The following is a 72,089-nucleotide window of genomic DNA, read 5'->3' as shown; positions in this document are numbered from 1 at the left end:
TTTACAGGGTATACGTGGAATCATCTAGAACATATTCTTCTGGGGGAGGAGGAGTCTGGATGCTTCCATGCAGCATAATTACATTGAGATTCGACCATGACCTTGCAATCATAGCTCATTCCTTTTCATGACTATGTAGTGTTTCGCATTATGAAGGTGCTGCAACATATGCATCCATTCACCTCTGATGGACATTTGGGCTATTACAGATAGAGCTACTATGAATATTAGTAGGCAAGTCTCTGTATAGACATATGCCTTCACTTCCCTTGAGTGAGTACAGAAGAGTAGAATGGCCAGGTCATACAGTAGGTTTACGCTTGTATTTTTAAGAAACCAATGAGTCAATTATAAAGTTACACTCCCATATTACACTCCCACCAGCAATGGGTAAGAGTCCAGGTGCTCCCCATCCTCACCAACCTGGGGACACTCCACTGTTTCACCTTGAGACGTTCTAACAGGTGTGCAGTGGCATCACCTTGTGATTTACATTTGCATTTCTTTAAAAACTAATAATGGTGATAGTTTTCATGTGCTTTTTGCCATCTATATATCATCTTTGTGACATGTCTATTTCTTTTCTTTTTTTTTTTTTTTTTTTTGCAGAGCCTCGCTCTGTCACTCAGGCTGCAGTATAGTGGCACAATATCAGCTCACTGCAAGCAACCTCTGCCTACCAGGTTCAAGCAATTATCGTGCCTCTCAGCCTCCCAAGTGGCTGGGATTACAGGTGTGTGTTACCATGCCTGCCTAATTTTTTTTTTTTTTGAGAGGCAGGCTTTCCTCATGTTGGCCAGGCTGATCTCAAACTCCTGGCCTCAAGTTATCTGCCCACCTTCGCCTCCCTAAGTGCTGGGATTACAGACATGAACCACCATGCCTGACCTTGTTTCATTCCTTTGCCCATTTTTAATTGAGTTTATTATTTCATTTTGAGAGGTCGTTATATATTCTATATGCAACTCCCTCTTTCAAATATGTGATTTTGAAAATATTCTCTCTAAGTGTGTAGAGTGTCTTATTTTTTCAACCGTGTGTCTCAAAGGGCAGAGTTATTAAGTCTGATATGGTTCAATTCACCTTTTTTTCTTTTCTCGAGTATCTTTTTGGTGTCAAATATTTATAATGTTTGGCATAATCCAAGGTTACCAAGGTTTTCTCCTACATTTTCTTCCAGATTTATAGTTTTCAGTTTTACATGTAGGTCTATGATCTATTTTGAGTTAATGTTTTGTATATGATGTGAGATATTAATGGAGGTTCTTTTTTTTTTTTTTTTGGCTTATGGACATCCCATGGTTCCAGTACATTGCATGTATTCAAATTCAGTAGTCACAGCTGGGTGCAGTGGCTCATGCCTGTAATCCCAGCACTTTGGGAGGTAGAGAGGAGTGGATCACCTGAGGTCAGGAGTTCGAGACCAGCCTGGCCAACTTGATGAAACCCCATCTCTATTAAATACAAAAATTAGCTGGGCGTGGTGGCACACACCTGTAATCCCAGTTACTTTGGAGGCTGAAACAGGAGACTTGCTTGAACCCGGGAGGTAGAAGTTGCAGTGAGCTGAGATCGTGCCACTGCACTCCAGCCTGGGCAACAAGAGTGAAACTCCATCCCAAAAAAGAAAACAAAGACAATACTCACTTAAATCACAGTGCCTAATCTGCTGTTCATCCATGTTCATGCTTTCATCTCAGACACAGTAGCTTTTATCTTTGGAAGTTCATTTGTAGTCTCCTTTAAGTCTTCTATGTCTTTACTCTGTGCTGAGTCTGTCCTCCAGTTTTTTGCACAATGCAATGCAATTGTAACAACTGTTTTAAAATCCTGATCTCTTTACCTTGTCATCTCTGTCATTTCTGGGTTGGTTTTGGTTGACTGATACATCTGCTTTCCTGCATGCCTGATCACTCCCTCATTAGACAGCAGACATTGTGACTTATACCTCATTGGGTGCTGGATATTTCTGTATTCCTCTACATAGTCTTGAGCTTTGTTCTTGGACCCAAAAGTTGTTTAGAAACCATTTAGTCCTTTAGGGTTTTGCTTTTAAGCATTTTTATGTTAAATCAGAGCAAGATTAATTCTGAGGCCAATCTTTCCCTACTGCTGAGGCAAAACCTTTCTGAGTCCCCTGCCCTCGCAGTTCTACTCCGTGGGAGTAGGAACTATTCCCAGCCCTGTGTGAGCATCGAGGATTGTTACCTCTAATCCTTTTGTGCGGTTCTTTCCTTGACCTTTTGTCATTTTCTCACAAGCATGTTGATCAATATTCAGCGTGAGACTTGAGAAGAATTTCCACAGAGTCTCAACGACTCTTTCTGTTCTCTCCCAATGCCACTCTGCCCTGCAAATTCCAGGCACTTCAACCCCCACAACTGCCCACTCTGTCTCATCACATCAGGGAGGCCCTGAGCTTCGCATGGAAAACCCTGAGCAGGGGCTGGGGCGATTTCAGGGCTCGCCTCGTTCATTCCCTCTCTCTCAGGGATCATTGTCCACCACTGACATATCCAGTCCTCACAACCATTGTTTCCTACATTTTGTCCACTGTTTAATTGTTTTAGCTAGGAGAGTAAACCTGATTCCATTACTCCAAATTAGACAGAGGCAGAGACCATGGAATTTTTAAATTAATTTCCAGTTATGTGAAACTCTGACATTAAAACACTTTTAAAAATTAAAAATTATAATTACTTATGCATTTTTTCTTTATCTTAGGTTTATTTTGCTATTGTAAAAGTTTTTCAAAACAATCCATGGTTCTTATAAAATTATGATACTTTGATCCTAAAAACTGAGATGAAAGATGATTAAAGTAATACCTAGGACATTAGAACGTATTTTTAAAATACTGAATGAGTAAACCAACAAACAGAGCAGATACAAGTATGTGACATACTTGAGGCTATTCCTTTCTGTTTGTTAATTTTCCTTTCAACAGGTCCCTCAGCTGCAGGTCTGTTGGAGATTTCTGGAGGTCGACTCCAGACCCTGTTTGCCTGGGTATCAGCAGTGGAGGCTGCAGAACAGCAAATATTGCAGAACAGCAAATATTGCAGAACAGCAAATATTGCTGCCTGATCCTTCCTCTGGAAGCTTTGTCTCAGAGGGGCACCCAGCTGTGTGAGGTGTCACTCAGCCCCTGCTGGGCGGTGTCTCCCAGTTAGGCTGTATGGGGTGTCAGGGACCCACTTGAGGAGGCAGTCTCTCTGTTCTCAGAGCTCAAACACCATTCTGGGAGAACCACTGCTCTCTTCAGAGCTGTCAGACAGGGACGTTTAAGTCTGCAGAAGTTTCTGCTGCTTTTTGTTCAGCTATGCCCTGCCCCTAGAGGTGGAGTCTACAGAGGCAGGCACGCCTTGTTGAGCTGTGGTGGGCTCCACCCAGTTCAAGCTTCCTGGCTGCTTTGTTTACCTACTCAAGCCTCAGCAATGGTGGACACCCCTTACCCAGCTAGGCTGCCACCTGGCAGTTCAATCTCAGACTGCTGTGCTAGCAGTGAGCAAGGCTCCATGGGCATGGGACCCGCCGAGCCAGGCACAGAAGAGAATCTCCTCATCTGCCTGTTGCTAAGACCATGGCAAAAGCACAGCATTTGGGCAGATGCGTCCCGTTTTTCCAGGTACAGTCTGTCATGATTTCCCATGTCAAGGAAAGGGAAATCCCCTGACTCCCTGCACTTCCCGAGTGAGGCGACACCCCGCCCAGCTTTAGCTTGCCCATGGGCTGCACCCACTGTCCAACCAGTCCCAATGAAATGAACCTGGTACCTCAGTTGGTAATGCAGAAATCACCCGTCTTCTGCATGGATTATCCTGGGAGCTGCAGACTGGAGTGGTTCCTGTTTGGCCATCTTGGAATGGACCCCCTGTATTTTTTATTTTTAACATAAAAATGTCATACATTTTTATGTCATACATTTAAATCCTACATCAGTACTATTTCATTACATTTAGAGTGTTTACCTAATACTCAAATTAACACATACATGCTCATTGTCAGTAACATAGGAAATGTAAAAAAGTCCAAAGAAAGTCAAAGAACTTGATAATCTTGCTCCCAAGAAATAAATCCTTCCAGTTTTATGTTTCTGTTTGTAAATGTACTTGCGGATTTAGAATAATGCTGTGTAGAATTTTTTTCATGCAACATATTACTTGTTTTTTCTTATGTCATTTAACATACATCAAAAATATAGTTTAATGCTTGTTTTAAATTCAACATCTTATTTAATCCCTCTTCTACTTTAGACGGGTTATTTTTAGTTATTTTGCTATTCTAAATCTAAAAGTTAATGATATGTTTGTCTTATCTATAAGTTGTGTTCATTATACAGATCCTGTCCCTTGGAAGTAACTGACTCTTACTGATAGTCTTCTACCAGGCATTAGGCCAACAACCTTGCAGCCGGGGCGCCATTACAATTCCACTTTGCAGATGAAAAAACTTAGGTTTTGAGGTTCGATAGAGAGTTGCAAAGCCTGGAGATTTTTTGTTGTTTGTTGCTATTCTTCTATCACTTTTTACTTTGTAAGAACTTTTTTTTTTCTCCTCCCAAATGCTATGTTGCTCTGAGACAAGTCAACTAGTTATCCATATTTCTGTTTTTCTTGTCTTTTCTTCACATGTAACTCTAGAGAATTCCCAGAATTTATTTTAGTGTATACCATGATGCAAAGGCTTAACTTCTTTTGACATAAAATTAGTGATGCTTCAAAACCGTATGTGTGTATGAATGGATGTGTAGTCACATTATTTACATTGTGTTAATGATTGACAGTGAGAATATTGTGACCTCTGCTTGGTCACGGCTTCTGCTGTTACTCTCGTTTGAAAACAAAGTCTTAGCTGTTGTTATTGTGTTGCTCTTACTCTGCTCCTGCTGCTATGAGAAAAGGCTCTAGACTGAGTAATTTACAAACCCCATCCTGGGTACTCTGTCCTAAACACACTTTTTCATTCTTCACAGGGCCAGACTGAGAACGTCATCTTTACATAGTTTCTCTCTTCTTACATTTTACCATAGGCAGTCAAGAGAAGCTATGCCACACACTCAACTCTCTGCTTAGGATTGTCTTCAGCCAGATACCCCACTTTACCACCCTTGAGTCCTAGCTTACTGCCACGAAGCACTAGGATTCAAGCATAATTCATCCCAGCTCTTTGCCTGTAACAGGATGGCTTTTCCCCAGTTTCCAATACCTCGTTTCTCAGTTCCATCTAAGCCCTCATCAGAGTCGCCCTGTATGCTCCATTCACAGAGATTTAGGCTTGTCCTAGCCTACTCCTCTGGGCTCGTCTCCAGCCTGCCTGCTGCCCAGTTCCCAGGCTGCTTCCTCATTGGTAAGTTTGTGTTATAGCAGCAACCGTCTTCTTGGTACCAATTTATGTCTCCATTTGTTCAGACGTAAGCTGAGACTCGGTAATTTATAAACAACAGAAATTCGTTTCTTACAGCTCTGGTGTCTGGGAGGTCCACGATGGAGGCGCCAGCAGAGTTGATATCTGGTGAAGGCTGCTGTCTGCTTTGTATTAGGCTGGTGCAAAAGTTATTATGGTTTTTGTCATTACTTTGAATGGCAAAATCCACAATTACTTTTGTGGCAACCTAATAAATGGTGCCTCTTGCTGCGTCCTCAAGAGGGGAGGACCTCTTTCTCTCAAGCCCTATTGTAAGGGCACTAATCCCATGCATGGGGCAGTGCCCTCACGGCCTAACCCCCTCTCAACAGCCCCACTTCTTCATACCATCACCTCGGGATTTAAGTGCCAACCTGTGAATTTTAGAAGGACACATATATTAAAACCATAGCAGCTTGACAAAATGATCTTGCAGCCTACTGTTGGCGGGGGAGGGAGTTCTCAATATTGTTAGTTTTTATTTAGGATTTGACCCACCCCAACTCTTTAGTTATTTTTTAAATCTTGATTTCATAAATGCATTGATCTTTAATGAATTGGTCAGCTTCCCATCTTTTTCTGTTCTTGGGGACAGATTGTATAACATGAATTCTCGGATTCCTGAAATTTTGAAAGAACTTTTTCATTATCATCTGGAACTGGGGCATTTTTAGAGGTGACTGTGTAAAAAAAATTATAAAATCAATTTTATCATTAGTTAATTTTTCAAGTTCTTGAATTTTTAGTATAACTTTGAAAAAAAAATCCTCTTTTTCGAAAAGCCTTCACACTTCTCAAATGTAATACAATAGCATTTCTGTCTGCATAACATTTTCTTTTTAAAAAAAGAATAAAAGTCTGCTCACATGCTGTCATTACACCTGCTCCCTCATTTCTAATTTTGCCTGCTCTCTCTTCCCTGTATTGCAATGTATCTTTAAGGCAGTAAAAATGATAGTGGATTTATTTAACTGTTGTAAGCTTTCAGTGCCTCTAAATTATTAATTTCTCTATTTCTCTTTACTAATTAATTCTTCTTCTTTCTAACATTTATATTTCCGGTTATTTTTTCATCAGCTTCTTGAGTTCAGTACATAGATCAAAGTGTAAATCAAACACATAATTGTGAAGCAGTTCTAAAATTTAAAATATAATAACACAAAAATTAAAAACAAATATGTGACAATCAAAGCAGTTCTCAAAATAAAATTTACTTTGAAAATCATCATTTTTTCACCTTTTGTGGTATTTGCATTTGTTGCTTCATCTTCTGGGAATGTGACAGAGTCCTTTTAATTTAGCTGTGCTTTTTTTTAAGTTCTAATAAGATCACATTTTTAAAGCAAAGTTCAGTTAAACTTTAAAGAAAGGTATAGTTCTGATTGTAAGATTAAAAGTTTTGAATACTGAATAATAATAGCTATCGCCATTATTATATTCCTCGGAGACATGTCTCAAATTCCAAGTGTTATTACAGTGCTTTATGTGAACTTTCTTATTTAATTTAATTTCATGTCAGCCTTTTAGACTAGGCATCTTTATGTTCATTTTAATAAGGAAGCTGAGATTCAGATGTTAAGCAACTTGGCTAAGATCCCACCATCAGAAAGTAGAGAGTTCAAATCTTAGTCTAATTAGGAAGCTCTTTCTATTACATCACGTTACATACCACTTGAGTTATAGTAATGTTCCTGAGATGTTTATTTTTGTCTACTTTATTTCTATTCAACTCAATGCTTTGTTTTTTTAAGAAAAGTTTCCCATTAGGTTATTTGAAGCATTTTCCTTTGTGTTTTCAACACATTCTGTGATGGGGTTTGGATGATGTCGTGGCTGTGACAGCAGAGGCAGGCAGCACCCACACGGCGTCCACGCACACCCGGGTCCACGCAGACGCAGGCAGCACCCACACGGCATCCACACACACCTGGGTCCACGCCGACTCAGGCAGCGCCTACACAACATCCACACACACCTGGGTCAGTGGAGAGGCAGGCAGCGCCCACACGGCATCCACGCACACCTGGGTCCGCGCAGACACAGGCAGCGCCCACACGGCATCCACTCACACCTGGGTCCGCGCAGCCGTGCAGGACAGCTTTCTGCACATCCCCAGCTCATCAAGTACACTGACACCATGGGAGCAGCTTCTCACACTCATCAGTGTGAGGCAGCCAGCATCCCCGGGGACAGCCCGCAGCCAGGGGATCAGGTCAATAAACAGTCCAGTGTCCACCCTCCAACTGGACCATGCAGAGCTACTGAGCTACCCCAGGGCTACCGTGCCCCAGCTGCCCCCAGCTCACCCATGCACCCTGTCGTGGTGAATGTTGTGGGTAAACTTGGCTGGATGGACCTCTGACTAAACATAATTTCTGGGCGTGTCTGAGAGTGTGTGTCCAGAAGAGATTAGCCTTTGAATCGGTAGACTGAGGGAAAGAGATCATCTTCCCCAGTATGGGTGGCCTCATCCAATCTGTTGAGGGCTTGAATAAAAGAGAAAGGTGGGGGAAGAGCTCTGTCTGCCTGCATGAGCTGGGACCTTCATCTTCTCCGGGCTTCAGACTGGAGCTTGCACTGTTGGCTCTCCCGGGTCCCCAGCCTGCCAAGTGCAGATCCTGGGATGTGTCAGCCTCTGTAATCATAAGCCAAGTGCTTATGATATGTATTTTCATAAGAACCCTAATAAAGCTTGTGTGTTGCCCTCCCCCATCCCTGTCCACATGTCCCACGTCCTCACCCTGCTTTCAGGATGGTCTCTCAGATAAACCACGCCCTGCTAAGCCCTCATCTCAGGGTTTGGTTTAAGAGGAATAGTCAAACCGAGAAAGTCCAGCAAGAATTAAATCTTCATCTAGCAAAATAAAATGTGGCTCTTTATTCGGCTTAATGTTGTTGACCTTGAAGTCTTCTTAATCTAATACTAATAACATCCCCACACTGTCCTCTAGAGAATATGGACTTAGGAAGAAAACAATTCTCTTCTAAAGTGCTTATCTCTCATGCTGTTTGTTTTCTCTTACAAACTCAACGAGTTGCACTTAGTTTTGTAACACAGAGAGCCACTGCCTCATGAGTATGGAGGGACCCTTCCCATTTATCAGGATTGCTGATAGGTTCATTCCAGCTTCATCAATAAAACATCTTATTTATGCATTCTTCTTTAATACCTTTTGTACCATTTTATTGGTTTTCAATTCTTACTTTGGCTTTGCTATAATCTCTTTTAATGATTTTGTACGAGCAAAGGAACAAGAAAACTCAAAGTGTTGTCTTGCCTTATTCTGTAACAAGAATGACCATAAAGTTCTAACAATTAAGGCAGTGAGTCATTGGTGGATGACAAATAGCCCAGAGGACCAGAATATGCACAGTGAGGAAGAGTGGCATATTGGGAGGTGACAAGCGGAGCGGTGTTCTGCTGACATTCCTGTTTTCCTGGTGAAATAGAAGAGACACTGAGCAGAGGGTGAAGAGGGGCCTGTGTTGAAAGCTTAAGGAGGGCAGGTGTGGAGCAATGGTGAGTGGTGTGAAGCACCCGTCTCTTGGGCCTGGAGGGCGTCATGGAGACCTGAGAGGAGTGTTCTCAGGACAGCTAGGCACTCATTTCTAGCCACACTGGGGCTTCAGGCACAGGTGGAGAAGAGGCTGGGTACAAACTGTCCTCTGGGCTGGGGTCTTTCCAGTTGGGGTTGATGGCTAGGTGCAAAGATAGAAGTAGAATTTCTGGGGAAGAGACCAAGGTGCTGGGAGACCTCAGACACTAAGTGGAGGGTGAGGTCAAAGACAGTGCAAAGGCCATTGTTATACAGTGGGGTTAGTGAGCTCCAGAGATCAAAGGTGGGGAGGCCACAGGTAGCAGTGAGAGGTAAAGTGTGGTATAAGGTCTAGGGCAGCATCAGCTTGACTGGGCCACGGGTGCCCAGATATTTGCTCAATGTTATTCTGCACGTGCCCATGGAGGGGTTTTCATAAGGGAATAGCATTTGAATCAGAACCGAAGGAAGCTGGCTTCCCTTCCCAGTGTGAATGGACCTCATCCAATCAGCAGAGGGCCAGAAGAGCACAAAAGAGAGGCCCTCTCCCAGAAAGAAGAGCTCCTCCTTCTGACTGCCTGGAGCTTGGACCTTCTTCTGTTTCCTGCCTTTGGACTCAAACTGAAACATGACTCCTCCTGGGTCTCAAGGACCTGCCGACCTTCAAGCTGAAATTCTCCCCTTCAGCCCTCCAGGACCTTCAGCTCAATGGCCACAGGTCTTGGGACTGTTCAGCCTCCATAATTGTACAAGCTGCTGCTCACGACATGTCTCTCCTTTTCTCTGCATGTGTGTTTACTCATTTGTTGATTTATGTAAGCACCTTGATGGTTCTGTTTCTTTGAAGAGCCTTAACTAAATGGCAGGAGGAGGTATCACTGGACATGGAAGGTCCTGGAAATGCGAGGCAAGGGTGGAAGAGGGTTGCCGAGAATGGTGGACACTCAATGGAAGCAACCCAGGCAGTGGGCCAGGTGCTCACCTTTAGAAAGAATGAGGCAGTGTGACAGGTGCCTTAGCAGGGGGCCGAGGCTTCAAAGGCACTCAGGACTACTGGGAAGAGAATGTTCTGGAAGGTCCACAGAGAAGCAAGGCCATCGGCCTCTCCAGGCCTATCCAATGAGAGTCCCAGGCGATGTAATGACCATCAAAGCCAGCCAAGGGTCAGCAAAGGCAAGCAGGTGAAAGGGGCATTCAGGGAAGAGGAGGAGTTGGGTAATTTGGGTAATTTCTGTATATGGTATAAGTTAAAGGTACAACTTCATTCTTTTGCATGTGGCTATCCAGTTTTCCCAATACCATTTGTTGAAAAGACTGTCCTTTTCCCTATTGGATAGTCCTGGCAACTTTTTAAAAAATCACAAGACCATTTATGCAAGCGTTTATTTCTGGGCTCTCTGTTCCATCTCACTGATCTACATGTCTGTCTATATGTCAATATCACTCTGTTTTTAATACTGTAGATTTTTAGAAATTTTGAAACTAAGAAGTGTGAGACCTCCAACTGTGTTCTTTTTCAAGATTGTTTTTGCTATTTAGAGTCCCTTGAGATTCTATATGAATGTTAGGATGGATTTTTCTAGTTTTGTAAAAAAAAATGATGTTGGAATTTTAAGATAAATTGCATTCAATCTAGACACCACATCTTTCAATTTTAGGTCTTCTCATCTGTGAACAAAGGATGTCTATTTTTGTAGTATCTCTAATTTCCTTGAGCAATATTTCATCGTTTTCAGTTTACACATCTTTCACCTCCTTAGTTCGGTTAGTTTCTATTTTTTATTTTGTTTGGTCTCACTTTAAATGAAATCACTTTCTTAATTTCTTTTTCAGGTTGTTCATTATTAGTGTGTAGAAACACAGCTAATTTCTGTGTGCTGAGTATTCTGTAACTTTGCTAATTTTGTTTTCAGTTCTATCATATTTCTTATGGAATCTTTGGGGTTTTCTACATATGAAATTATATCATCCATTAAAGGGATCATTTTACTTTTTATCTCCCAATTTTAATGCTTTTTATTTCCTAATTTCTCTGGTTAAGATTTCCATTACTATGTTGAATGTAAAAGTAGGCATTCTTCCCTTGTGTCTTAGCTTAGAAGAAAAGTTTTCAGTCTTTCATCATTAAGTATGATGTTAGCAATGGGCTTTCCATAAATGGCCTTAATTATGTTGAGGTAGTTTCCTTCTGTTCCTAGTTTGGTGGATGTTTCTTATCATGATAGGGTGTTGAATTTTGTCAAATATTTTTCTCCATCAATTGAGATGATCACATGGGAATTGTTTCTTCATTCTGTTAATGTAGTATATTACATTAATTGATTTTCATATGTTGAACTATCCTTGAATTTCAGAAATAAATCCCACTAGGTTATGAGTATAATTTGTTTGATGTGAAATTCAATTCTGTTCGCTAATATTTGGTTGAGGATTTTCACATCAGTATTTATCAGAGTTATTGGTATGTAGCTTACTTTATTGTAGTAGCTTTGTCTTGCTTTGGTGAAAGAGTAATCTTGGCCTCGTAGAATAAGTTTGTGGAAGAATTTGGAAAGGATTAGTGTTAACTCTTCTTTAAATGTCTGGTAGAATTCACCAGTGAAGCCATCAGGTCCTGGGCTTTTCTTTGCTGGCAGATTTCGGATTCAATCTCTTCGCTAGTTCAATGTCTGTTCGGATTTTCTATTTCTTCGTGGTTTAGTCTTGGTAGGTGATATATGTCTAGGAAATTATCCATTTTGTCTTGGTTGTCCAATTTTTTGGCATATAAATGTTCATACTATTGTCTTATTAATATAATCATCTTATTTCTGTTAAATCAGTGGTAATGCCTGCACTTACATTTCTGATTTTAGTTATTGAGTCTTCCCTCGTTTATCTTACTCAGTCTAGCTAATTGTTGATTTTGTTGATTTTTTTCAAAGAATCAAATTTGGTTTTACCCTATCATGTTTCTGTTCTTTATTTCAGTTGTCTCTACTCCAGTCTTTATTATTTATTTCCTTCTACTGGATTTGGGTTTAGTGTGTTCTCCATTTTTCTAGTTCTTTAAGGTGTAATGTTAGGTCATTAATTTAAGATCTTTCTTCTTGTTTATCATAAGCATTTACACTATAAACTACCCTCTTGGCACAGATTTTGATGCATCTGGTAAGTTTTGGTATGTTTGCTGTAGCTCTGCAATATACTTTGAAGTCAGGTAATGTGATGCCTCCAGGTTGGTTCTTTTTGCTTAGGGTTGCCTTGGCTATTCGGGCTCTTTTTTGGTTTCATATGAATTTTAAAATAGATTTTTCCAGTTCTGTGAAGAATGTCATTGGTAGCTTAATAGAAATAGCATTGAATCTGTACATTGCTTTGGGCAGTATGGCCATTTTAATAAGATTGATTCTTCCTTTTTCCATGAGCATGAGATTTTTTTACATTTGTTTTTGTCTTACCTGATTTCTTTCAGCAGTGTTTTGTAATTCTCACTGCAGAGATCTTTCACCTCCCTGGTTAGCTGTATGCCTAGGTATTTTATTATTTTTGCAGCAATTGTGAATGAGATTGCTCTCCTGATTTGGTTCTCAGCTTGGCTGTTGTTCATGTACAGGAATGCTGGTGATTTTTCTACATTGATTTTGTATCCTGAAACTTTGCTGAAGTTGTTTATCAGCTGAAGGAGCTTTTGGGTTGAGACAATGGGGGTTTCCAGATATAGAATTATGTCATCTGCAAATAGGGATGGTCTGGTATCCTCTCTTCCTACTTGGATACCCTTTATTTCTTTATCTTGCCTGATTGCTCTGGCTAAGACTTCCAATACTACGTTGAATAGGATTGGTGAAAGAAGGCGTTCTTGTCATGTGTTGGTTTTCAAAAGGAATGCTTCCAGCTTTTGCCCATTTAGTATGATGTTGCCTGTTAGTTTGCCATATGTGGCTCTTATTATTTTGAGTTGTGTTCCAAAACATCATGGTGCTGGTACAAAAACAAGCATATAGACCAGCGGAACAGATAGAGAGCCCAGAAATTAGACCACACACTTACAACCATCCGATCTTCAACAAAGCTGACAAAAACAAGCATATAGACCAGTGGAGCAGATAGAGAGCCCAGAAATTAGACCACACACTTACAACCATCTGATCTTCAACAAAGCTGACAAAAACAAGCATATAGACCAGTGGAGCAGATAGAGAGCCCAGAAATTAGACCACACACTTACAACCATCTGATCTTCAACAAAGCTGACAAAAACAAGCAAAGGGGAAAAGACTCCCTATTCAATAAGTGGTACTTGGATAAGTGGCCAGCCATATGCAGAAGATTGAAGCTAGACCCCTTCCTTGCACCATATACAAAAATCAACTCAAGATGGATTAAACACTTACATATAAAACCCAAAACTATAAAAAACCTGGAAGACAACCTAGGCAATACTATCCTGGATATAGTAATGGGCAAAGATTTCATGACAAAGGAATCACAAAAGCAATCACAACAAAAACAAAAATTGACAAATGAGATCTAATTAAACTTAAGAGCTTCTGCACAGCAAAAGAAACTATCAGCAGAGTAAACAGACAACCTACAGAATGGGAGAAAATATTTACATATTATGCATCTGACAAAGGTCTAATATCCAGCATCTATAAGAAACTTAAACAAATTTATAAGTAAAAGCAAACAACCCCATTAAAAAGTGGGCAAAGTACATGAACACTTTTCAAAAGTAGACATACATGCAACCAACAAGCATATGAAGAAAAGCTCAATATAACTGATCATTAGAGAAATGCAAATAAAAACCACAATGAGATACCGTCTCACAACATTCAGAGTAGCATTATTAAAAAGTCAAAAAATAACAGATACTGGTGAGGTTGTGGAGAAAAGGGACTACTTATACACTGTTGATGAGAGTGTAAGTTAGTTCAACTATTGTGGAAAGCAGTATGGCGATTCTTCAAAGAAAGAGCTAAAAGCAGAATTACCATTCAACTCAGGAATCCCATTACTGGGTATATGCCCAGAGGAATATAAATCATTCTACGATAAAAACACATGCACGTGAATGTTCATTGCAGCACTGTTCACAATAGCAAAGATATGGAATCAACCTAAATGCCCATCAATGACAGATTGGATAAAGAAAATGTGGTACATATACACCATAGAAGACTATGCAGCCATAAGAAAAGAAGGATACCATGTCTTTTTCAGGAACATAGATGAAACTGGAGGCTACTATCCTTGGCAAACTAACACAGCAACAGAAAACCAAATACGGCATGTTCTCATTTCTAAGTGGGACCTACATGAGAACTCATGAACACAAAGAAGGGAACAACAGATGCTGGGGTCTCCTTGAGGGTGGAAGAAGGGAAGAGGAAGAGGATCAGAAAAAATAACTTTTGGGTACTGGGCTTAATACCCGCATGTTGAAATCATTAGTACAAAAAAGCCCTGTGACATGAGTTTACCTATAAAACAAACTTGCACCTGTGTCCCTGAACCTAAAATTAAAGTTAAAAAGAAAAAAAAAAAAGGTTTAGTATGTTATGTTTTATTTTCATTTGTCCCAAGACATTTTCTAATTTCCCTTGGGGTTTCTTATTTGACTCATTGGTTTCTATGAGTATATTGCTGAATATCTACATATCTGTGGATTTTCCAGCTTTCCTCATGCTATTGATTTCTAGTTTCATTCCAGTGTGATCAGAATCAGAATTGCATACTTTTAATATTTTCTAATTTCTAAAAACATGTTTTGTATCCTAAGATATGATCTATCTTAGAGAGTGTTTCATGTATACTTGAGAAAAATGTGTATTCTGCTCTTGTTGGTTAGGGCTGTTCTATTATTTTAGTTAGTCAACAGTGTTATTCTATTTCCTTATTTTTCTAATTTTCTCTACTTCCTAGTTTTTTCTGTCTGGTTGTCCTACCCATTATTAAAAAGGAGATATATAAGTATTCTACTATTATTGTAGCACTGTTTCTCCCTTTAATTCTGTGAATGTTTGTTTCATATATTTAGGTGCTCTGGTATCTGCTGCATGTATATTTATAACGGTTACATCTTCTTCATGACTTGACCCTTTTATCATTTGTTATATAATGACTGTGTTTTTCTCTTTTGACAGGTTCTTACTTAAAGTCTATTTTGTATGAGAGTAGTATAGCTACTCCTGCACTCATGTGGTTAGTATTTGTGTGCTATACTTTTAAAAGGACAGAATATCTTTTTCTGTCCTTTTACTTACAATCTATGTGTGTCCTTGGATCCAAAGTGTTTCTCTTGTAGATAGCATAGACTTGGCTCCTGGGGTTGGTTTGTTTTTTGTTTTTTTTTTTATCTGTTCTGCCAACTTATGTCTTTTGATTGGGAAGTTTAATCTATTTAGATTTAAAGTATTTACTGTTAAAGACTTACTGTTATCGTTTTGTTATTTGTTTTCTGTATATCTTATAGCTTTTTCATCTCTCATTTCCATCCTTACTTCCTTCCTTTGTGTTTAGTTCATTTTTTATAGGGACACGCTTTGATTCCCTTCTCATTTCTTTTTGTGTATATTCCATAGTTTTCTGTGTATAGTTACCATGAGGATTATATATAGCATTGTAAAATTACAACAATTTGTTTTAAACTGATACCAACTTAACTTCAATCAAATACAAAACTCTACTCTTTTAAAGCTCTACTCCCGCCCTTGTTATTAACGTCACAAATTATATCTCTGTTACTACATCTTTGTCACAAATTACATATATTGTGGGCCAACTAACAGTGATTTGTATTTATTTTTACACTTTAGTATTTTAATTCCTGTAGAAGAATAAACAGTAAAATAAAGAACAAAAATTACAATTCTGGTACTACTAGCATATATATACTTTTACTGCCTACCTTTATATTTTGGGAGGACTTTGGGCTACCATCTGACATCCTTTCACTTCAACTTGAAAGACTCATTTTGATATTTCTTATAGGGCAGCTCTAGTGGTAAATAACTTCTTTAGCTTGTTTATCAGCATATGTCATAGTAGTTCCCTCATTTTAAAGAAGAGTTTGCTGGGCACAGAATTCTTGGTTGACAAGCTCTTTTTTTCTTTCTGAACTTGAATGTATCATCCTGCTGCCTGATGGATTTCAATATTTGTGCTGATAAATTCACTGATAATCCTACTGAGGAGCACTTCTATGCAATAAATTGCTTTTCTTTCACTGCTTTCAAGATTCCTTCAAGATACAAAATCAACATACAAAAATTAGTTGTTTTTTCATAACAATGAGCTGTCCATAATTTAAAATAAGAAAAAAATCCTATTTGCAATCAATCAAAAAGAATAAAATATTTAGGATAAATGCAACCAGAAATAAACAATCTCCACACTGAAAACTATAAAAACAATAGTGAAAGAAATTGAAGAAGACACAAATAAAAGGGCAGAGATCTTGTGTTCATGGATTAGAAGAACTAATATTGTTAAAACATCTACCTAAAGTGATCTACAGATTCATTGCAAGCCCTATCAAAATTCTAATAGCATTTTTTCACAGAAATGGAAAGAACTAATCCTCACATTGATATGGAACCGCAAAAAACCCCAACTAGCTAAAGCAAACTTGAGCAAAAAGAACAAAGCAGGAGACACTACACTTCCTGATTTCAAATTATATCCAAAGCTATTGTAATCAAAACAGTATGATACTGCTGTAAAAACAGACACATAAGCCAATGGAACAGAATAGAAAGCTCTAAAATAAACCCATATATATACAGACAACTAGTCTTTGACAAAAGCATCAAGAATACAGAATGAGAAAAGAAGTCTCTTTAATTAATATTGTTGGGAAAACTGGATATCAAATGCAAAAAAAAGAAAGAAATTGAATCTTAATCTTATATCAGACACAAACATCAACTCAAAGTGGACTAAAGACTAAGGCTAAAACATAACACTTGAAACCATTGGTCTTGGCAATAATTTTTTGGTTATGACAATAAAAGCACAGATCTACAAAAGCAAAAATAACCAAATGGGACTACATCAAACTAAAAAGCTTCTGCCCAGCAAAGGAAACAATCTAAAAAATGAAAAAGCAACCTACAGAATGGGAAATAAATTATAAACCAAATATTCAATAAGAAGTTAATATCAAAAAATATAAAGAATTCATATAACTCAATAATAATGATAATAATAATAAATATGCCAGTTTGAAATGGACAAGGACACCTGAACAGACATTTTCCCAAAGATATACAAATGGTCAGGAAGTATATGACGAGATACTCAGTATCACAAATTATTAGAGGAATGTAAATCAAAACCACAAGAAGATATCACTTCACATCTGTTAGGACATATATTATCAAAAAGACAAGAGGTAACAAGTGTTGGTGAAGATGTGGAAAAAAGAAACCCTTGTGCACTTTTGATGGGGATATAGATTGGTACATTCATTACAGAAAATGATAGAGAGACTTCTGAAAAAAATAGAAATAAAACTACCATACAATCCAGTAACTCAGCTTCTCAGCATATATCCCAAGGAATCCCAAGGAAATGAAATCAGTATGCTAAGAAGACATCTGTGGCTGCATGTTCATTGCAGCACTATTCTCGGTAACCAAGATATGGAAACAACCTTGTCCATGGGCAGATACATAGATTTTTTTACTGTGGTATGTATAGGTAAACAATGGACTATTATCTAGCCTTAAAGAAAGAGAATTCTGTCATTTGCAACAAGCATACCATAATGTTCTCACTTCACATAATGTCCAGGTTCATGATGCACATTATGCCTCAATAAAGTTGGGAAAAATAATAAATTAATAGATTGTCTTTGGTTTCAGACTTTTTTATTATGTCTCTTTGTGGGTCTTTTTGAGTTTATTGTTCTTGGAGTTCATTGAGTTTCTTGTATTTACACATCCATTTCCTCCCTTATATTTGAGGAGTTTTTAGCCATTATTTTTTCAAATAAGCTCTCTTCCCCTTTCTCTTTCTCTTACCTTCTGGGACTCCTGTAATGTGCATATCGGTCTACCTGATGTTGTCCCATAGGTCTTTCAGGCTCTGTTCACTTTTCTTCAGTCTTTTTTTTTTTTTTTATGGCCCCTCTGAGTCAATAATTTCAAATGATCTGTCTTTAGGTTAGCTGATTCTTCTGCCTGTTCAAGTTTATTGTTGTAACCTTCTAGTGAATTTTTCAATTCAGTTATTGTATTTTTTCAGCTCCATAATTTCTGTTTGTTTCTTTTTATAATTACTTTTAAATATATATATATTCTGGTCAGACATAGTGACTTATGCCTGTAACCCCTACACTTTGGGAGGCTGAGGCAGGAGGATTGCTTGAGTCTAGGAGTTCAAGACCAGCCTGGGCAACATAGTGAGGCCTTGTCTCTGTAAAAATAAAAATATAAAAATTAGCTGGGCATGGTGGCATGTGCCTGTAGTCCAAGCTACTTGGGAGGCTGAGGTGGAAGGTCACTTGAGCCTGGGACGTCAAGGCTGCAGTGAACCATGAATATCACTGCACTCAGGGCAACAGAGTGAGACCCCGTCTCAAAAAACAAAAATTCTCACTATGTTTGTTTATCATTTTCCAGATTTCCTAATGTTTTTTTCCATGTTTTCCTTAGCTCTCTGAGTATCTTTAAGACATTTGTTTAAAGTCTTTGTCTGGCAAGTTGAGTTATTGTGTTTCTTTAAGGTCAGTCTGAAGGTTTATTTTCTTTCTTTGATGAATCACATTTCCCTGATTTTCTGTTGTTGTTTTTTGTTGTTGTTTTTTTGTTTTGTTTTGTTTTGTTTTGCATGCCTCGTGATATTTTGTTGACTGTTGAGCATTTGAGAAGACATCAACCTCTCTCTCTTTGGAGTCTGACCCTGTATGTGGGAAGACCTTCACTAATCACCTGAAGTGAAGGATTAAAGTCTTTTCAGTCTTTTTCTGGGTATGTGTCTTTTGCATGTTTTTTGACCATATGTTTGTTTGGAGGTTGGGGTTTGTTTGATTTTTGCAATTCCTCTGGATACACAGCTGCCTTTAAATGTTTTAGTTTCTCTAAGAGCCTTACTTCTGTTTCTTCCAGGGCCCTGGATGCCCTGTTGCATTTTTCGCCTGTAGTCTCTTATAGTCTATGGTCATGTGAGGTCTATAGTCCTCACGCAGTTTTCACATACCACAGGGACACCATTGCCTTCTGTGGCTACCAACATGAGATATGGCCTATGCAGCCCTTCCCTTCTAAGCTCCAAGTCAGGAAATACAGAAACCAGGCCCTCAGAGAGCCCACACACAGTGTAGTCACTGCAAACAAGCTCCACTCTCCTTCTTCCAACCTGAGAGAAGAAGTAGGAATTGACTGGGTTTTTCCCCACTGCGTGGCACCACACCAAGGAGGTGGTGAGAAAAGGGCAAGAAAAAAGGTCACGAAATTCCCTACCACTTTGCATATGGCTTCTGGCTTTTTCTTGACTGGGAATTCACTTGTTTGCTGCAGATCCTTGACAGCAGCAAGAATCTAGAGCTTTCCAGAGCCCCCACAGAGCTGTCTTGGTCAGTTTGATGTTTCTGTGGAAGACAAGACCCTGGAGCTTCCAATTCCCGTCATTTTGCAAAACCCATCGATTTTTAAACTAAGAATCAGTGTTGACTTTTGAATGCACTACCATCACACTTCAGAGTATAATGAATTTTTAAAATGTATATATGTAAAAAATGATAACATAGACAAATAAATAAAAAAATTAAAAATAGAAGTGCATCCACTCAATCAGTAGATGATGCTCCTGTTGACCAGCCTGCCATGGTGGCCACTGGCCCTTCTCACAGATCACAATGCCACACAAGAAATGCTGCTTCCGTGAGTGGGTTGGGGGAGACCAGACCCAGCCAGCCCAGACACCAGCCTTACACACCAAGCAAGGGTGTGCTTTCTCCAAGAGCACATTTGTGACCCATTCTTTAAGTTTCCTATTCCATTAAGATTGAAGGTTTGCTAAATTGAGAGCCACGCACACTTTAATGGGCCATAGCAGCAAATAATTGGATGTTTATGCCTGTGTTTACATCAGGAGATCAGCAGCAGCACAGCGGTCAAAATCATGAGTTGAGAAAACAAAGTTTCTACCCTTAAAATTGGTTTTACAACTTTATCATCAAATTGCATCTTTCTTTTATTTCCTGCAGGTCTTTCTCACACAGAACTTAAGATACCACAGGTGTTCTAATAAAATGTATTTTGAACCTCCTGTATTTCATTACGTGAAAATGGCTTTCTAGCTGCCTACTCTAATTAAGAAAATAACACTATTAAATAGATGTCTTTTAAGCAAACCCGACTGTATTACCTGTGACTAACCTCACATAGAAATAGCCAAAATACATTATCTATACAAAAGTTGATGGTTCAAAATCATCCAAATGCCAATTACGCACCTGTTTGGCTCACTGCTAGTAATTTTATGTAGCATTAGATTTGCTATCCTTAGCTTACAATCTATTAAACCTGATAAAATTGAAATATGGGCTCTCTGGGTCATAAATGAATATCAAGTACTCTCAGACAAATGAAATGCTCAGAATAGAAATATTTACTGCACTTTAGTGAGAGATTTTCATAAAATTTCTCCAGCTGCAATTGCTATTCTTCGTAATGGAGCGTGTCAAAACCTACCTGACTGAGCTGCGTGTTCTGTGAAATACAATCATTCTTGACAACAAGTAATGAACAGAGTTTTCACCCCCAAATCAAAGAAGCCACAGCATCCAGAAACCCCCCAGCACCGCTGGAATGGACATGTATTTTATGAACGCAGTCTGAAGGCAGAAAGCCACATTTAACAAAGCTTGAGCGTATCGCCCACCGCGGCCCAGGGCTCTGCTGCCTGTTTGCTCCTCAGAAGCAGTGGGGGGACGTTTCTCACCGAAAAGCCTCAAGGTGTGCCCTTTGGATGAGACCTTTATCTGAGGGTGAGGGTGGGGACCAGGGCAAGGGGTGGTCCCGCACTCCAGAGTGGTGCTGCTGAAGCCCAAGTGGCGAAAACCAGATGTCCTTTTATTTCCCACACCCTGTTCGGGCCCCACCGTGCACAGAATTGGGAAATCAAGAACCCACTGAGTGTATCGGGTAGCACCTACCCCCAGAATCTTCTGGGGCAGAAGGGGTGACCCGTGGGCAGGATGGAGCGACGGTGTGAGCCAGCACCCCGGTCACTGGCACCGTGGGATACCGGAGGGGAGTTTATAATGGAGTTTACAATGTGTGCACAGAGGATGGAGGGGGTGGTGGCCTGGGCTAATCACAGTGAGACAGCTTTGCCACTCCTGGCCTGAAGGGACGAGGCAGCGGGAGAAGAAGCAGAAGGTGGCGTGTGTGGAGCTGGACTCAGGTCAAGAGTGGCAGCCAGTGTGAGGACTCTCTGGAAGTGGGGAAGAGGGACCAGGAACAAACGAGTCTCACTTTCCTCCCTCCCTCCATCCACAGTGACCAATTCATCCTGGTTTGCCCAAGACCCTCTGGCGTTAGCCCCAAAAGCCCCATGTCCAGGAAGCTCCTCGGTCCCAGGCACACCGAGATGGTTGGTCACCCCCTCTGATCTCCCACTGAGGCTTCCTCATCAGCTGACCCCAGCCGGGAGCAGAGGGCAGAGAGCCCAGGGCTGGAGTCCCCAGGGTCAGCCTTGGGGCACAGGTCACATGGGAAAGGGGGCAGAGGCAAATGCAGTCATCCTCGAGATCACTTTACCTTGTTAGGAAATACCCCAGACACACTGGAAAGGATGCAGATTAACTGAACGAACACACGAGTCCACGCTCTCCACCCAGATTAACACATTTTAACTTTCTCCCATGCTGTTTTCATATGACATCATCAAACCATTCTTTATCAAAACACTATTTATATCAAAATATTTCTACATATCTGAAAACCTCTTTAGAATCACCTCCGTTCTCAGAAATAGCAACTATGCTGAAATCAGTACCATTCCTGACCTGTTTGCTGTTTATTGTTTTATAATAGGTACTGTGTATTCATAAGTAATAGGGTAGCATGATTTTGAGTATTTTTAAATCTTATGTTTTATGTTGCGTAGACTGTGAAGACTTTTCTGCTCCATAGCATTCTGGAGAATTCTACATCTTGGTACATATAACTTAGATCCATTCACTTTGTGAATAGCAAGTCCACGTATAACAAAATGGTATTCCTGTCAAAAAATGTGTTATCTGCGTCCAATCACAAAATAATGTTAGAAAAAAAACAAATAGAGCAAGGGCCATCTTACAAAATAAATGGCTTCCTTTTTTTTTTTTTTTTTGAGACGGAACCTCGCTCTGTCGCCCAGGCTGGAGCGCAGTGGCACGATCTCAGCTCACTGCAAGCTCCGCCTCCCAGGTTCCCGCCATTCTCCTGCCTCAGCCTCCCGAGTAGCTGGGACTACAGGTGCCCGCCACCTCGCCCGGCTAATTTTTTGTATTTTTAGTAGAGACGGGGTTTCACCATGTTAGCCAGGATGGTCGATCTCCTGACCTTGTGATCCGCCCGCCTCGGCCTCCCAAAGTGCTGGGATTACAGGCGTGAGCAGCTTGTATAATTTGAAATAGATAATGTTATACGATGGACTTGTACATATGCACAAAATGTACATATGCAATCCACCTTGTTAGTGACTTAGTAACTTCCAGTTCCTTGCCATCAGCCATGCTACAGGAAGAGTCTGTCTTAGGAATCTTTGTGTGCATGTGCTGGGGACTCTCAGAGAAATGTGGAAACTGAGCAGACCAGTCCCAAGTAGGGGCACAGCACACCTGCATCTGTATCACAGGAACAAACGCCCCTGTGATAGGGCCACATGTTCCCCCAAGTTTTTCTAAATGATGAATTGGAATGAGATCTCTGTGTGTTTAATCTGCTCGTATTTATTTTATTTCATTTACCTTTTATTTTGAAATAACCTCAGACTTAATACAAAGTTGTCAAATCAATACACAGAATTTGTGTTCGCCTTCCTTCAGATTCCCCAAAATCTTATTTTTTATCATATTTGATTCATTATTTTCTCTCTCTCTTGCCATATGTACTTTTTCTGAACCCCTTGAGAATAAATTTTTAAGTAATGCTATTTTACCTGTAAATGCTTCAGTATATATTTCCTAAAATGAAAGCATATTTTCTTATGTAACCACAGCAGGGTTGTCAAAATCAGGAGATTGGCATTGAGGCAGTATTAGTGTCTAGCCTGCAAGATCTTATTCAAACTTTTCTAGTTGTCACATTCATGTTCTTTATAGCAAAAGAAAGCAATTCTGGCCCCCACACTACATCACAAGTGGGTCCTTGTTCTGCCTCTTTAGTTTCCTTAAATGAAGAACATTTCCTCAGCCTTCCTTTGCTCTTCATGACCTTGATATTTCAAAATATGCAAGCCATTTATTTTGTAAGATGGCCCTTGCTCTATTTAGGTTTGCCTAATGTCACTTCGCGATTAGACACAGATAACGCATTTTGGGCAGAAATACCAGAAAAGTGGAGCTGTGGCCTTCTCAGTGCATTGAATCGAGAGGCACAGGCTGTCGGCGTGTCCTCGTGCTGGTGATGTGATCTTTGGTCACTGTAAAGCTATTGTTTTTCCTCTATGCCTAACAAACATCTTGTGGAAAGGTCCTTTGAGACTATGTAAATACCCTGTTTTTCCGTCAGACTCTTACCCAATAGTTGTGGCATCTATTGGTGACCATTGCCTGAAGCAATTACTAATATGATGGTTGACAAGCAATGATTTCGTGTTCCATCACTCACTCCCACTTCTACCAATAGGATTCTACTAACAGGAGGGGCTTTCTCTTCTCCCTCATTTCTGTGTGCGCAAAGTTTTGAAAAATTTGCTCTTTTACAAAGTTGTTAGGCTCTCCTAAGGTCCCTTACATTTCCATACAAATGTTTGACTCAGCTTGAAAATGTCCACCATGAGAACAGCATGGAAAAGACCCACTCCCACGATTCAAGCATCTCCCACTGGGTCCCTCCCACAACACTCGGGAACTATGGGAGCTACAAGATGAGATTTGGGTGAGGACACAGAACCAAACCATATCACCAGGTATAACAAGATAGTCCCCTCATTCTGGCTGCTGGGAATACAAACTGTTCCCAGCCTGTGTCTACACCATGAACTGTTCAGCTCACTCTTTCCAGGGGTCCTTTTCCAGCCTTCTAAGCCCAGTGTATTAGTTCATTTTCACGCCGCTGATAAAGACATACCCAATACTGGGCAATTAAAAAAAAAAAACAGGGCGTGTGTGCTCTATACAATTTCATTGATTCTTTTCTATGAGTTATACTCTATTACTGTCATTACTTATTTGATACTCCATTCCATATCCAGTGGCCAGCAGGAGTCCCTTGGAACTGACTCCCATGTCTTTTTGGCATGTTCTTTTATTATTTGAGTATATTCTTGCTTTTCACCACAGAAAGCTATTCCAGGATCATCTTGCACTCATGTAGCTTAATTCTAATTGGGAAAATTCTACAGAAACTAGTTTTTCTGGTCCCTTCTAGTAAGGAATTGTATATATATATAGATATAGAGATATATACACAACTGTGCATGTAGATATAAAATATAGTGTATATATACATACATGGATATATACAGACGCTCCTTGACTTACCATGGAGTTACATACCAAGAAACCCATCACAAGTTGAAACTATCATAAGCTTAATACACATTTAGTCCACCTAACCTACAGAATATCACAGCCTGGTCTAGCCCACCTTACACATGCTCAGAACACTCGCATTAGCCCACAGTTGGGCAACATCATCTAAACCAAAATCTATTTTACAATTAGGTGTTGAATACCTCATGTAACTTATTGAATGCTGTCCTTAGAGTGGCCAGAGCATGGTTTCTACTGAATGTGTATTGCTTTCACAACATTGTAAAATTGAGAAATCATGAGTTGAACCACTGTAAGTTGGCGACTGTCTGCATATAATGTGTGTGGATACGTACACACACAATTCATCTGCATCCACCCCTATCTATGTATCTATCACCATTAATTCACACCAACACCTCCAATTCCAACCCAACACTGCATTGTTAACTACAGAGCTCCCCTTTCCTGATTCCTCTGACAATAAGAAACCTCACTACTGTACTCACAATGTATTTATCTGTTCAATTCCATAAGGAATATGCAATACCTTCAGAATTGCTAATGAATACCACTGTGTATTTGTTTACAGTCCTTTTTACTTTTAACCTGAGGTTATAAAGTCAAGACACTGTGTTCAAGAGATGCCTGGGATAGGTCCCTCTTCTTCCGTGTGATTGTATTATTTACTTGAACCACAGGTGGGTTTATTTTGTTTGTCTGTTTACCCATTGTAGCAGATGAGCAGTGGTATTACTAATTTGCACTAATTAATAATTTGTCTTAATTTGTGTTGACTTACTAATTACGGGAGCATCATTCACATACCTGATGGACATCACATGTTAGGATCTGTTCAAGTCCTGGTCTGATCATTTCAGGTTGTTTCATTATTATTTTTGAGTTGTACGTGTTCTTATAGATTCTATACACAATATCTTTATCAGGCATGTGTTTCGAAAACTTTCTCCTAGTCTGTAGCTTTTTAATTTTGATGAAGTTTATTTTACCAATCTCTGGTATATACTCTTTGTGTCCAATATAAGAAATCTCTGCCTAACCCCAAAATCACAACTTTTTTCCTATAGTTTTTTCAAAAACTTTTAATTTAGATCTATGATCCATTTCAAGTTAAATTTATACATGGTATAAGGCAAGCATTGAGAGTCAGTGTGTTTATATAGGTAACCAATCTTTCATAAGTATTTGTTGAAAAGAATATTCTTTCTCAATTGAACTGCCTTGGTACCTCTGTGTAAAATCGTTCTGCCGTACATGTGTGGTTTATTTCTGGAGTTTATCCTGTTCTACTTATCTCTGTGGCTTTTCTTATGCTAATAGCATACTGCACCGGTTCATAAAGTTTCCTAAGAAGTTTTTATTTCAGCTACTGTTACTCATCAAATTTGCTCCTTTTCAAAATTGTTAGGCTCTCCTAAGGTCCCTTACATTTCCATATAAATGTTTGACTCAGCTTGAAAATGTCCACAGAAGCTGACCCAGCATCCCAGTGTATTAGTTCATTTTCACCCTGCTGATAAAGATGTACCCGAGACTGGGCAATTAAAAAAAAAAACAGAATTTTATTGGACTTACTGTTCCACGTGGCTGGGGAGGCTTCACAATCATGGTGGAAGGTGAAAGGCAAATCTCGCATGGCGGCAGACAAAAGAAGAGAGCTTGTGCAGGGAAACTCCTCTTTTTAAAACCATCAGATCTTGTGAGACCCACTCACCACCATGAGAACAGCGTGGAAAAGACCCACTGCCATAATTCAGGCATCTCCCACTGGGTCCCTCCCACAACACTTGGGAATTATGGGAGCTACAAGATGAGATTTGGGGGAGGACACAGAGCCAAACAATGTCACCCAGATATAACAAGATGGTCCCCTCATTCTGGCTGCTGGGGATACAAACTGTTCCCAGCCTGTGTCTACACCATGAGCTGTTCAATTCACTCTTTCCAGGGTTCCTTTTCCAGCCTTCTAAGCCTTGGCCCACACGCAGGCAAGTGGGGACTCAGGCAAAGCCTCCAGACCCCTTCCCAGACCTCAAAGCCTCCTCATTCTGGTAAGTCCTGCCTCTCCAGCACTCTGCCCACAGCTACCTGCTGCCTCAGCCCCTCAACTGCCATCCCTGTTTCCTCAAGTCAGTGAGATCACTGGGTTCCCCTTAGGTCCTTTGCCTGCCACCTGGCCTACAGCTCAAGATCCTCCAGGCTGCAAGCTTCAGCAGGTGCAGGACTCTCCTCCTCTGCTCCTGCCCCTCACAGACCACCACCCTGCACTGCCCTGCATCACCCACTGCCTACTGCCCACTGCCCGGTGTCTGGAACAGTTGTTTCTTATATGTAGTTGGTTTTCTAGTTGTTTGCAGGAAGATGGTAATTCCCTAGTGCTCCATTCTCCCTGAGTAGAAGCAGAGCCCCTTTCACTATGTTTATAATTGGCATTTTTCAGCAGCCCATGAGGTCATGCATCTTTATTACTGTTCACTGTTCTTCCAGATTTCTTCTGCTCTAAATTTTAGGCTTGCATCTTTGCTCATTTGTCTACTGAATTACTTCTATTTCTTCTTACTAATTCCTAAAAGTCCCTTATCCATTTTAGTCCCAATTCTTTGTCAGTTATATGCATTGCAAATGCCCTCTCCCATTCTATAACTGTGCTATTCGCTATGCTTAGAGTGCTTTTCTTTCTTTGGAAATATTTTCCTTTCTTTCCTTTTGTTGGTTTGCATTGTTTGGGTTTCGTGGCTGGTGGAAAGGAATACAGTGACAGGCATTCATCATTTCCTGAATTGTTTGCGCTTTTGCTTTTCCCATCATGATGTCATCAAAACATTCTACCATATATTCATCTAAAACGTTTGATAGTTCACTTTTCACGTTTTGATCTAAACGAGTTTCTTTTCCTGTACAGAGTGAAATAAGCATTTACTTTTTCTATATGGTTAACCAATTTAACTAGGACCACTCCCTACTTCCTTTCATCCCTGATTTATAATACCAAGTCCTCACATAAACATAGGCCAGTTTCTAGTGAGTGACGTATACTTCATGGTCTATCTGCCAATATATTCATGCTCAATCTGTTTAATCACTGTAGCTTTATAATAAGCTTTAGCTCTCATAGGTCAAGATACTATGTGCAATTCTTCACAATCATCTTGAGCCTAAAATGTTCAGAGACTGAGAGGCAAGAATAGGCCAAAAAAGATCTAACACCAGACAAGTTTAAAGAAAACTCAAATGAAAATTCTAGACATGAAAAACAGTCATTTAACAAACAAATTCGCTGAGTAAGGTCATAAACTAGAGATGGCTGAAGAGAGAATTAATCAGTTTGGTAAGGTACAGCTGAGAAAATCAGAAGGGATAGCACATGCAGATAGAGAGATGGAAAATCTTGAAGAAGTTAATAGGCATCAGGTCAGGATAAGATGGGCCAACTTCTACTCCCATTCAGTAGAAGTTCTCAGCAATAGGAACAGAGAATGCAGACCACAAGGCTCAGGGCTGCACAGGTGTATGGAGTCACAGGTGCATGCATGCACAGGTGTATCGAGGCACAGGTGTATGGAGGCACAGGCATATGGATGTATAGGTGTATGGAGTCACAGGTGTATGGAGGCACAGGTGTATGGAGGGACAGGTATATGGAGGGACAGGTGTATGGAGTCACAGGTGTATGGAGGCACAGGTGTATCGATGCACAGGTCTATGGAGGCACAGGTGTACGGAGGCACAGGTGTACAGAGGCACAGGTGTATGGAGGCACAGGTGATGGATGTACAGGTGTGTAGATGCACAGGTCTATGGAGGCACAGGTGTATGGAGGCACAGGTGTATGGAGTCACAGGTGTATGGAGGCACAGGTGTATGGAGGGACAGGTATATGGAGGGACAGGTGTATGGAGTCACAGGTGTATGGAGGCACAGGTGTATCGAGGCACAGGTGTATGGAGGCACAGGCATATGGATGTATAGGTGTATGGAGTCACAGGTGTATGGAGGCACAGGTGTATGGAGGGACAGGTATATGGAGGGACAGGTGTATGGAGTCACAGGTGTATGGAGGCACAGGTGTATCGATGCACAGGTCTATGGAGGCACAGGTGTACGGAGGCACAGGTGTACAGAGGCACAGGTGTATGGAGGCACAGGTGATGGATGTACAGGTGTGTAGATGCACAGGTCTATGGAGGCACAGGTGTATGGAGGCACAGGTGTATGGAGTCACAGGTGTATGGAGGCACAGGTGTATGGAGGGACAGGTATATGGAGGGACAGGTGTATGGAGTCACAGGTGTATGGAGGCACAGGTGTATCGATGCACAGGTTTCATGACTAGTACTGATCAGAGTTTTCTTTGTATTTAAAGAAACAAAGTGATGTCCTTCAGGGCACAGGCAGCATGCGTTAACTGCTCTAGATCATCATTTTCCCTGAGCCCCGTCCAGCGCAGGTGCGTCTTCCCACAGTGCCCTGCGAGAGCTCTGAGGGGTGTCCTCAGTGCCCATAGCACACAAGGGGGTGGTGCTCCCCAAGCTGCTGCCACCCCTGGGTCCCTAATCTGCCTCCGTGTCCCACCACTGCCTGGAAGGTGGTCCAATTCCCCAGTAGACCCTGGGTTAGCACAACCTGGATGCAGAGGTGGAGACATTCCAAGTGGAGATATTCCCTGGAAACAAGGAGGGTGCTGCCCCGATCCCCACCTGTGGGATCGGCACAAAGGGCTTGGTCTGGGGTCAGAGCCAGCCACTGGTCTGGCACCTGATGCCACTAGGTACTCATGTTCTTCAGCTTTCCTCCTCTAAAAACAGAAAAAAGGCCAGACTGTATTGAGGAAAAGAGCACGGGAAGAGAGGAGGAGAAATGAACTCAATCATTAGCCGGCAAGGTGCCTGGCACACGGTGAGCACCTGTTATCAGTAAGAAGCAGCAAATCTGAAGGAGAGCAGAGCGACCCCCCGTGAGGGCAGAGCCCCTCTCCCTGTTGTACAGGCGATGCATGAGCTAACAAAAAGTGCCTTCCATTTCCGAGTTAGAGGACTGGAGCATGGGCCTAATCTATTTTTAAAACGAAAACATCATTTTAATGTAGCTATTTTCACAATGAAAACTTTTATTTATGGAAAAGGTGTGCATGCTTTCTCTTTTAAAGATGAAAAATCCCTCTTTCTAGTTGTAGAAGCTGTGCCCGGGACGCCACTCCACCGGATCCTGGAGCCCAACCGTCCAGGACACCTCACTGGGCTGCACTGAGCCCAGTCCACCTGCACCACGGCCGTCCGCCTTGCTCGGCCACTGTTGGTTACCATGGGAACCATGACCGCAGCCAGCCCCCGAGGCGGGGAGGCCTCTTCATCTTGCCACTGGGGTCAGCCTCCCATTTCCACTTCCAGAGAACTCTCTTGGCTGTGGGGGGCTTTCCATGGCCCTGGTCAGCCCTCCCCACCGGTGGAAATCCGTTCCCATAGCAACAAGAAGGTAGGCAGAAGGCAGAAGTGGGAGGGGTCTGCAGCCCCAGCCTGGGATTCGGCCAGGGCGGTACCTGGGCCTCAGTGCAAGCTCCAGGGCTGCTCACACGGGGACCTCACTGGCAGGAGGCCGCCTGCTCCCTGCGTGGCCTTCCTCATCTGGAGGCCAACATGTGCGCAGCATGGACCCCATCCCACGAGGTGCCCCCAGCAAGGGCCCAGAGGCCCAGCCTTTTGCAGCTCAGGTGGTGCAGACCTCCCACAAGCAGGCGACCGTGTCATGGCAGCCACCCCGGAGCAGGGCCGGCACCCGCCCACGCTGCCTGCTCTTCCGAGGCAGGGAGGCACCTCTGCACAGGCTCAGCCAGGGAGCCATGGAGCCAGGGGGCCACGGGGTCAAAGGGCTGAGGGTCGGGGGGCCAGCAGGCCAGGAGACCAGGGGCTGGGGACCAGGGAGCCAGGCCTGGCGGGTGTAGGAACACAGGGAACCTGGGGAGTAGGAGCCAGCCCTAGCACTGCTTTGGGATTTTCCACAAATCCACTAAGAAGGACTCTCTCTAAAAAGTGAAATAAAATAAATAAAATCAGTGGCCAGGCGCAGCAGCTCACACCTGTAATCTCAGCACTGTGGAAGGCTGAGGTGGGCAGATCGCTTGAGCCCAGGAGTTTGAGACCAGACCGGGCAACAGAGCAAGATCCCATCTCCAAAAAAAAAAAATACAAAAATTAGCCGGGTGTAGTGGCATGCTGGTTTGCACCTTGCACTGAGAGGCAGTCAGCACCACTGCACTGCAGCCTGAGCAACAGAGTAAGATACTATCTCCAAAACATAAATAAGTAAATAAATAAAAATAAAAACGGATAAAAGGAAATACAATCTCTTCCAGTGAGCAGTTTGCAAACCTGAGGAGATGTAGCCTTCAGAGCGAAGAAAGCAAGCAAGGGGCTGACTTTGCAAACGTGTCGGCAGGGGTCCCAGTCTGGTCCGCTATGCAAATGAGGGATGTACACTTGCATCGTTTGATTGGTCAGAGTGTATTGAGTTCCTATTGGTCCACATGGAGCACAGCCTTTTGGTCGATTCAGAGACAAGAACAGCTGGTGAAACCCCAAGACGACCCTGGCACATGGGCCTCCTGCACAGTGTAGACCCGGCCTTCAACAAGCAAGCAGCTGCCTGGCTCTGAGTTCAGGCCCGGTTAGTCCCGGGACCCATCTGGAAGGACTGTTTCAGGGTTTCAGGTCCCCACTGTGGGCACAGAGCCCAGCCCAGGTGGGCTCACAGACACGGGAGCAGGGAGTCACAAGGGGAGGTGCAGGTGCCTTCACCTCGCTCCTGAGCAACTGGCGTGAGCCCCGCGCCCCACGGCCCACCCATGTTTCAGGACAAGACAGCTGGGCAGAGGCAGCCACGCCCTGGCCAGTGGCCCTGCAGCACCTGGGAGACCAACTGTTGGTGGGAGGGCACTGGCTGTAGGGTCGGGGGTCCCAGCAGTAGGGCCCAGCCAGGAAGGCGTGGAAAACAGCCTGGGATGAACAGGAAGTCAGCCTGGGAGGGGCCAGTGGGGCCCTGAGACCCAAGGGGCCTGGCGAACACCCCAGCAGCCCCAGGCCATGGGCCAGTGTTTCCCGCTGCCGCCTCTGGCCAGACTACCAGGACCGAGGTTGGGACTCAGAGGGAGCAGCTGCAGATGCCAGGGACCACCTGGTTCACCAGCCAGCTGTGCTCTGGCACATTCGGGAACTAGAGTAAGCACGTGGCTTAATAATTATGCAGGACAGGTGCCACTGCACAGGCATCTTCCTGCACTTTTCTCCACCGTATCCTCGACGGAGTAGATAGGGGAGGAAGAGCCAAAGCACCTGGTGGGCAAAAGGGTGTCCCCGAGAGAAAGGGGTGTTTGAACAGCCCCCACACACTCTGAGTGTGGTCCTGGAAGAAGAAAGGCCAGGGACTGCAGGATATTGCCCGAGCTAACGGGCCACCCCATGTGGGGATTTGCACACACACAGCCTTCCACCAGACCCTGGCACCCTCTCCGGGCTCAGAAAGGTGGAGACTCGCCTGGGCATTGAGGTACTAGGAGGCCAGGAGAACCCACCCCTGCTCGCCCATACACCCCACCAGACCCTTTCTGGCTGATGCGCCAGCTGCAGACCGGGAGCTCCTAAAGCTGGGGGAGCGGGTGTGGCTCCCTGAGAGTCAGGCCGGTGCTCACCCCTCTGCAGCTGCAGGGTCCCTCTGCAATCCATCTTACACACGGACTCTGCCTCCCCTATGCCCTGTAACCCTGACTGCCCTACTTTTGGGGGACGCAGTGTCCCCTGCCCCAATTTCAGGGTCTGGGTATCTGGGTGCCGGCACTGATGCCCCTCAGGCTGGTCCTATGGCCTCCAAGGCCTCATGCTGGACACTGTGCTCCTGTCCCTGTGAGGGCGCCCAGAGCCGGCAGAGGCCCCTCTCCTGCCTCTTCTCCAGCAGTGCTGTGTCCCTCTTGGATTACATGGAACACAGATGATTTTCTCACGCGAAGAGTCATTTCACTTTAAATGGGTGTATGCAAGTGTTTGTTGTTTGTTTGTTTGTTTGTTTGTTTTGAGACACAGTCTCGCTCTGCCACCCAGGCTGGAGTGTAATGGTGCAATCCCCGCTCACTGCAACCTCCACCTCCCAGGTTCAATCAATTCTCCTGCCTCAGCCTCCCGAGTAACTGGGACTACATGGCACACGCCACCACACCCAGCTCATTTTTGTATTTCAGTAGAGATGGGGTTTCATCATGTTGGCCAGGCTAGTCTCGAACTCCTGATCTCAGGTGATCCACCTGCCTTGGCCTCCCAAAGTGCTGGGATTACAGGCGTGAGCCACTGCGCCTGGCCTGGATTGTCTGAATTTTTTTGCTGATTTAATGGAACTCTGCACATATTCTGGATCAGAGCCGGTTGTTGATTGCATGCATTGCAAGCCGTCCACCCCGGCTCACTGGCTTCCTCACCTGCTGGAATCCTTTGACGGTAGTTCTTAATTTGGATGCTATGATTTGAATGTTTGCCTCCCCAAAATTCATATGATGAAACTCATTGCCTAGGTGAGAGTATTCAGAGGTGGGGCCTTTGGAGGTCATGATTTCATGAGGGCAGAGCCCGCTGGTGAGTGGGATCAGTGCCCTTTTGAAACAGGCTGGAGGAAGCTTGTTTCCCCTCCACAAGGAGAGGACACAGCTCATAGTGCAGTCCATGAACAAGCTGATATCCAATTGTCCAACTCACATTTATGGAGAAGACCATTCTTTCTTGAGTGTTCAGTACTACCCAGAAACATTTTAACTCAGTTGTTCCCAAAAATAATTAGATCAGAAGACATCTTCTAAGCTTACACCCGTTAACATCCTATGGACACCTGTCCCACAGGACACGGCTTAGAACACTCTGAAATGGATGACCCAAGGGCCTACCAAGCTTTCAGTCCTGGGGCTCTCACTCAGCTGCAGGACGAGCAGCAGTGCTCACCCTCCTCCCCAGCCTGCTCAGAGGTGGCTCCCACCTCAGGCTTCAGCCTCGACCTGGGTTTTGGGTGCAGGGTGCAGTGACCCAGCCTCGGACCAACACTGGTCCTGGCAGAGCATTGCAGGACTCCCAGGACTGGGCACAACCCTCTGTGTCTCTGTCCTTCCTTTTATTTCCTCACATCCCAGAGCAACATTGGGCTCGTCAGACCCTGGGATATGTTTCTGGGAAATCAGGCCCCGGCTCATCCACAGGAGGGGTCTCGGACTCTGAGAAGTGAAATGTCTGCAACGAGAGCGTGTGTCAAGGATGGGAAGTCAGAGGCTGGGGTCTCCGGAGACACTGGGGCAGGGGGTCCTGTGGCGTGCGGGGAGAATCAGCGTGGCCTCCTCTGAGCTGGGCACACACAGTGCGAGGAGGACGGGGTGCCGTGGGTATTGTTCCTTTACAGACAGAGTGTGAAAGTTTGTGTTTGTGAGCTCACGCTCGTGTGTGTGTACATATATGTGTATATGTGTTTGCCACTTCTGCATGTGTGCCTACATGTACCTTGTGAGTGTGCATGAGTGTGCACGTGGGTGTGCGTGTGAACAAGCATTTACGTCTCTGTGTGTCTAACCACTGGTATGTACGGGTGTCAATGTAGGCTCGTTTGTGTTGTGGATATCTGTGTGTGCCTATATGTCTCTGTACATGTGTGGTTTGTACATGGATGTGTGTACCTGTGTGTATGCATATATGTGGGCAGGATCACATCAGAGTTGAGCCATTTTACTCAGCTCACAGTCTGTGCAAGTACCAGGCACTGTCCCTGTCTCCTGGGCCTCAATTGTAGAATGCCAGCCCTACAGTAGAATGTATCATACGCCATTCTTTATCCATGCTTTTATGGCTCTTTTATTTTTAATTCTTGTAGTAAAGGGCAAATTTCACAGATTTTGGCTTGATTGACAACAAACATTAGTCAACATCCTTCAGATGTTTGCAGATTTGGAAGAATTTCTTATTGCACCAATATCTTCCAGAGTCTCTGTGTGTACTTTTCCTAGGATTCCTGCAGGGAACCCCACAGGGGTCATGGATCAGGGCAGCCGGTACATGGCTCCTGTGCATTTCACAGACGTGCAGTGAGGCCAGGAGCTGTGTGGGAAGGCCTTGCCCTGGCCCCTGGTTCACTGCTGACCAGACACCTGACCCAGAGCTGATTCATTTGTCCCATCCTGATCACGGCTCAAGACACACACACAGGGCCCTACCCAACAGAAATAGAGGCCAAGGCCCAGCCACGCTGGGAGCATAGCCTACCAGCCCCTAGACGGATGCGGTTCTCTAAGTCCTCAGTGAACTTGGTAGCTGGGGAAACAGACACCAGAAGAAACTCCATGGTTGTCCTGATCCTGAAGAAGGATGAGCAAGGCCTCCTCAGGAAGTGCCACGGGGCAGGAGGTGGCTGCTTCTGGGGGCCCGTCCCATCAGGCTCTAGGAGGGGAGACAGCACAGATCATCTGAGACTCCCTGCCTGGATTTGCGAGGTCAGCAGCGTTACTGTTACCCCAGGTCACAGGGGAGGAAGCCACGCCTCGCCCAGAGTCATGCAGCCTGTGAGTGGGAGAACAGAAACCAAACTCAGCTGGGCTCCATCCAACCCAGGTACCAGGGCTTCCTCGCTGCCTCCCCAGCCTTGCCGTGAGCTCATTTTCAGTGAGGCACGAAAGCAAGGCCACACCCAGGAACCCAGGGCCCCAGGTCCAAGCAGAGACTGCCCTGGCCTGGGGCTTCATCCTGGACCTCACCCCACCTCTGACCCTCCCAGGAGCTGCTGCCGCCTCACACCCACAAAGTTTTGTTCTCCCATCTGCCTTTGAAAGGATATTTCAGGAGTGTTCTTTTCATTACGGCTCGTCCCTTACAAATAACAATTTCATGTTTTTATATAATGGTTTCATAGCTCTTAAAAACAGAAAGAGGCACCTTGATGGCAAGGTGGGCGTGTGGCTCTGTTTCCATTACACTCCCTGATTAGCAATCAGGGCCTCCAGAGTGGCTTTGATTAAAAGATGAGCGCATGGGAAAATCTTCCAACTCTCCTGCTCCTAAGGCTACCAAGCATTCCCCAGCAAAGGAAATCGGACTTCCACTTTGACCAAGCTGGTATTGACAGTGCTGGGGGAGAGGTGGGGGAGAGAAGTGGGGGAGAGAGGTGGGGGAGAGGTGGGGGAGAGGTGGGGGAGAGGTGGGGGAGACGTGGGGAAGAAGTGGGAGAAAGAGGTGGGGGAGAGGTGGGGGAGACGTGGGGGAGAAGTGGGAGAAAGAGGTGGGGGAGAGGTGGGAGAGGGGTGGGGGAGGGGTGGGAGGAGAGGCCGGTGGAGAGGTGAGTGAGAGGGGTGGGGGAGAGAGGTGGGAGAGAGAGGTGGGGGAGAGGTGGGGGGAGTGATGGGGGAGAGATGGGGGGAGATATGGGGGAGATGTGGGGGAGAGGTGGGGGAGAGGTTGTGGAGACGTGCAGGAGAGGTGCAGGAGAGAAGGTAGGGGAGAGGAGGGGAGGAGAGGTGAGGGGGAGAGGTTGCGGGGAGAGGTGGGGTCGTCCACAGAGCTGTGCATGGCTTGCTTTCTCGTGTGTCTGCTAGATCCCATGGAATCCGCTCAGAGAGTTTCAGGACTGAGCGTCAGGCAGCTCACTTATAGGGAGAGCCCAGGATGCAGGCCCCAGGTCAGCACGGGCCTAAGCCGGAGACCATGATGCAGAGACAACCTGAGGAGGAAACCCCACAGCGGCCACCCCTGGACCCCGGATGCAGGAACCAGCTCTGCTGCCTGATGCTGCGGCCAACATCAGGGCCACTTCCGGTCAGCACCCAGACCTCGCTGCCCCTCAGGAACGACCCTTGCCACTGCCACCACCAAAATCCAAGTGCCTCAGCCTCTGCAGAGTCTGTTCAGGTTGTTGTGATAAAGACCATAGACTGGCGGCTTGTACACAACAGACATCTCTTCCTCTCAGTCCTAGACGCCAAGAAGTTCAAGATTAAAGTGCTGGCAAATTAGCGGCTGGTGAGGGCCATTTCCTCAGTCTTAGACGGCGTTTCTGGCTGCGCCCTCTCACAGTGGGAGGGAAGCACGCTGTCCCCTGAGCCTCGTTCATTAAGGGCACTCATCCCCCTCAAGAGGGCTCTGCCTCTCTGACCTGATCACCCCCAAGGTCTCATCTCCAACACCATCCTATCTCGGATTAGGGTTCCAGCATGTGAGTTTGTGGGGGACACAGACTTTCAGACCATAGCAGCTACCTCGGCCACCAAATACTCTCCTACAAATTGAACTCTCCCATCCGAGCCTCTGATGGACAGAGCCTGAGTTACTTCCTGCCCCCCAAGCGGAAGGGGGAGGTGAGTTCTATGTACTGCCCAAGGGAGCTGCCCTCAACACAGAGAAGCCACCCAGAGGGCGGCCACAGGTGGTGGCCTCACAGTGGCTCTGCTTTGTCTGAAAAGGGCTGGCCAGGCAGAGGATAGCTGAACAGCTGGGCCTTCACCAGCAGCTCTTCTAGTGGGGGATGGGGCCATGGGGGGTGGCCCAGTGCTTCAACTCTTGTTCCCCTCTGCCAGCTACAGCCAATCCGACTTCTTCAAAGGAACTCTGTGCCTCTTTCGAAGGCTCTGCCTGTCCAGGGTGCCCAGCTCCTCCTGGGCCACCATCTCTTCTCCAAGGCCCCTCTCATGGCATCTTCCCCACGAAGCTCCCTAAGCCACAAGCTTCTTCCAAGCTCTGCAATGCTGGAGTTCATTGAGGTAAGGGGAAGGACATAGGTAGAATTTCTGTGGTATCTTGGCAGAATATCTCACCCGCCCCTCAGGGTGGCCTGGCTGCAGAGGGCTGTGGGTCACCTGATTCACTGCCCAGGTGCTTCACGCAGGGCCACACATAGAGGAGGCTCCAGGAAAGGCGAGCCCCGTAAAGGAGGTGCGGGAATGCTCTGAGGGCTGCTTTGAGGCTCTGGCAAAAGTCACGTGGAGAGGTCTTTCCTCCCTGTCCAGGCCGTCCATGGGTTAGGACACTCGCCCATCCTACAACCAACCGTGTCCGGAGTCCAGTGAAGGCCAGCCGGGGTCCCAGTAGGAGACAGGTCACTCGTGTGGGTGATGTAACAGAGTTTAAAGAAGAGAGATTGACATGGTTTGACTGTGTCCCCACCCAAATCTCATCTTGAATTGTACTCTCATAATTCCCACGTTACGGGAGGAACCCGGTGGGAGGTAATTAAATCATGGGGGCGGTTTCCCCCATACTGTCCTCATGGTAGTAAATAAGTCTCATGAGATCTGATGGTTTTATAAAGGGAAACCCCACTTGCATGGTTCTCGTTATCTCTTGCTGCTGCCATGTAAGACCTGCCTTTCACCTTCTGCTGTGATTGTGAGGCCTCCCTAGCCACACAGAACTGTGAGTCCATTGAACCTCTTTTTCTTTATAAATTACCCAGTCTCGGTTATGTCTTTCTCAGCAGCATGAAAGCAGACTAATACGGTGATCCACTGAGGTGCAGACGGGGGCAGTGTGGCGCCCTGGGCTGGGCCTGGCGTGGGAGGCCCTGTGGAGAGGCTCGGGGAGGGTCCAGGGGAGTCATTGCCTGTCACTCGGTCCTCCCTTGCTCCCTTCTCCCACTGGGACTCCCCACTGGCCAAACCAGAGGATGGAGGGGCCATGGATATCCTGCCCCTGGGGTGCTGAGAAGGAATGAAGGCTGGACACTGAGCGGAGACAGGAACAGAAAGATGCCCACAGGCCCCAGCACTGACTCAGTGAACTAATGACTGAATACAGGAAGGATTCAAATGTGGCGGGGGCAGGGACAAACACCCCCCCTCCCCAGGGTGAGGGTCTCCCCAGCCAGTGACAGATCTCCATTCCCTCCCAGTTAGGAAGGCTGGGGAGGAGGTGGACCCCTGCCGGTCCTGCACTCTGCACTCTGGGGCCACACTTTTTCTGCCCCCTTTCCCACCCCCAACCCCAACAAGCCTCCAAAGAGTGGAGCTGCCCTGGCCGTATGTACAGGAATACAGCTGGATCAGCTGAAGCTGGATATCCAGGAAACGCAACCTTCCTCTTCCCTTGGACTTGATCGACCTCCATCACACTGAGCTGGCCCAGGTCTAAAATTCTCCTCTCCCTCACTGGGGCTCTGAGCAGAGAAAACGGTTTAGCAGTCATCTGGACGATTACCGAAGGAGAACCAGCCATGCCACTGAATCACCTGGGGGATCCGTTTGGTAAAAATATAGAAGGAAAACAATTGCTCAAACTGAAATACACTTCAGAAAGGCTTCAATAATTAAACAAGGTCGAGGAGTGCCTATAGCCTCAGCCCTTGGGGTCAATAACAGAGTTGTTTGTCTGAGATCCGGGATCACAGGCTTGAGCCAGATGCGGAAATTAGGGAGGTGTGGATGACTGGATATCCACGGCCCTTTCTGGTCCTGATGCTCTCAAGCTGACTGTCACTTGGGCAGTTGAGGGTGATGCTGTTTTCTGATTGCTCCCAACCTACATTGCGGGAACCACATTAAGCACTCGGTCTCATGAAAATCAGTCCACTCCGCCAGCTCCTGTGACAGGTGCATGGCCTGGGGATTGTTTTAGTATGACCCACAGGGGCGTCCTATTTGCACAAAACCACATTCGCATTCATCATTGCATTTTAGTCTAACAAAATGTGTGTGCTATTTCCAGTATCATCTCAAATAAGAAAACTGACCGAGGAGGTTAAATGACTTGTCCAGGTCACACAGCTGGAAAGGGGTTAGGTCAGGATTGAATTCCATTTTTTCAGAATCCACTCCTTGGCTTTCTCTTTTGTGTATTTACTTTTTCACTGACATAAAATTTACTTAAAATAACATTAAGCACAAAGTGTACAATTCAGCGGCTTATACAAAGTGTATAATCTAACACGTTCAGTGCTGTGCGGCCGTCACCACTGTCGAGCTGCAGAATATTTTCATCTGTCCCAAAGAAGTCCCCAGGCTGAACAGACAGTCACTCCCCACTGCCTCAGACAAGAGGAATCTGCTGTCTCCCTGGATTTGCCTATTCTGGACATTTCATGTAAATGGAATCATGCACTCTGTGGCCTTCTGTGTCTGGCTTTGTTAACTTGGTATCATGGTTTCAATATTCATCCGTGTCATCGTAGTCATTCCTTTTAATGACTGAATAATGGCGTGGCTATACATTTCTACCCACTTACCTGTTAATGAACATATGGGTTGTTTTTACTTTTGCCTGTTGGTGAATAGTGTTGCTATAAATATTCTCATGCAAGTATTTTTTTGAATACCTATTTTCAATTCCTTCAGATACATGCCTAGGAGGAGAACTGCTGAGTCATATCGGGATGTTATGTTCAACTTTTTGAGGAACCACAGAACTGTTTCCCACAGCAGCTGCAGCATTTTGCTCTCCTACCAATAAGGTACAAAAGGTCAAATTTCTACAAAATCTTGCTAACGCTTGTTGTTTTCCTTTCTTTCTCTTTATTATAGCCATCCTAGTGGATGTGGAGTGATATCTCACTGTGGTTTTGATTGCTGTTAACCATAATGACTACTGATGTGCAGCAGTATTTATATGCTCGCTGGCCATTTGCATAAGCTCTTTGGTGAAATGTATATGCAAGCTCTTTACCCATTTTATAATTAAGTTGTTTTTCTCTCTGGTTTTGAGTTGAAAGATTGTATATAATCTGGGTACTAGACTTTTATCCAATATATAATTTGCAAATATTTTCTCTAATTCTGTAGGTTGTCTTTTCACTCTCTTGATAGCATCCTCTGATGCACAAAAATTTTTAATTTGGCCGGGCACGGTGGCTCATGCCTGCAGTCCCAGCACTTTGGGAGGCCTAGGGGGACGGATCACCTGAGGTTGGGAGTTTGAGACCAGCCTGACCAACATGAAGAAACCCCATTTCTACTAAAAATATAAAATTAGCTGAGCGTGGTGGTGCATGCCTGTAATCCCAGCTATTTGGGAGCCTGAGGCAGGAGAATCGCTTGAACCCAGGAAGCAGAGGTTGCGGTGAGCCAAGATCACGCCATTGCACTCCAGCCTGGGCAACAAGAGCAAAATTCCGTCTCAAAAAGAAAAAAAAAATTAATTAGGATAAAGTCCAATTTATCAATTGTTTCTTTTATTGCTTGTGTTTTTGCTGTCATATTGAATAATCTATTACCAAACCTTAGATCATTAAGACTTGCCCCTCCTAATAGTGTTTTAGTTTTAGCTCTTAAATTGGGTCTTTGACCCACTTTCTGTTAATTTTTGCATAATGTGTTAGGTAGCAGTCAAGCTTCATTTTTTGCAAGTGGATATCCAGTTGTTCCAGCACCATTTGTTAGATGAATTATTCTTTTTTCATTGAATGGCTTTCACACCCTCTTGAAAACCAATGGGTTATATAGCCTCATTTCTGAATTCCCACTTCTAGTCCATTGGTCTGTATATTTATCAATATGCCAGCATCACACTGTTTTAATTATTGCAGCTTTGTAGTTAAGTTCTGAAATCAGGAAGTGTAAGTTCTTCAACTTCATTCTTCTTTGTTTTTCTTTTGCAAGAGCTATTCGGGGTTTTTTGCAATTCCGTATGAATTTTAGGATTAGCTCTTTCATTTCTGCAAAAAGGGTTCTTGCAAGATTGACAGGGACTGCACTGAATTCATAAGTAGCTCTGGGTAGTGTTGCCCTCTTAACAATGTTAAGTCTTATGATCCATGAATGTAAGATGCCTTTCCATTTATTTATGTAATCTTTAATTTATTTCAGCAATGTTTTATAGTTGTTAGTATACCATACTTTCTTCTCCTTTGTTAAGTTTATTCCTAAGTATTTCATAATTTTTGATATTGTAAATGGAATTGTTTTTATTTTATTTTACTTTAATTTGATTATTACATCTCAGTGTAAGTCTCTTTGAGCTTGTCCTACGTAGTTTGTTGAGCTCCCTGGATTTGCATATTCATGTATTTCATAAAATTTAGAAAAGTTTTGGCCATATTTCTTCATATAGTCTCTCTGCCCTTAATATCTCTCTTCTCCCCTCAGCATCAATAATTTAAGTTGTCCTGTCTTCAAATTCTCTGATTATTTCCTTTTCTTGTTTAAATCTACTGTTGAACTCCTCCAGTTATTTTTTTATTTAGGTTCTTCTACTTTTTAATTCTAGAATTTCGATTTGGTTCCTCTTTATAATTTCTATGTCTTTACTGATATTCTCTATTTTGGGGGATATTCCCCTATTTTCCTTTATTTCTTTGCCAATGGTTTTCAATAGCTTTTAAAATATATTTAATAATATTCTCAATAATTGAAATGTGCTTAAATGGATTTGAAGTCTTCCTCTAGTAAGTGTAATGTCTGTTTAATTTCTGCTTACTTTTTCTTATGAGCAAGCCATTCTTTTTTGTTTTTGCATGTCTTGTTATATTTTTGTTGAAAATGAGACATTTTGAATATTATAATAGGGTAAATCTGAAAATCAGACTGTTCCTCTCCTCACGGTTTTTGGTTGTCCCTTGTAGGTTGCAGTTGCTTGTTTAGTGACTTTTCTGAACTATTTTTAAAGACTACCTTCTTTACTGTGTATGATATGGCCAGCAATGTTTTGACAGAGATTTCCTTGAAAGCCTGGAACACCTCCCTCAGCCCCAGAAAAAAAAAACCAAAGGAAATACTCCCCTGGTCTTTGCAAATCAGTTCTGTATTGCAACACCCCTCCACTTAGCCAGTCCATTCAACTCTGCCTTAGCCTTCACTTCCTGCTTGCATTGAACCCAAAGATAAGCTGGAGGTGAAACGTTAGGTCTTCTCAGGTCCTGTCTGAGTCTACATGCTGTACTGGTCACACACATGGCATTCTGTATTATACGCAGGCAATTTTCAAACCCCTTAATCCCCAAAGTAACTGTCACATTATCCCCCAGGCTTTTGGCTCATCTATTGTTTGACCCGGGTGTCAACAGTTTGTTTGTTCATTGACTTTTCAGTGCTGGTAAGAAACACTCTCTACTGGCCACTTCTCTGTGTTAAGGGAGTTCCAAGTTAGGCAAAACAATGGCCCAGTGTTCATCCTTAAGGGAGTCCCCAAGCAAGTCAAAACAGACAAACATGATTCCTTGGGAGTCAGATCCACCCTCCCCCAGAGCCCAGGATCCACACTGAAGCCTGGACTACCATATTCAAGACCAGCACCACACAGGGTGAGGATGAGGCAGTGCTAAGTTCAAATGCCACAAGGCTCTCCCACCTTCTTTAAGTCACCTTTTTCTTGATAAAACATTTGTTTGGTTGCTGTAAACCTTTGACTGCTTTCCAGAGTTCTGACAAGGTTATCTCAATAGTTCTCTCTCTCTCTTTCTCTCTCTCTCTCTCTCTCTCTCTCTCTCACTCGTTTTTGATATTTTTGTAGAGGGACAACCCTTGGGGCTCCCTTCTCTCCAACTTTTGCTGATCCTTACCCTCATCGTTCACCTCAACCACAAGCTGCTCTTCAAAGCTTCTGTACTAGTGATACTGAAAGGAAGCAGGTGGAGTTGTCTTTCCTGTTACCTTCTCTATGTAGGAGTGTATTAGCTCATCCTCTCCTCACCCAGCTTGATGGGCAAGAGCTCTCGATTCTCCTATCTTGCAGACCATGAGTTTGAGGCCTACCAGGGTCATTGTGGCTCAAAGCCGCAGAGCTATGGAGCAGCAGAAAGAGGATTTAAAGTCCAGCCAGCCATCTGGCCCTAGATCCTATTCCCCAACCCAATGCACCACAGTTCTCTAAGGCCAAAGTCTAGGAGCTGCTGTGGGATTATATTCCCCACCTTCTTCCTTCTTTCATGCTGAGGTCCCCCCTTTTGAAGGCTAAGCACACAAGCATGTCCTGGGGGTGGGGCAGGGGGAAGGCTCTGCGATTTTGATCAGGTCACCGTGGACAAGGTCTTTGGCGCTAGTACAAGAACCTGGGAACACAGGGAGTTGGTGTGCTGTTGCTCCAAACACGGAACACTTCTAAAAGTTGACATGTCAATTCTGTGCAATTTTTCTTTAATTTGTTATGAAAACATTCTGTTTCTCTTAAGGAAGCAAACAGTTGGTGTTTATCTTCTATCACTTACCACAAGTGTGATTTGCAAAACAAACCGATTTTCCAGCTGCTCAGTGATTAAAATGTTTGACAATTTATGTCTTCATGTTTGATTTGTGGCCCGGAAGGTGAGAAGTACAATAAATATGTCCTTCCATGTCCCTGAGCTGAGCTGGCATCCTCCACGTCCTCAGCATACTCTGAGAGTCCTTTGTAAAAAATGCCTCTTGGAGTAATTTCAGATGGAGCTGAAAAATGGCCCTTTAATTGAGTTGAGTTGCAGCACTTCTGAAGCCACTTAAACCGTGGTACCAAATTAGGAAGGAAACGTTTCTAGAATGAGTTGTGTTCTGTTCCAAAATAGTTCCTTATGGAGGTCCCGAGGCATGATTTGCATATGATGAGCGATGAGAAATTGTAGCGTGGAAAGGAAGCATTTGGATAGACCTTGAGGATATGTGGAAACCCTTCGTGGTTCTGATTCTTTTTCTCTTTGGTATTTGTATTGTTTTAGAATCACAGCACATCATAAAGTGAGAGAAAATGTGATTGGTGGGTGGGAGGGTAAGCTGACGCATTAAGCCCTTCTCATCTAACTATCTGCAGGTGGACAGCAGCAGGTACAGAAACAGGTCCCTAAAAATGGGTGGGGAGAAATCCTTCTGTAAGATGAATAGCCCTTAAATGCAGTATTCAAACTTGTTGTTTGAAGGCAGTGTCTGACTAAGTCCTTTTGTTGCTCATTTATGGAACAAACAGTTCACCTAATTAGTCAAAGCCCTATTTCTAAATACATAGTTCCTTCCAATGGGAGGAACCAAGCGGCCTTGCCACTAGGCTTAGCGGCACCGGCGGTCACTAGGAGCTGACTGTCTGCCTCAGGGCCCCGACTGTGGAGTTCCAGGCCAGCCAATGGCCAGACCACCAAGCAGGAGGGGACATAATTCCTTAGAAGAAATCAAGGAGTAAGAAAAAAGGGAGTTTAGGGGATGATGTCAGACCCACAGGGCAGTATCCAGGAGGTTTAGCAAAGACGCCGCAGGGACAGCTTGAGGAATCAAAGGCCACAGCACAAGGGTAAAAATCTTGCACAGCTTTGATGCCCAGGCTAGACTTGCAACACGCCCCAGGCCACCATATGAGATTCCAGTGATGCTCAGGGGACTGATGCCTTCCAGTAACCTCCCAGGGATGCGGTTGGAGGTCACTGTGAATGCGGAAGGCCAGTCAGTGGAGCATCACAGGAGTGCTGTGGATCAGACACTGGTGGGCCATACAACCTTTCAGACACCAGCACCTGCAGGCTTTGTAGCCCACAGGGTGGCCAGTGCCTGACAATCACCATTCTGAGCTAACTGGCACTGTCACTGGCTCCTCCTCCTGCTGCCACTGGCCAGCAGATCCAGAGGGCAGATGTTCAGAGAGCAAGCCCATGTCTTGGAATTAACTCACTGCTGCCACTCACTCACACTCCTATGGGCCTACAGCAAACACGTGAGCACTCTTGACCTCAGCTCACAGCAAAGCCTTGGCATCCCTGAGGCCCAGAGCTCTGACCTCTGTCAAGGTCACCTGTGGCCAAAGGCATGATGGGAGACTCTTTGGAGCTTTTTCCTCTTTCTGGACGTCATGTCCTTGAGCTGATTCACATGGGATATTCATCCATTGCTAAATAAGACTTTGACCTAACACCGTTCCCTGAAGTTTCTCCGGTCTGAGGAGCGAACAAATGCAAAGGAAAATACAAAGCAGATAAAGCCATGAAGCAAAAACCAAGGACACACCCTCTACACCCAGCAACGTGGAGGGGCTGCCCGAGCCCACTGAGGGGCATCGGTTGCCATCAATAATAACCTCACGCGCTGTCCATGCTCTCACCTTGGTCCCATCCCAGAAAGTAACTTCATTAATATGTGGAATCTGATATCCAACTATATTGCAACAGAGGAAAAAAATACTCCCTTCAGCCCCCTTCCCCATTATAAAGACTTCATGCCCAAATCAGTTTAAATTTACTTTTTAATTATGTACATAGCTTTCTTATGTGAAGCTTCTGACTAGAAATATGTATCTCATTTTATTTTATGTTATTCCATTGACCCAAACACAAAGTCATTTTTCTTGAATACTGAATGCTCATGTACCTTTTTAATTAAAGCTTAAAAAGCTCTTAATTAAAGTCATAAATCATGGGCAGCAATTTCTACCTAAATTGTCTTGCAAGCCTTCCTGGTTTTCCTTCTGCTTTCACGGTGACCTGCGAGGCAACTGCAGGGTGAGGATGACTTTCACACTTAATCTGTGGTAAGCAGCTTGGGCGTGGGGGAGTGGGCAGGCGGTCCTATCGCGGTGTCTCTGTCACCAGCCAGGTGCCCGTGGTGGCCAGCAGGGCCAGGCTGTCTTCGTAGGGGCATTATTCACAGACCCCCATCCCGTCTCATGCCTCCCCTGCCTTCCTCTACTGTGGTGACGAGGACAGGACTCACCTGTGCGCTCACTTCCGGGAAGCCGGGGAGCTTTCTAGAAACTTCTGTGTGTAAGAATTGGCCATGTCTTCTTTTGAAAAGCGTCTGTTCATGGTTTTTGCCCACTTCTCAGTGGGGCTGTCTGGTGATTGCTTATACATTTGTTTAAGCTCTTTATAGTGCTAGATATTAGGCCTTTATCAGATGCTTATAGTTTGCAAGTATTTTGTCCCATTCTATGCCGCTATCCTTAGCCAACTAAGGCAGGAACAGAAAACCAAATACTGCATGTTCTCACTTATAATTGGAGGCTAAATGATGAGAACACATGGACACAAGAAGGGGAACAACATACACTGGGGCCTACTTGAGGGTGGAGGGTGGAAGGAGAAAGAGGATCAGAAAAAAATAACCATTGCATACTAAGTTTAGTACCAGGGCAGTGAAATAATCTGTACATCAAACCCCCGTGACACGAGTTTATCTACATAACAAACCTGCACATGTACCCTGAACCTAAAATAAAAGTTTAAAAAAAAATTTTTTTTAAAGAATTGGCTATATATTGATATTTTCAAACATTAACAAGTGGCTCTTGCAAATACCTCATCGGGGTACAATTGGCACTTGATAAGTTGCCCATACTGCACACACTGCACAATTTGATAAGTTTTGAAATCTGCATACATCATAGCACCATTACCACAGTCAAGGTAAGGAACAGGTCCAATCCTCCCTCAAAAGAAGTGTCTTTTTAAATCCCTCTTGCCTTCCTCAAGGCCTCTCCCTCCATCCCAGGAAACGCCCATTCTGCTCTCTGTCTCTATAAACCAATTTGCATTTGATGGAAGTTTTTACATATTGAATCATACAGTATGCACTGTTTTTTGACTGGCTGCTTCTACTCAAACTATTTTAGAGATTCCTCCATGTTGTCACATCATCAATAACACATCATTCTTTATGTATCTCTGGGTCATATTCCCTTGACTGCATATGCTCATTGTTTTTCTTTCATCTGCTCATGAACTTGGAGTTGTTTCCATTTGGGGGATATTCCTAATAAAACTTCTATGAAAGTAAGTTCATATACAAGTTTTTATGTGGACGCATGCTTTCTTTTCTCTTGAGTAAAACACCTAGCAGTTGAGTGGCTGGATCATATAATAGGTTTATCTTTAACTTTTTAAGAAATTGACAAAATGTTTTCCAAAGTTATATTCGTTTATATTCCCACTAGCATGTTGATCATGTATGGGAGTTTCAGTTCCTCCCCGTTCCCACCGAGAGCTGGTACGGTCAGTCTTTTCTTTTAGACATTCCGATGGGTTTATGGTGGGATATCATGGTGATTCTAATCTGCATTTCTCCACGAGTAATGATGCTGAGCATCTTTTCAGTGCTTATTTGCCATCTGCTTATCTTCTTTAGTGAAGCATCCAAATCTCTTACCCATTGTTTTACTGTACTATTTATTTTCTTATTTTTGAGTTTTCAGAGTTTTTTCTAAATCCTAAATGCAAGTCCTGTGTCAGAAATATAACTTGCAAATACTTTCTCCCAGTGCATGGCTTATTGTTTTGTTGTCCTAATTTGGTCCTTCAAAAAGTTGAACCTCTAACTTTTGGTAAAGCCCAATGTATCATTTTTCTTCTTTTATGGATCATATTTTTGACATCAAATGTAAGAAATCTTTGCCCAGCCCAAGGACACAAAAAATTATCTCTTGTATTTTCTTCTTTTTCAGTTTTCCCTTTGGATCTATGACTCATTTTAAGTTACATTTTGTGCGTATTAAGTTTTTCTTTGTAGTTGCATCCATTTTTGCTCTATGTATTTTGGAACTCTGCTATTAAGTACATATGCATTTAGAATTGTTATGTCCCCTGGATGAATTAGTCCTTTATCATTATGAAATAAACTCCTTCATGCATGGTAATATTAGTTTCTCTGAAATTTACTCTGATATTACTACAATCAGAATTACTCCGACTCTATTTTTATCAGTGTTAGTATAGTATATCTGTTCCCACTTTTTACTTTAACCTATCCTATATTTAAAGGGTGTTTCTTATAGGCAGCATATACCATAGTTTCCCCCATCCACTGTTTTACTTTCTGTGGTTTTAGTTACCCACATTCTACTGCCATCCAAAAGTATTAAATGGAAAATTCCAGAAATAAATAATCCTTAAGTTTTAAATTTTATGTCATTCCAAGTAACATGATGCAATCTCATGCTACCCCCTTGAATTTAAGATTTACCATCTATTTCCTGGAATATCTCTGAAGCGGATAAGTGCAGCCAGAGAAAAGAAGATACATAAACACCAAGGAACAAATGGAAGAATCACAGCAGATTTCTCACTAGACACAGGGCAAGCTAAGACCGTGGAGCAAGATTGTTAAAGCACTGGAAAAAGAAAAACCCATCAACCAGAATTCTTTACTAACAAAAATCCCATTCAAAGACTTTGCCAGGTTTACAAAAGCTGCAAGATCTCTCACTCTGGCCACAGAATGAGAGCAGTGCCTCTGACTCACTGACTGGCCCATCGTCACTGCTCCAAGGGTGGGAGCTGCTGCTGTTCATGGAATAATTGTCCCAATCCTTTCTGGAGGGCTGGGGCATGGAGTCAATGCCAAGGTTTTAAGTAGCAGGAAAAATACCTGAACTGAAGTGGGGATTGTGGCTGAAGACAGGAAGCTGGCTTGAGAGGCACTGCAGAGGGAGCTGGAAATGGATTGGAGAGAAAGATGAAGGAGAGGCAGGAGTTGGTGGCCAAGCCAGGATTTCCTACCCAATGACTGGATCAACAGGGATATAAGATCCACGGTGGAGAGTACTGGAAGGGAAATGAGATTAGTCCGATTTGTCTGAGGGAATGAAAAGTCTGTGTCCAACAGAGTGAATGTATGTTGAGGTCGTGACCTTGGAGTGGGCAGCTGGAAACATGGCCCCAGAAGTCAAGGGTCTGCCTGGAGCCAGCACTCCCCTTCCATGAGCTGTGCCAGGGGTGCAATCTCTCACGGCTTGGGAGCAGTTCTCCCCGACCAGGGTGGTTCCTGGAGTTTTCCACTCCCCAGTTCCCCCAAGTGCATGTCTCCTCAGTCTGGAAGGGTCTGATGCACTGGAGAGGAAATGGTCAGGACAGTGTCCTGAGGGTCAGCGTTGCATCCAGGGCAGGCAGAGGCTCAGGAGCCAGCAGAGACTAGGTTGCAGGTGAGGGTGCAAAGAGATGGCTGTGGAGGTCAGGAAAGCCAACAACAGGGTTCAGGGAGGAGACAACTCCCAAGCACTCATCCTCAGCAGACGTTTGTGGATGTCTTCCAAGAGTCTGCTATAAGGACGCTCACCGCGGTGTCATCTGCAACCTCGAATCAAAACACTGGAAACACCCCAGGTGTCCAACAGCAGCCAATGAACTAATTGATTAACTAATAGACCGGGGCAGGGGACTCCAAGCAGTCACTAAATACTAGGTTGTGGGAGAATACTTGATGTTTGTGGAGTGTTTGCAATGTATTATTGAGAGGAAAGGGTTAAAAAAAATATGTACAATGAGAGCCTCTTCTGATGCAGGTACACAAGTCACAGAAAGGCATGCAGCAGGGGGACCTGGGTCCCCGCATCACAGGGGTGCTGTCTTATTAATGTAGCTTAGCTAATTTCTAAATTTAATACAATCGATGAGTCCTTCATTAGTGAGGAAAGGAATGAGAAAAAATAGTAGTTTTAATTGGTCATTTAGGAAAATGATGGAGGGGTCACGGCCACACTCCAGAGAGATCGGTCAAGGGGGCAGCGTGGGAAGAAGCTGTGGGCTCCACCGCTGACCACGGCACTGATGGAGGGAGAAACAGAGCCAAGGGTCAAGAAGGCCGTGCCGTGGAGCAGTGTGCTAGTGAAAATGATTGGAAAATTTGCATTTATCGGCACTGATGTCCCTGTGGTGAGGCTCATGTTCCATAATTCCTGACAAATGTCTGCTAGGAACTCTCTTGGCAGCCTTCTCCTTTTCGAGGCGGGGTTGGTGGCGTCCTGCTTTTCACAGCCAGCCCTCTGCCGCCAGGGCAGCAGCTGCTGAGCCTGGCAAGCACGTCCGGTGGTCACAGAGGAGGAAACGGTCGCACTGCCGCCACACCACTGTCCTCCCTCCTCTCCCCTGTGAACAGATGTGGGCTTAGGGCTCCTGCCCCACCTGCTCTCTCGAGGCCTACCCACCGTGATCCCCTCCAGGGCCAGCTTGGAAAAGGCCACATCCTCAGCCGCCAGTGAATCCACAGCCTCTCTCCTGGGCCATCTCCAGAAACCACATGGACGGAGCTGGAGGTCTTTATGCTTAAGAAAATAAGCCAGGCATAGGAAGAGAATGCCGTGGGATCTCGTGCCTCTGTGGGAGCTGAGACAGTAGACTGCTTGGAGGGATAGCAGATCCAGTGGTGACCGGGGCCGGGATAGGGAGGGCAGGGGCTAGGAAGGAGAAAAAGGAGCATGTACGCAGTTGTTACTGCTGAACTGTCATCTAAACATGGTAAAGAATGTAGATTACATATGCAGATTCTGCCCTAACAAGGACAAAAACTATAAATGGGGTGAAAGGCACTGACCACGGGCCCACCTGGAATCTCTGCCTTTCGGCAAGTCAGACCCAAAGGGACTTTTGGAAATCCCGGGTCTCACAGGCACGAGCTACTCTGCAAGGTACAGCATCCCTCAGGTCTCCCATCCTCTACAGCTCAGTGCTGTGGAGTGAACCCAACCCAGCCACAGGAAACTACCATTCTAGCCCCACTCACCCCACAGGACACCCACATCCCACCCTCATTCACCCCACAGGACACTGCATCCCAGCCTCACTCACCCCACAGGACACCCACATCCCACCCTCATTCACCCCCCAGGACACCCCATCCCAGCCTCACTCACCCCACAGGACACCCCACCCCAGCCTCACTCACCCCACAGGACACCCCATCACACTCTCACACACCCCACAGAACTCCCACATCCCAGTCTCACTCACCCCACAGGACACCCCATCCCACCCTCACTCACCCCACAGGACACTCCATCCCACCCTCACTCACCCCACAGGACACCCCATCACACCCTCACACACCCCACAGAACTCCCACATCCCAGCCTCACTCACCCCACAGGACACCCCATCCCAGCCTCACTCACCCCACAGGACACCCCATCCCACCTTCACACACCCCACAGGACACCCCATCCCACCCTCACTCACCCCACGGGACACCCCATCACACCCTCACACACCCCAGAGAACTCCCACATCCCAGCCTCACTCACCCCATAGGACACCCCATCCCAGCCTCACTTACCCCACAGGACACCCCTGTCCCAGCCCCGCTCACCCTCCACAGTGCCCCCGTCCCGGTCTCCATCAGTGAAGCACCTAAAGGGTTGCACAGGTGGTCATCACTGGGGAAACGCGTCTGAATTGGGTCATTCTGCTTGAATCTGGTGGGCGTGGTGTCTTCCTTGGGTTTGGTCACCAGCCTCAGGCATTTCTTTGGAGTGAGAGGGATATTCACTGCATTGTTCTTTCTGGACACTGACAGAGACTGTGATATCACCTGAAACCCGACTGTCAGTTCTGTGTCACTGCCCTGCAGTTTGCTGTAAGCTGGTCCTGCCTCTCCCCATCTCACCCTGTCTACCCAACCATGCCGGAAACCTATAACATGCTGCCCAGGCACACTGAGACCCTTCCTCAGAGGTGTTCGCAGAGCTGGTCCCTGGCTTGACTTTTTCTGGCTCCATGAGCGGGGGACAAATGAGTGTCCTGTGGACAAGACCAAGTTGAGGGCATGTTGCAGGTGCACCGGTAGGCGGTCACCTCTGGAGCGGGCAGTGGCAGATGAGGACAGAGGCTAGGATGTGGAGGAGAGGAGCCCCTCCTAAGGATTGAGGGCCTACGATTTTCTTGGAACCTCATCCCAGCACACAGAGCCTCATGGTTTCAGGCCCTGAGAGGAATGGAAGTCGCCCTCCCAAGATCAGAGCATGGCTGTGATGGAGTGATCTGAACGTGTTTGCTGTGCCTCCCAGAATGTGAGATGCTCCCTTCGGTCACACAGGCTTTTGACAAATTTTGGGAATTTGTCACCACCACACTGGATCTACAAGAAATGTTCAAAAAAGTATTAAACATGCAAACAAAACAAACATCAGCCTATCCACCCAACTCTGCCGGGCCTGTGTGAGCAGTAGGAGCTGCCAGGCAAGTGGTTTGGAGAAATCTCCACTCCTCTGACATGGTGGCCATGACCATACAAGGCCGGGGCTCACAGGCAGATCCTGTCCCTTTGTCCTCAGAATGCCAGATGATCACAATTGAGTTCCACACACCCAGCACCTCCATTGCCGTCCAGGCCAATGGCCCAGGGCCAATCCCCAGCTGCCAAAATGAAAAGATTGTGGACCTTCTGCCTGGTAAATCCCCTTACAGTAGCAGCACGTTGTCAGCCCAGCATTGGCAATCGAATCTGCAGTGAGAAATACCTTCAAACCCACAGTTTGTGAGTTCCTCCAGGGCTAGTGTAGGGTAGAATTTGTGAAAGGACAGGATGGTGGCCCATGGTCCAGCAGACCCTGAGCTCTCAGCTTATGCTTCATGCTGAGAAAATAAAGTCAACCAAAGTTTCAACCAAAGGTCCCTGTGGAACTTGGCCTCAGAGGAAAGCCAGGAAGCATAATTCTACATTTCTGTGCCCTCAGACCATAGATCCCAACTTTAGCATTGCTAGGCGGAGGTTGGAGGGTGACAGAGGGAGAAAGGAACATGGCTGACTATGGAGGATGACAGTGGAAAAGGAATGTGGCCTGACCACACACACAGCACACTGCCACTACAACCTACAACTGACATTTAGAAACCCACTGCACAAAGGCTGTCTATAACCAAGGAATTCACTCAGAGCATAAGCCCCCTAAAAGCATATAGAACCAAAACCAAAGGGCCCTACCCAACAGGGGCAATAGTCACACCCTTGGAGGGGGGATCCCATCCAAACAAAAGTAAGTTCAACAATAAGAGGTAACAACTTCCACTGATGAGAAGGAACCTGCACAAGAGGTCGGCATCCAGATTCAAGAAACTCAACAAACTCCTGAAAGATACTGTACAAGACCATCCCCAAAGCATTTAGTCCTCAGACCATCCGAGGTCAATGCAAAAGAAAAAATCCTAAAGGCAGCTAGAGAAAAGGGACAAATTACATACAGAGGAAAATCCACCAGACTAATAGTGGACTTTTCAGCAGAAACCTTACAAACCAGAGGAGATTAGGGTTCCATTTTTAGTCTTCTTAAAGAAAAAAAAAAATCCAGCCAAGAGTTTCATATCCTGGCAAACCAAGCTTCATAAACAAAAGAGAAATGGAAGTGCTTCCCAGGCAAGCAAACACTAAGGGAATTTGTCACCACCACACTGGATCTACAAGACATGTTCCAAAAAGTATTAAACATGCAAACAAAACAAAACAGTACTATTGCTACCATAAAAACACATATAAGTACATAGTTCACAGACTCCATAAAGCAATGACACAATTGAAACTACAAAGCAACTAGCTAATAACACTGTGACAGGAATAAAACTTTACATATCAATACGAACCTTGAATGTAAATGGCCTAAATGAGTGGCAAATTGGATTTTTAAAAATAAGACCAACTTCCTGGTGCCCTCAAGAGACCCATGTCACATGTAATGACACCCAGGGGATTGAAGTAAGGGTATGCAGAAAAATCTACCATGCAAATGGAAAACAGAGCAGGGGTTGCTATTCTTATGTAAGATAAAACAGACTTTAAAACAATAAGAGTAAAAAAAAAAAAAAAAGACAAAGAAGGTAATAAAGGGATAAAGGGTTCATCCTACATATCTAGTCACCCAACATCAGAGCAGCCAGTTTTATAAAACAAATACTACTAGAACTAAGGACAGACATAGTATTACAATGATAGTGGAGGATTTCAACACCCCACTGACAGCACTACACACATCATCAAGGCAGAAAACTAGCAAAGAAACTCTGGGCTTAAACTAGATGTTTGACCAATTGGACCTAATAGATATCTACAGAATACTCTACCCAACAGCCACAGAATATACATTTTTCCCTTCTGTAATGGAACATTCTCTACAGTTGACCACATGCCTAGTCATAAAGCAAGTCTCAATGAATTCCAAAAAACTGAAATCACATCAAGCATTTTCTCAGACCACAGTGGAGTAAAATTAGAGATCAATACCAAGACGAGTTCTCAAAACCACACGAGTACACGGAAACTAAACAACTTGCTCCTGAATGACTTTTGGGTACATAATGAAATTAAGAAATAAATAAATAACTGTGAAACAAATGAAAATAAAGACACAACATGCACAAAGCTCTGGGATACAGCAAAAGCACAGACTGATATCTGCTGGGCAGGTTTCCCTAGGCTCATTTCTAGAAAGCTTGTCACTTCCTGTGAGTGTCCCAGCATTTCCTGTTTGTGGCAGGTGGAGAGCCCCGCTCTCTGTGTGTTAAGCCTGAGCAAACACACACACCAGAGTTCCATATTTACCTAAAGCCGGACCTGCACCACTTGGCCCCACACTACTGCTCAGGATGTGCTCAGGTCATATCAGAACTTGCGGAAATGTTAGTTTTCAAAGAAAACTATTAGCCGTTCAAGCGTAAAGCTCCCTGCCTGGAGTGCAGTAAAAGATAGGCGCCAGGAGCCCCCAGGAGCTCCCACAAGACCCTCAGGAGCCGCTTCCTTGTGGGAACGCAGCCCTGTTCGTGTTCGCTGCTGCTGGAATCATCCAAATCTACTTCCGGCTCTGGATATGGTGAATCTGCATATTTTTATAAATTTCTTCCAAAGGCCTATATCTGTATACATGAGCCACAAAGGCTTATATCCTTATACAGACTAGAGTGGTAAATTTCTATAAATGTTGTCCCCAAGGAGGAAAGAAATGTGCCCTGAAAAATAGTATAAACAAAAACATGGAATTTGCAAAATTAATGGAAACGTGTAATATTTTGTTTTTCTCACCATCATGTATTAATAACAAAATTATGTGTGATGTATGATATTTAAGAAAGCAGCAGTCACAGACCTGCCACGTGGACTGGCACACACGAAATGTTCACAGATGTCACTGGGAGTGCACTGCTGCTTGGCCACAAGTCTCAGCTCCTTCCCCCACACTCACAGTCTCACTGGACAAGGAGAGTAAGACACCTGTTTCTAGACTATACCAAGGCTGTGCTACCAATGTCAAGATCCTCCTGCTTCTCCACCTGTAGGACCAGTGGCCAGGAACACAGTCTCTTATCTTAAGATGAAAAGTCACTGAGAAGAAACCAACAAGCAAAGAAAGAAGAGTTGCCACCATCCCTCAGTGGAAGAAACTCACCTCAACTCTTGCATTTTATAGATTCAGTCAGTGTTTGCTGATTGAGCCATTTTGGAATTGGAAAGGGCTCATATCATAGCTGAATTTCACATAAAAATCTGTCAACTGGATAATTTTTGAGAATTGTATTCAGGGAGTGGAGGTTGGGTGGCAATATGTGAATAGCCTTTGATTAATTCAGTGAACATTTATCAGATACTTCCATGTGCTATGTTATGGGGAAGTAAAATAGGCAAGGCCACTACGCTATCTAGAGAGTATTCTAGAAAGTGCCTCCCTGATGGAGGTTTAAATTTTATATTATGATTTCAGAGATATTTCCATAGCTAAAGGAGAGTTCGTGATTTCTCCCCAAAGAATGTGTTTTCTAAAAAAAAGTGTACATAAATTACATGTTTATAAGAAAGCATAAAAGAGCAAACAAAAATATTACATAATTCTACCACCACTTTAGAAATAGAAACACACTTTTTCTATTGTTTGTCATTCTATAACTATATGCAGGCACAAATATGAAGAGACTCATTTCAATCCACACATAGCAGCTCTTACAAATACAGGATCACACATGTAAACTGTTTTGTAATTTCCTGGATTGGCCAGCCACTGCTACAATCATGCTGCACAGTGAACAGTCTCAAAATATCACTGGCTTCCAACGATGGTTTCATTCTAGTGTGTGTGGCTCCGCAGGCCCACGTGCTTCAGCCTGACCCTGGTTGGGCCCTGCTGGGCAGCTCTATTTACAGCAGGGTTTGCGTTTGTTCTGTGCATTTCTGGGGCCCAGATTAGCTGGGTATTCTCATCTCCTGACAAGCCACCAGCACCCAGAGCCAGGCCATGCCACATCAGCACATTGAAGGCCTCTTCTTGAGTCACACTTGCTTACACTCCATCTGCCAAAGCAAGAAGCGTGACCAAGCCCAGCACCCATGGGTGGGGACGTGAGCTCATTCACTCCAGCACCATGCAAGGCCACATGGCAGAAGGAGGGAGTGAAATGATCATCTACTCTATACACCTATGACATGAAAGAGGGAGTGAAATGACCATCCACTCTACACGCCATGGGTGGGGATGTGAGCTCACTCATTCCAACATATTTCAAGGCCACATGGCAGAAGGAGGGAGTGAAATGACCACCCACTCTTGATATGGGTTGGCTGTGTTCCCACACAAATCTCATCTTGAATTCCCACATGCTGTGGGCAGGACCCTGTGGGAAGTAATTAAATCATGGGGGCTGGTCTTTCCCAGGCTGTTCTTGTGATAATGAATAAGTCTCACGAGATCCAGTGGTTTTAAAAAGAGCAGTTTCCCTGCACAAGCTCTCTCTTTGCCTGCTGCCATCCACGTAAGATGTGACTTGCTCCTCCCTGCCTTCCACCGTGATTGTGAGGCCTCCCCAGCCATGTGGAACTGTAAGTCCAATAAACCTCTTCCTTTTGTAACTTGCCCAGTCTCAGGTATGTCTTTATCAGCAGCATGAAAACTGACTAATACAACTCTATACGCCCGTGGGTGGGGACGTGAGCTCCCTCGCTCCAGCACACTGCGAGGCTGCATGGCAGAAGGAGGGAATGAAATGATCATCCACTCTATACATGTTGGTGGGGACAGGAGCCCACTCACTCCAGCACACTGTGAGGCCTCATGGCAGAAGGAATGAAATGATCATCCACTCTATATACCCATGGGTGGGGACGTGAGCTCCCTCGCTCCAGCACACTTCGAGGCCGCATGGCAGAAGGAGGGAATGGAATGACGGTCCACTCTATACACCCGTGGGTGGGGATATGAGCTCACTCACTCCAGCACACTGCGAGGCCACATGCCTGCTCTTCAGATTGGACAACGTGGACACTATCTTTTATTGCCAATGAAAATGTAGCTGGTTGTCTTTCATAGTGGCTGCAAAGTATCCCGTGTTACTGACACACAACAATGTATTTAATTAGTTCTTTATTACAGGAGATTTAAGGTTTTGAAAACATGGCAAACTATACTGGGTTGAACGTCCCCATACAAGGTTGCATCCATGTGACATGGGAGAAGGTCCTGCAGCAGCCTCCTCTGGCAGGGCATGCTGTGAACACTCATTGCCCAGTCCCCTGAGCCATCTGAGATCTGCCCAGTCAGACAGGACTGATCTTCACACTGGTTGGTAATTCTCTGCCACTCCCCAGATGAGCAACTCTGCTTCCTTAATAGAGGAAAACCACCTGCACTCCCCCTCACTTGGAGGATTTCTATAAAGATCAAAGGGAGCAGAGGCTGTGAAATTCTTTGAAGACAGAAACTGCTACAAGGAGAACCTGGGTTAGACGATTATCCAGCCTGCCCCAGTCACCTCTAGTCCCGAGCGTTGTTCATTACCATCCATGTGAGTTCAGCTCCAGGACGTGAAGAGCGAGGGTGAGGAGAAGAATCTAAAAGTGACCTGAACTGAGCCTGAATGCTTTGCTCCAACCCCACAGTCAGTATTGACTTTCTCTTTCCTAACCTCGAACTAAATACCTCTCAGTGTCCAAGTCTGCTTATAAAAAACTCGGAGGGGCTGGTGACACCTGTGCCCCGTCTCCACTCAGGCATTTTTAGGATGAATGAAGTTTGTTTAGGAACTGTATCTTGTTCTTAAGTGAAAGTACATGAAATGTAGAAGATGCATTAATTTTTACAAAATAGAAAGAAATGCAAAATATAAAAATGTTTTTATGCATTTTAAGCTGAGCATAGCCATACAGCCCAGCGTCCCCTGTGAGTGGAGTTTCGTGTGTATGCTGAAGGTCTGCACATCACCCCTGGTGTTTAGATGCAGGCTTCAGACTGGAGATCAGCAGGACTCATTTTCAGGACCCTGCTGATCAAAACGGAATGTAGCAAAGAAACCAGCCAACACCAGCTGGGACCAGGAATTATAATAATACATTTGCCTAAGACACTCCCCCCCATGCCATGACAGTTTGCAAATGCCATGCCAATGCCCTGGAACCTACCTCACATGGTTCTGGGAACGCCCCGTCCCTTTTCTAGAAAGTTCATGAATAACCCACCCCTTATTTAGCATGTAATTAGGAGCAGGTATAACCATAGCCAGCCGGGAATCCACGCGTGCCACCCTGCCTGTGGGTAGCCCTGACATGTCTGTGCAGCAGCCGTTTTCTTGTTCTCTTTTGCTCTAATAAACTTGCTTCACTTTCACTTTACTCTGTTGGCTTCCTCTTGAATTCTTTCCTGCAGGAAGCCAAGAACCCTCCCGGGCCGAGCCCCAGTTCGGGGTGTGCCTGCATCAGGCTTCCTTGCCTGGACAAAGCTGCCAGTGGAGAGGCAGCGCCGAGAGGGGGCCCTGGGCCCACTGGAGGAGGTCCGACACGTGCTGTGGTCTTCAGCCAAAGGCTTTCCCCTGGGCTGTGGTGGGAAGCTCCTCCAGTTCATAACAGGGCAAGAATCTCACTCCCTCCTCACATCAACCATTGTCTCTGTTCCATTTCAAGGCGTGCATTTCATACTATATTTAGCTATCATCACAACAACTCCACTTGTAAGTTTGTTTGAAAAAAAATCAAAGGACATTCATTATGCATGAGCTTAGAAAGATTCAGCACACTCCTGAAATCAATAAAATGCACCTCTCCTTTCCAGCTTATAAATTATGGCAGCACTTCAATCTTTGCAGGGAACATCGGGCGCCCACATTTGAGTGGAAGAAGGATTGAATTCCTTGCTTTTCCAGGAGTCTAAAGCTGGCTGGTGCCTCTGCGGCCCGGCAGCAGCCAGGATGCTAAAAATGGTGGCTTCGCAAAGTGACCCTGGGCTGCCTTTGGCAGGATTTTGCTGAGGCAAACACAGCAAGGATGGTCAGGAAGCTCTTCTCCCATATCTCCCTACCCCGTGAGAAGGGAACTGTTCACTGCAGCTCAGCTCATTTTACATTTGGCCGCTTCCTACCTGCCAGCACAGCCCTGCCTTCAGGACATGGTGTCCAGGTGGGTTTCCACTTTGAGCCATTTGGTATTTCCTTGTTGCTAATGAGATAAAATAGTGAACTGTGCTCCCAGCATCTGTCATTCGGTTGTCCAGGGCTCAAAACCATTTAGCCACAACACTGATGTGATTGAGACCGCAGGGGTGAGTGCATGAGGACCTCTGTGACACGCCCAGCTCTCAGAGGAGCACTTTCCTCAACTGGCCTGGCAGGTGCGCTGGGGTCCCTGGAGGCCTTCCAGGGGTCGGCCAGAGAGGATGCCACTGTGCCTCCCACCTCTGTCCTCTTCCAGCAGGAGCCCCCAAATTTTGTGGACTGTTGCTGGCGAAAAGTCCCAGAGTGGTCTTAGGTCCCAGACTGGCTGTGCTAACACCGGCTCCTTGTCTTCCTTCTTCCCTTCCTCCTTTTTCCTTAAACTGGAGAACAAGCCCGCCCTCTTCTTTTTAACCACCTATTGTGGTGTCATCCCTGGGCTGCTGGCTCTGCAGAGGCCAGAGGCCAGAATCCATCCCCCCAGCCCGAGCGGGAGGCACCCCCTGCTAAGAAGCCCCTTGTCCCCCTAACACAAGAGGTTAACAGCAGCACTGGGGTTAGCGGGGGCTTTGGCCACAGACAGGACCAGCCGGAGTTTCCTTCTCCTTCCACAGGGAGCCTCTGGGATATCCTGCCAGGGTGTGTGCCTTGAGGGGAGAGGGGAGGGACTGAGCCAGCCCACCTGAGCCATCGGCAGGGCCAACTTGGCAGGAGCACAGGCCGCCCTTCCCACCTGCTCCTTTTCCTCACGTGGCTGGCCGAGGCCTATGTCAAAAAGAAACAGCAGTGATGTTAACACCTTCCTCGGGAACCACTGTTGTGCTCTGTTGGGAACGTGGCGGGGATGCCGCCTGGCCTGGCTCTGCACCCAGGTCTCCACGGCCTGACCCCAGGGAGGACCTCCACTTCCAGGCACAGTCAGGCTTCCTGCCTTCAGGCTGGGACTCGGTGAACACACTCCCATGGTGCCCCCAGTACTCACCAGGCACCAACACACTCGAAACTCACTGCCCTTCATTTCCGAGGCTCTGCCTTCAACCCCTTCCACCTTAGAAATTGAAGCTATTGTCATATACTATTATAACTTAACTAACTTATCTTCTCCTATGATGTGAAGTTAAGTGACTGTACAAATTGGCTGCATGGTAGGTGTTATAAAAAGCTCTCAGAAAATGACCTTCTCTCCTGAGAACTTGAGGGGTTCTTGGCCAACCCATCTGCACCCACGTTGGTCCCATTCAACTTTGGGGTCTCACAGAGCCTCTGCTGGCAGCGCCGTCCCGGTGAGAGGCACTTGCCCACCTCTTCCCACAAACCATCTGTTCATCAAGGTGGTGTTTACCTTTCAGGGATCCTGGAATCACCTGGCGTGGAGGAGGCCCTGGGCAGGGCGGAATTCCATATCTGGATCCAATGCTTCCTTGAGGGGAGCCTTGGAAATTTGCTTGTCCCCTCTAAGATGCGCCCGTAAAAAACAGACCCCAGTACCTTCCTCGTGGTGTGGGGCTCAGGGTTGAGACACCCTGCTTAGGGTAGCATTGGTCACACTGATGGCATCCAATCTGCGCTGGCCTCGCAGCCTCGTCCCTCTCCTCTGCAGGGCTTCCCTGTCCTTCTCCCTCCCCGGGTACCAGACTTACAGGGGCGAGGAGCTTGCTTTTTTGACCTGGACTCCTCAGCCACCCTTTCCTTGCCACCTGGAGGAAGCCCACTCTTCTGACCTCTGAACCCTGTGCTGCTCAGGTTCCCAGGATCCCCGACTGGACCACTGTTTGCATTCCCACTCCAGCGGAGAGCCGGCCGCTGGCTTCTTCCAGGTTACTTCATGTCATGCCTGCCTCATGGCATTTGCCTCTGAGTGCCCAGAGAAAGAGGTGGGCACATCACCTCTCCCAGTCAGAGAGGTTAACAAGTTAACCTGCGGGGTTGCTGTGTCCACAGAATTTCTGGAGCTACATCCAGGCCACTAGGAGTTGGGGCCTCTGGACTCGTCTTAGTCCCAGGCCAGGGCAAAGTGGTATGAGCAGGTCCTTTCCACCCGCGGAGAAGCACCCCAGACTGGGAGGGGACAGAGTACCTCACAGAATGCCCGAGGGTGCCTCCCACCTCTGTGCTGCTTCCAGCAGGAGCCCCCAGATTTGGTGGCGACGTAATGACCCTTTATCAGAAAGAGCTTTTTTTCTTCTTTTTGGCTGAGTTCGGGAAACAATTACTGACCTGCCATCTGCTGACGGTCATTGTGAGTCTGGCAAACCTCCCCTAGCAGATCCTTGGGCTGACTGGTATTTCTCCGTTCTGAAATTTTAAAAACTCTAAAACGTCTAGGTTCGAGACTTTCTTCTCCTTCTCAGTCCAAATCTCCTCCTCCTCTTCTGATACACGCTGACTCTCGTGGCTGGTCTTCCCCATCCTGCCCTTTGCTGCAGGCCTTTGCAGACCCCCAGCAGGCTCCCTCTTCTCCTCCCTCTCCCTTCCTCTGCCTCAATGCTGCAGCAGGCTCCCTCCTCTCCTCCCTCTCCCTTCCTCTGCCTCAATGCTGTCGAGTCCTGGCAGGTCTCATCCTAGGTGCCACTTCTTCCAGGAAACCTTCCCTCCCAGACCAGCTGCCCTGTGTGTTCCAGAGCCTCCATGATCACCTGCTGCTCTCCACCCCCTTGCTCCTCAGAAGGCCCTGAAGAGCAGGTGCCATCCCTGTCCCCGGCTGGCGCCTCCCATTTCCCTCCAGGCCCATCTTATGATGCCAGCGTTCCAGGGCCCACATTGTCATCCTGGCAGGATGGAGGGCAGATAGAATAATGAGCAGACACCGGGGCTCACGGGCCCACCTGTAGGGGAATCCTCAGGCCAGACAGGGCAGGCCAGATGTGCCATGGGTATCTAGGTGTTCTCAGCACCGAATCCTGGCACTCCAGCCTGACCTGCCCTTGATGTCAACAGCTCATCAACCTTGACACACTTTATGATTCACCTCCATGAACCACAGACTGCATTCTTGGTTTGTTTTGTTTTTAAGATGGTTTGAAAGTGAGAGCCCCCATTAGAGTTTAGTGAGAGCGTCTGTTTGAACCAGCAGTGGCTGTGAATTTTGCTTCTTTACCTTGTGTTTTGCTTTTGTAATAAGTTTTTACCCATAACTAGAAGTTAGGCAGATCTATATAAATATATCTATTAATACATAAATGAACATATACGTGTGCATATGCATATATATATGCTTGTGTGTGCACCTGTGTGTATGTACACGTGCACACATATTTTCAGATGCTTATATATGTTTGTGTCTGCACACGTGTATGTACACATGCACACACATGTTCAGATATATATATGTTTGCATGTGCCCACGTGTGTATGTACACGTGCACACACGTTCAGATGAGATATGTTTGCATGTGCACGTGTGTGCATACACGTGCACACACATGTTCAGATGATATATATGTTTGTGCACACATGTGTACGTACACGTGCACACACGTTCAGATAATATATGTTTGTGCACGCATGTATGCATGCATGTGCATACACAAACAAGTTCAGATATACGTTTGTGTGCACACATGTGTACATACACGTGCACACACGTTCAGATACATGTGTTTGTGTGTACACACATGTGTGCATACATGCACACATACATGTTCAAGTGATATGTGTGTGCACACATGTGTAACTACACGTGTACACGCATGTTTGGATGGTATGTATATGTTTGTGTGTGCACACATGTGTACATACACGTGCACACACATGTTCACATGGCCCACTAGGGGTTCTGAGTCCCCTGCTGCTGGCTGAACAGAGGCCCTGCCCCAGCTTCCTCCAGGGCTGCTGACTCTCAGGACAGCCCAGAGCTTGGTTTTCTCATACCGCTGCCAGCCATACACTGGACAGTAAGATGCTGTTTGAGTTGGAACAATTTCCTCTCTTCAGCTCATGACTTCCTGCCTCTAACACACTTGAGAAAACAGATAAGAAGAGAAATTGTAGAGGAGCTGAGCAGAGCGGGTGCATCCAGGCAACTGTAGCAAAAATTCCAGACAGGCCAAAAATCCAGGATTCTATTATTACAACAGCCTGACTTTCACAAAAGGAGAAATGTGTTTTGGAAATACCCCGATGACCGCCACTTGGCTGGGTGTTGTCTCACGAGCTAAATCAAACAGGATGCTGTAGCCCCTCTGAAATCTCCTCGTTTGCCCTCCTTCCTGGGCGGTGAGGTGCGATGTCTGAGCCCTCTGAGACAGGTTGCTCCCGTTACCTGTTACCTGCTGGTAGTTTCAGTCCGAGGTTTCCAAGCCCAGCCCCTCCTGTCATAGGTCACAGGCCTGACTTAGCTCTGTGGAGCGTGGCACGGTGTGCGTGAACCTTTCTACTCATGGTTTGTCACTAAGCTTCGGGCACGACACTTGGTTCATTACTGAATATTTTGGGTCATCCTTTTTTTCTCTATCTTACAAAATAGGATTTGCATATAGTTGTTGGCATTTGGAATATTAACAAAATGTTCAGAAATAGTAAACCATAAATCAACAGAATAACATACTACTATATGTCACTAGCCCAGATCTGATAATTGCCACTTCATGTTATGTTGCAAAGAACACTAAAATATATTTGAAATTCCTAAGTGAACAGTAATTATCAGTCATTTATATTAGAAGTCAGAGGGGATTTTAATTTCCCAGGTGCCATTTGTTAAGACCTGTGATACTGACTAAGATGGATGGGCCCTGAGTTTAGCAACCTGTTTTGCAATAATTACTCTATTATGGCCACTTACCCTGGGGCAGCCAGGTGGGTCCCCAGTCCAGCAAACATTTGGCACCTCACCGAGAGAGCGTTTCCTCAAGGTCTCTGTTCTCACATATCCTGTGGGGACATTTGGCTACTTTCCACATTGTAATTGTTTTCCTTATTGACACTTAGATTAATTCACCTTACGAGTGTGAAATATTCTACTTTCGAGTGAGTCCCTGTTGATTTACAGAGTCACATTGAGTCCTGTCCCCTCGTCATATTGATCTTTCATTATTTTCCTATCTTAGAAGTTTCCCGCAATGTCTTTGTGGTTAATAAAGGCTTCCTGATTACCCTTAATTAGCTTTATTACTTGTCATTGCACATTTAAGATTATTATTTAAATGTTTTATGTAAGGATTAATTCAAGGAAAGAATTGCTAAATCATGCCCAAGTGGCCCTACAAAGAATGAGAGTCAGAAGGACTCAAGGCATATATGGTTCTGTCCTTCCAGCTGGGCCCTGATTGCTCCGGGAACCCCAGCTGTCCCCTGAAGCAGAGGCCGGGCCAGGCCGGGAACTGACTGGGCTCCCAGGGACGTGCAGCCAGGAGTTTGCTCCGGGCCCCTCCTTCTCTTGGCCTCACCTAAGTGTGCCCTGGGCTCAGAAGGAGATGGGAAGCAAAACTCAGCTTGCTCCATGGACCCTGTGACCCCGGAGCCTCATCCATCCCGGCAGCGGTGGAGCTGCGCCAGCTCCCAGATCCCGGGCTCCCGTTTCCAGTAGCAACAGCAAAGCCTGGGACTGTGTGTGGTGCAGCAGCTCGGGGCTGGACGCCGTATCTGAGCACTGTAATCCTCACCTTGTGACCGAGGCAGTAAAAACGTCCCTGTTTACAGGTGAGGAAACAGAGGCTAACGGGAAACAGGGGTAGGGATCCGGGCCCTGAGACCCGAGAGCCTGGCAGTCCCTCAGCAAGTCACATGGTCAGCCCTTGTCCTTGGGTCCATCTAGGTTGGCTGCCTCAGCACCTTCCCCAGGGGCCAAGTGGCTCCTCACCTGCCCTCGACCACCCCTACCCAACACCCTCCCAAAACCCTCGGTGACCACCACGCTCAGGCTGACAAAGCCCTAAGCAGCTTCTGCCCCCGCCAGCACCACTGCACACCCCTGACGTGGGAACTCCTGACTGCCGAGCACAGGGCAGGAGCGGGGCCCGTGGGCAGCTTCCAGCACCCCCACAAAGCACAGGTTCCTTCTGAGCCAGGGGGATCCAGGGGGCTGCAGGAGAGTTGTGCAAGGCGTCGCCTGACTGATAAGCTGAGGGACGCCGTAAACCTCAATCCGACGCTGCCAGAAATCCCAAATGCTCCCTCTCCAGTGCTCAGTCAGGGCCCTGGCTCCTCCCTCAAACCGCACGTGACTTGGTCTTTTGTTTCCTGATGTGACCACTCCCAGGGGACACTGTGAGACCCCTCCAGGCAGGGAACGGTGCACATCATCTTTATAGTCTCTGCCCTCAGCAGAGTGACTGTTTCCTGAGAAAAGCTCACCCAGTGCTCGAATGAATGAATGAATGAAGAATGAATGAATGAATGAATGAAGAATGAATGAATGAAGAGCTACACAAGTGAGAGTGGCTTTCGGGTCCTGTGACAATGGGCTTGTTGTCACTCAGCCTTGGTCCCTTCCAGCCCAAGGTAAAGGAAGCTTCTGTGGCTCTCCCCAGGCCCACGCGGTCTGATGCCCCCGCGGTGACAGAAGCAGCATTGTGCTTAGCTCCTGTCAAAAACAAAGCTCAGATACTTGTTTTTGCCTCCTTATTTATAGGTATTTGCATTTTGATCACTTAAGACCTCAAGGAGACTCGAAAGGAGAGCACTCCGAGGCCCCTTCATCTCTCCCTCCTTCATCTGCATTAGCAAATCTGCATATAAATGGCAAAGCCACCCCGGCAAGGGCTTTCGCCAACAACATCCTCAGAATCTCCTTCCCGATCACTGCAGCTGCGCTGATAGCAATTTGCACTTGTCTGTTACCAAATTAGACCCAGTAATTGAGCTGAGAGCAGGCAGCAGGGCGGGTCCCACTCAGGGAGACTCCTCGTCTATTCCCAGGGCCAGGATCCCTGCTGGTGAGGGGAGGGCAACGAAGGGACCCTGGGAGATGTACCCCAGTGGGCCGGGGCAGACATGCCCCTTGGGCCCTCACCAGGATGCCCCGCCTGCGGCTGGCTGGGGCCGTCTCCCAGACAAGGCGTCCCAGCGCATGGCGGCTCTTTCCAGATGAGGCTCTGGATCTGCAACTTAGCAGAAGACACATTCTCTGCTGGTTTTATGGGTGGTACTTATCACGTTTTCACAGACAACATAAACATAATTTTAAGTATTAAACATCTTTAATGTCTTTATTCCTCAGGAAGTGACAGTAAACGCTCCTCTATTAATGGGCTGTTTCCTGTAAGGGGGAGATAAAACATCTATTCTTCTCGGGCCGTCCAATAAGTGCGGTTTACTTCTTAGGCGCGAGCATCAATCTCAGCCGCCCGTCCTTCCTTTAGAGCTAATTTAGAGTTACTGCATCTCGAGCGAGGCCGTCCAAATTGAGCTTAATTCACATTCCGGCTTCAAAAACCAGGTCCCTGTCTCGCTGTTTCCCTATTGTTATATGGGCTCTCATTTCTGTGCTGTTGATCCCACATTCTAAGAACTCCCTTTAGAAAGCCTTGCTGGGAAGATGGTTTGATGGTGACCAGGTTCCAGAAGGACAGGTCGGCAGGGTGGCCTGGAGTGGAAACACCCAGCAATCAGCCCACACACGGAGCAGAGTGGAGGGCGGGTCAACTCACTTTTGCGGTTGAGACTGACTCTGTCTGGAAGGCAAGGGGTTAGCACCAGCTCCGTGTTGCCTGCCCAGGTGTCCTCCCCCACCGCGAGGCAGTACCTCTTTCCTCCTCTTAAATGCCTGCTTGCGGGACACATAAACTGCCTATTATTTATTGGTAATCTATCTATTAGGCATAGATGTAACATGCTTTAATTCGGTGTTGCTTCTCTTCTACTCTAAAACATGAACGCACGCAGAGCACAAACCTCATTCCAGAGGACGTGCTGCAAGGACAGACTCAGAAACTCAGACTCCCTTCAAACTGCACGAATTTCCACAGCTCTTAAGAGAGAGATCATTTCCAGAGCCATCATTTATCCCTGATAACTTGAGGAATTCATCGCTAGCTATTTGCATTTACTGGCTCCAAGAAAGGCTGAGTGAGTTAAAAGTTCCTTGGGGTCCTAAACGATATTTCTTGGGAATGAGACTCTAGGACTGAAATTATGATCTATGTAGGAGGAACCCTGGTCCCTCAGAGTGGGCTGGCCTGAAAGACGGTTACAGACCTAAAGAAACCACGGAGGCCCCCCACACCCCAGAGGCTGGACGGGAGCCACAGACGGTGGGCCATGGACACTCCCCCTCCAGCAGGCAGGGGGACGTTAGGTGCTGACCTTGAGTGCTACCTGCTCACCTTGCACAGGTCCCCTGGGCTCATCCTTGTATCCACTTGTGACCCAGCACCTGGGCTCTGGGATCATCCTTGTATCTACTTGTGACCCGGAGCCTGGGGAGGCAACGGTGCTGCCCACACACAGACAGCAGTGTCATAGAACGAAAAGTCACACATGGCGAACTCAACCTGGCGAAGGTTCAGATCCCAGCCCCACCATCCACTAGCTGTGTGTTTTCCAGCAAATCATTCATTTCCACATCTGCCACTGAGGCTGAGGACGCTTTCCTCCTTGCTGGCCTGGAGTCTCGGAGGACACTGAATGAAAGCCTGGAACACAGAGGGGGCACAGTCTGTTCCTCGGTTTGCTCAAATTTTCTGGGATTTCCAGGAGCCCTGGGATTTGTGGAAGGGAAATCACAAGATTCCCAGCAAGGCCTCCTTTCTGGACTTCAGGGAAGGTTGAGGGGGGTCCGTGTGCATGCACTGGTGCAAGCAGGGCTGGGAACGGGCTGCCTCATCCCTTCCGGAGGCAGCACCCATCCAGCGTCCTCCAACAGGAGGCAAGAGAGTCCCCACTGAGGGCACCAGGAGTTTAGACGCTCCAGCACTCACTCCCACTCTCACAGAGACAGCAGACACACGGCAGCACTCACATGTGTGCGTGCACACACACACACAAACACATACACATGCACACCCCCACTCACAAAGAGGCAGCAGACACATGGCAGCACTCACAAGCACTCACACACGCACACTCCCACTCACACGGAGGCCACAGACACAGTACCACTCTCACACACACACACGCACACACACATGCGCACACAAGGAGACAGCAGACACACATGGTAATCCACATACACACACTCACACAAAAGCAGCAGACACACATGGCACCACTCACACACACACACACACAAACATGCACACAGAGGCAGCTCTCACAGGCACACGCACACTCACATGGAGGCAGCAGACACACATGGCACCACTCACACTCACACATGCACACACGAGGAGGCAGCAGACACTCACTGCCCTCCTGCACACACACACTCACACACTCTCACACACACTCACTCACACACACAGCCCACGTCAGAGTCCACTGGGCACCAGCAGCCTGAGGTCAGTTGCTATCCTTGGGTTGAGCCATCCTTGGCACCCTGGGGAGGGGCAGACGCTGTGGACATTTGGGGTCTGGGGGTTGGCCCCACAAAGGTCAAGGACTCCAGGGGCAGAGCTGAACACCCTCAGCCCCAGCCTGGCACAGGCTGGCCCCTACTCTCAGGGCCACTTCTCCAGGAGTCCCCGGCTAGTGCCTGCCTCGTCCTGGCCCTGCTTCCCTCTGAGAGGCTGGGTCTGGTGCCCCCAGAGCATCCAGCTGGAGTGGCTGGTGAGGGTCAGCCAGCCCGGCCAGGAATGGGGCCGGGAGCAGGATGCGTACACCCTGGACCCCATGCATCCGGCCTCCCCGTGCTGCATCCAGGAGCGTCGCCAGCCTCCCGGGTGCACAGCCGTCTCTGCTCCTCACACTGGGAGCTGGGGCGTGGAGGGCAGGGAGCTGGGGCGTGGAGGGCAGGGAGCTGGGGCGTGGAGGGCAGGGCTCTTCCTCTGCAGGTTTGCTGAAAACGATGGCAGGGTCCGGACAGCACCTCACCTCCTGGGCATGCTCCTAGGGGTCACTGGCCTTGCAGCATCCAACGCCTCCTTCTGTACCCAGAGTCCCCAGCAAGGGTTCCTTAGGGAGCTCCACCCATGTCTGTGGGCCTCGCGGGGCTGCCCCTGACCACCGGCTGTCACGAAACAGGAGCCTGCCCCAGGTGGTTCCCGCAGGCACAGGGCAGGCCTGGGCGCTCTCACTCTGCTAGTCGGGCTGCGCTTCCTCGTGCCGCGTCAGGGCCAGCCTGGGAGGTCCACAGCTCTCCTGTCCGGCTTCTCGGTCTGTCCCGGTTTGCTTCTGTTTCCTTTGCTGCATTTGCACGTTCCTTAGGTCATGGAAGGTTCCAGAATCTTCCTGCAATAAAAGCTGGAGCAGCCCTGGTTTCTGAGCTGGTTGAGGTGAGACTCATTCCTCCCTGAACGCAGAAGCCACACACACACCCCCAGGCAAAGTCTCTGGCTGGCAGCCAAGCTGTGCCCTGCACTTGGTCAGCTGGTCAAGACCGTGACCTCCCTGGCCAGTGCCTGTCCCGGGGTCCCGGGGCTGTTCCTGGGGAGCGGAGTGGCACTCAGGGTGCAGGTGTCCTAGAGGAAGCCAGCGGAATCATCAAGGCCTCCCTGGAGCAGAGCCTGGGTGTCGGGTTGTTCAGCTCAGGGTCCCACTGCAGTGCTGAGTCTAGAAATTCTGGAACAAGGGGAAGAGCAGAGGAGGGGCGGCCAAGTGCCCTCCAGAGAGGGAGGCAGGGGATTCACCTCTGCTGACCAGTGCGGGGCCGCCCAGGAAGACAGTTTAATTCCTGTCTTTTCCCGTGAACGTGTTCCCACTCACCCGCGAGCACAGAGCCTCTGCTGATGAGAACCCTGCACAGGGAGCCCCTCTGGCCAGGGCCCAGGTTTAATTAAAACACAGCCAACACGGTCAGGTTGCCTTTACCTGGGAAAAGCAGGATCCTTGGTCCCTACGGAATCTTTTTTGCAAGTTGACATTTTATTTAACATTAAAAAACAAGTTATGCTTGCGTTAAAGGTAGTATGAAGTATTATTTTGGCTTTAAAACATTTCCAGAGAATTTCTCTGAGAATAGGTCCCGGAGAATATCACTCCACTCTTTTTTTTCTGTTTATTTGTAGTTTTCCAGGAGAGAGTTTTAGCTTTAGACCATTTCCTAGAAGCCCATTTTTATGCTCCAGGTTCTATCATTTTTAGCCTTTCCTCATATACCCCTAGAATACAACTCCCTCCACCCTTCCTCAACAGACACAGACTCCCGATTGTAGAAATGGGGCTTGTGGGGACTGTCGAGTCCAGGAAATCCTGGAAGTGGATCCCTGAAACCTGCAGGCCGGGTGACTCATCAGAGGACGCGACGCTTAAGTCCTGCGGGAACCCGCACTTTCCCTGCTCCAGGAACAGGCATTCTCTGGCATCTGTTCTTGTCCTTGTAGATGGTTCTCAGTAACACACAAAGCAGTGACCAAAAAGAGAAGATGATGGAAATGAGGCAGACCCCAGAGGCCACCCACACACCCCCAGGACCCCTGATCCCAGTCCCACCCTCACCTGCCTCAGCCTGAGCCAGCCCTGAGCCTGGAGAACAGGAAAAAAGGCCAGAGCTGCCAAACCCAGCCAGACTGCCACACAAGAGCCACGTGCCACAAGGGAGCCACAGCTGCATGGTAGCCACATGCCACGCAGGAGACACACCACACAGGAGCCACATGTCACACGGGAGCCACACACCACATAGGACCACATGGTATCCACATGCCACACAGGAGCCACATGTCACATGGGAGCCACACACCACGTGGGACTACATGGGATCCACATGCCATGCAGAAGCCACATGCCGCATGGGAGCCATGTGCCACATGGAGTCACACACTACACATTGGCCTTGAGAGCCTTACCTTGGAAGGCAGAGGGCCCGGCCGGACCAGTTGGAGGTCAAGGGCCAGGGCTACACATGGATCCCTGCAGTCTCAGGGCCATTCTACCTGAAGGCTGATTTCCCTTTTAGATAACAAAGAACAACAAAGCTTAAACTTTTTTGAAAGTTTTAAAGCTATAAGCAAAAGCAAAGCACGTGTCTATTTCTTTTATTTTCCTTTTTTTTAATTTTTTTTTTTTTTTTTTTGAGATGGAGTTTCACTCTTGTTGCCCAGGCTGGAGTGCAATGGCACGATCTCAGCTCACTGCAACCTCTGCCTCCCAGATTCAAGCAATTCTGCCTCAGCCTCCTGAGTAGCTGGGACTACAGACATGCACCACCATGCCCGGCTAATTTTGTATTTTTAGTAGAGATGGGATTTCTCCATGTTGATCAGGCTGGTCTCGATCTCCTGACCTCAGGTGATCCGCCCACCTCGGCCTCCCCAAGTGCTGGGATTATAGGCGTGAGCCACTGCGCCCGGCCGGACACATCCATTTCTTCAGTAGCAGGGGTGGAGCTAGCCAGAGCCTGACATCACGCGCACAGTAGAAAGGAGAGCACAATTTGCAGACAAGTCTAAAGG

The 72,089-nt window shown here is 46.0% G+C and overlaps 1 long non-coding RNA gene across 1 annotated transcript; it reads left to right on the top strand.

The window, feature by feature from the left end:
* The first annotated feature begins 35,249 nt into the window (after positions 1-35,249).
* Positions 35,250-38,442, top strand: LOC105470835 (uncharacterized). The gene is made up of 3 exons (XR_980801.2): positions 35,250-35,759; positions 36,236-36,994; positions 37,214-38,442. It is a non-coding gene; the product is annotated as an uncharacterized lncRNA (long non-coding RNA).
* The last annotated feature ends 33,647 nt before the right edge of the window (positions 38,443-72,089 follow it).

This window comes from Macaca nemestrina, chromosome 9 (assembly GCF_043159975.1).
Source record: "Macaca nemestrina isolate mMacNem1 chromosome 9, mMacNem.hap1, whole genome shotgun sequence".
Lineage (NCBI taxonomy): Eukaryota > Metazoa > Chordata > Mammalia > Primates > Cercopithecidae > Macaca > Macaca nemestrina.
The sequence above is the reverse complement of the archived record's forward strand: the minus strand, read 5'-3'. Positions and strand labels throughout refer to the sequence as shown.